Source organism: Cupressus sempervirens, chromosome 3, assembly GCF_028749045.1.
Source record: "Cupressus sempervirens isolate cs-2001-9-10 chromosome 3, ASM2874904v1, whole genome shotgun sequence".
Taxonomy (NCBI): domain Eukaryota; kingdom Viridiplantae; phylum Streptophyta; class Pinopsida; order Cupressales; family Cupressaceae; genus Cupressus; species Cupressus sempervirens.
In genome coordinates, this window is record NC_143120.1 from 31,352,148 (window position 1) to 31,424,236 (window position 72,089).

The 72,089-nt window shown below is 36.0% G+C and overlaps 1 protein-coding gene across 1 annotated transcript; it reads left to right on the top strand.

Moving 5' to 3' along the window:
• Positions 1-15,341: 15,341 nt before the first annotated feature.
• On the top strand, positions 15,342-57,729 carry LOC149564624 (putative amidase At4g34880). The gene is made up of 5 exons (XM_089818170.1): positions 15,342-16,021; positions 16,838-17,052; positions 56,352-56,588; positions 56,791-56,980; positions 57,067-57,729. The coding sequence occupies exons 1-5, from the start codon at positions 15,488-15,490 to the stop codon at positions 57,436-57,438; spliced, it is 1,548 nt and encodes a 515-aa protein (XP_089674296.1). The 5' UTR covers positions 15,342-15,487; the 3' UTR covers positions 57,439-57,729.
• Positions 57,730-72,089: the final 14,360 nt, after the last annotated feature.

A 72,089-nucleotide genomic window follows, 5' to 3' on the forward strand; every position in this document is an offset into this window, starting at 1 on the left:
AATGATGAATGCACACCCATGAAAGAAGCTCCTTGATGACTGAAGAAGTTGCACCATGAAAATTGAATGATGTTCCTCCTTGTAGGAAGAAGTGGTTTCATAGGTGTAGTAGAGAATGCTCCCCACCTAGTAGGAAGAGTTCTCAAAGGATATGATGTCTAAGGAAACTGGAATACTATCTCCGAAGACTGATACATCTCCTTTGAAGTAAAAGAGCCCTCCTCCAACTGTTGAAAAGAAGTGTCCCCAATCATTTTAGTCTCAAAAGAAAGATCAAGTGGTTGAGGGTCAGAGTTTTCCCTTGCAACAAGTGAAAAAGAATTCTCTGCAACAAAGAGAAGATGGATGTCATCAATAATATCTCCCACATCTTCAATGTAAGACTCCACAAACAACATTGAAATGTTTGGAAGGAAGTCATCCCATGAAGCTGAAATAGGAAGACATGTTGTTTCCTACTACACTGAATCAGGAGCATCTGTGGCTGGAACTGGATCAATAGAAGCAACAAGAGCATCAAGAGGTATGATCTCAACTGGAGTTGTAGGTACCACAACTGGAATGAGTGGAGGTAGAATGTCCTCTAGTAATGGAGGGACTCATGGATCTCCATATGCTTCCCAAAGACACATCTAGACATCATGAGGACTACTTGCCTTACTAAGAGGAGAAAAAGATTCCTTACTCATACTATTATACATAAAGTGAAGAAGAAGAGAAAGATCTCCCCAATTAGTATTAGGTGGAAATATCTTTGAATATAGATAAGGAAACACTTCCTTATGTTCCCTTAGATGATTAATCATCAAAGCACTCCATTTCTGATTGTTCCTTTTTGTCAATTTGAATCTTAAACCAAAGTGACACTTTTGACATGACTCCATGAGATCAAATAATGTATGCACCCCCAAATTGCAAAAAAAATCAAGGAAACCCCCCCTAATGCATGATTTGACACTTTATATTTAGTGCGATTACAATGGCCACTTACCAATTTAGGGCGTAAGTGGACTTCTGATTTTGATGGTTAAAACAACAAATATGGAGCTATATCAGACTCAACAAGATAAGACACAAGACCTCTCAAGGATCTAATTAATTACAAGTGCTAATAGGCCAAAATGAGACCAAAATTTGAAAGTACTATGTCTACTCAAAATTACTCCAAACTGATACCAAATCTAGATAGTAGACAAAAAATCACTTTCAAAAAAAGTAATACCTAAATATGTGTCCAGATGAGCCCAAACTAAGCCTTTGAAGTTGCAAAAATTGGGATTCACAATTTTCAAAAAAATAAGGAACAGAGATCTCAAACAACCTCTATAATTATTTTTCCTGAATCACCATTGTTGCACCTCCAAAAAATAAATGACTAGATTTCACCTTAGATGTTTGATTTTGATGAAACAAAAGTCGATTTGTGGGTTTTTTGACCTTCTAAATGTGATACCAATATCTTATTTACACCAACAAGCTCCAATCTTGACCTAGAAAAAAAAACCTCTCCAATGGCTATGCAATGAAAGTCCTATGGCTCTGATACCATGTAATAATTTGGTATAGCTTTGATACCATGTAAGAATTTTCCTAAGGAAATAATTCAACACCAAGATCAAGAAGCTTAGTAGATAGCACAAGAGAGACAAATGATGATCAAATGAGAATGGATATCAGATGATTGGATATTAGATAATTGGATAATTGTTTGAATACATCATAGAGGGTGCCTATATATAAGGGCAACCGATATGTCTAGAAGTCACACAAGAGATAAGGATTACAACTCAGCACATGTCCATCAAAGGTAGATTATCCTCCATTGAGCACAGGAGTTTGTGCAATGATGAGAGGATAAGTTTACATAGGTGTATCTCATAAAGAGATGTTGTAGACACCATGTGCTCTAATAATTTGCTAACTCTTTTGTTGTCACCAAGACAACTCATATGACTATGCATATTCCTAAGTAAACTTAAGTAAAGTATTATAGTAATTAACTATTTACACTAACATTTTTTTCTAGAGAGGCAATGTGGTATTTTTCTATATCTCTCACTCTGGCATTAATTGGTGTGCTACCAAAGTCTTTGATTTGGTAAGAAATGTCTCCTTTACCCTTATAAATGTTTATGGGCCTATAAATGCTACCAACAAATGTAACCTTTGGCTCACTATTTTGGAGTTTATCTGTCCCATCTCAGATTTGGTTGTTCCTAGTGGTAAATTTAATGATATCATAGATTTATTAGAGAAAAGGGTGAGCTTGAGAGATTGCAGCCAACCAATATGTGGTTTTAGAGATTTTTTTGTTTCATCTAGCCTCATATACTTCCCTACAAGTAATGGGACTTACACTTGGATGAATCAATGCAAAGACTTCACAGTGATCATTGAGCATCTTGATAGATTTCTGATTTCCCTTGCCCAGTTTCAGTCAGGTGTTGGCATTAATGCCACCATTCTTCCCTTCACCACTTCATATCACTTCACTATTGAGTTGTGTATTGTTTCCTACTCTCCAAGACCCACTGTGCCTTTCAATGTTTTTCTATGTCATAGAGGGACAAAGATCTCCCTTCTTTGTTGGAAAAATGGTGGAATGAAGCTAGGTTTTGTAGTTCTCCCAGTATTAAAATGGTTGAAAAAATCTAGTACATTAAATAGAAGATGCTAGGTTGGAATAAATCTACCTTTTAGAACATCTTCTAGGAAAACAATTGCATTGAAGACGAGCTTAAACAACTAAATGAGATGGTCATCTTGAGTGGTATGCACAATGAGGAATTTAAATTGGAAATGAAATTAAAAATTGATTTGGTTGAAGTACTCAAGCATAAATAATTGTATTGGTATAACAAAGAAAGAGAGTTCTCTAAACTATAGATATGCTAACACAAAATTCTTCCACTCCTTAGTCCAAGCATGTAAAGCCTCAATAAATATTGAACAAGCTGTATTGAATGCTTCATATTTACTAGTAGAAGGCTTTAAAGAGGTTGGTAAGGCAAATGTCACCTTCTTTCAAAATATTCTAGGTTACACCCCTAGACAAAAATCTCTTCAAGGTATCTTAGACCACACTCCCAAGATAGTTAGCAATGAAGACAACTCTATGTTGTGTGATTGAATCTCGCTTGAAGAAGTAAGAGTTGTAGTATATCAAATCCACCCTAACAAAGCCCTAGGAATTGATGGGTTCACAACTTACTTTTTTCAAACTTATTGGCACTTTATGGGCTTTGACATTTGGATATTGGTTGAGAACTTTTGTAAGTCTAAAAGGTTTTCAAAAGATATCAACAACTCTAATGATTTCTATAATCTCCAAGAAAAGGGAGCACTCATCCTTAGTGATTTATGACCAATCTCCCTCTATAACACCATTTATAAAATCGTTGCTAAAGTGTTTGTGAACAAACTAAAAACAATTCTTGGAAAGATAATATCTATTGAGAAAAGTGGATTTGTGCCTGAAAGGGACATCATTGATTAAATCATTCTAGCCAATGAAGTAGTGCACTATCTTAAAACAAATAAAACTCTAGGCATGATTATGAAGTTGGATGTATTTAAATATTTTGATAGGATCTCTTTGTAGTTCTTGGACAGGGTCATGCTCAGACTGGGTTTCTATAACCATTGGTAGAAACTAATATTTCATTGTATTTTGACTACTAGATTTTAGAGTCTCTGTCAATAGAGGCTTGTATGGTTTCTTTCAAGCTACCAATGAGATCCACCAAGGGGACCCAATTTTCCCTTCATATTTATCGTCATGTTTGAGGCCCTTGGATATGCAATCAAGAGTAGAGTTCCTCACCTAGAATGGAGAGGAATCAACATTGGAAATGCCCTCAAACCAATCACCCATAACCCTTTCGTAGATGGTACCTCACTATATGATGCTCCAACCATGAAAGAGGCAAGAGTTATATAAGATAGCCTATTATAATATAAAGTTCAATTGAAGCAACATATGAATAAGGAAAAATCCCAAATTTTCTTATTCAACATTAGAGGATCAATGCAAATGTGAATTATAGGTATTTTACAATTCTCGATGAATACATTTCCAATCATAATTTTGGGAGTCCCTGTCTTCTACAGCATAAATGTAACCAAACATTGGTCATAGGTTCTAGAATGTCTAAAGAACAAAGCTTTGTCCTGGTGTCATAAATGTCTCTCTCTCTCCCCATGCACATCACAATGGAAAAATCAATATAGTTTTTTGTTCCTGCATACTACATGTCTTGCATGGAACTCACACACAAAGTAGAGAAAATAATGGAAAAAACACTAAAGAAATTATTATGGGAAGGATCAAAAGAAGATAGGAAGGTTCACCTAATCAACTTGGATACAATTTGTAAAAGAAAAAGATGTTGAAGGAGATGGTATCCAAAACTTCAAAAAGAAAAACTTATCTCTTGGTGTAATGCTCATTTGGAAAATGTTTATGGAGCCTCATAAGTTGTTTTTTCATGTTATGCAATCAAAATACTTGGACAATGATGATCCTAAGTGAATTCTAACATGCCAAAAAAAATTAATGACTCTGTGACTTGGCAATTCATGAACTCGTAGAAACACATCATTTACAACCATCTCTCATGGCACATTGGTAATGGTGAAAGTGCCAACTTATGGAGGGACTCCTAGGACAGGAATGTCTACCTCACTGATTCTCTACAATTAGGTGACTTTTCACCTCAGTTGATGGCCTTCCATGGTGCCCAAGTGTGTGACTATGTGATTAGGAAAGACTCTAACTTGGACAACAACTTTAGATGGATAGATGTTGTTAATCTCCCTTTTCCTATAGATAAGATTGTAGAACTCAAAGATGAACTAGATAAAAGACCTTGCAACATTAGGAAAAATCAAGATGTCATCATTTGGAGCAGTGCCAAAAGTGGGTTGTATTCAACCAAGTTTGGCTATGTCATCCAAATAGCTAACGAAGAGAAGGATTAGTTCAGATCTATGTGTTGGCATAGGCTAGTGCTAACCAAAGTGAGAGGCTTCCTTTGGGTGGTCCTTCACCAAAAATTGAGTAACCATTGAAAAATAACACATTGGATTCAAAGGCCCCTTCTCAATCTGCATGTGTGAGCTCTTAGTGGAGAGCATGGACCACCTCTTCTCGACCTATCAGGTTGCTTTTTCCTGTTGGGATTGACTTTTTCCTAATTTCAATTGGCATTGTAATGCAAATTCATAAGGTTTTGAGAAGTTGAGAGAAGAAAAAATGTTGATTAATTTGAAGAAATAGATTTTTGTGAAGAAAGATTTAGTGTATCTAGAATTTGTAATTTTATAAAAATAAGTCTAAAAATAGACCCTAAGAAAGTGAAGGCTATCCTCAAATGGCCTACTTGAAGGAGTGATATAGAGGTAATATTTTTCATGGTTTGGCTAGCTTTTACAAAAAAATTATTAGAATTTTTAGTGGTATTTGTGGAACCTTGACCGAAATAATGAGAGGGGATAAGAAAGAGTTTAAGTGGATTCTAGGCGTATATAATAGTTTTAATTTTTTGAAACAAAATGTTATAGAACAACCTATTTAAGCACGTGCAAATTTTAACATGGTGTTTCAAGTAGATCGTGATGTTAGGGTACTGCAATAGGAGTGGTTTTGAGCCAAGAAGGTAGACTTGTTGCTTATTTCAGTGAGAAGTTTAATGATGCCAAAAGAAAATATTATGTTTATGATCAAGAATTTTATGCTATAGTTTAGGCATTGAAGAAGTGGAGACACTATCTTCTTCGTAAAGAATTTGTTTTGTATATTGATCATCAAGCTTTGCAATATTTGAATAGTCAAAGAAAATTGAACCAGAGGCATTTGAAATGGGTTAATTTTTTGCAGAGTTACACATTTGTTTTGAAACACAGAAGTGTGAAGTCTAATAAAGTCATAGATGCTCTTAGCAGGAGACAACTTTTACTAATAGAGATGCATATTGAGGTGGTTGTGTTCAAGGAACTCTTGAGTTTGTATCTAAAGAATCTTGATTTTGGTGAAACTTGGAAAGATTGTACAGAACTTGTTACACTTGACATGACAAAGTGGTTAGATTGCATAACACAGGATAATATATTGTTCAAAGGAAGTCGATTGTGCATTCCAAGGAGTTCAATGAGGGAGAATCTCACCAAGGAGAAGCATAGTGGAGGATTGGTTGGACATTTTGGTAGAGATAAAATCATTTTTTTGGTCAATGAGAAATACTATTGACCACATTTGCAACAAGATGTCAAGAAGTTTTTATAGAGTTGCATAGTATGTCAGATGAAAAAAGGAGTGAAGCAAAATACTGAGTTGTATCAGCTATTACCTCTACTGGAGAGTTGTGGGAAGATGTCAACATGAATTTTGTTCTTGGCTTACCAAGGACTCGGCAAGGACATAATTCAATTTTTGCAGTGATTGATATGTCATCAAAGATGGTACATTTCATTCCTTGCAAGAAGACTAGTGATGTTATTCATATAGCAGAGTTTTTTTTCAAGATGGTTTGTCAAAGAGTATAGTTTTAGATCTAGATACCAATTTTGTTGGGTATTTCTGGTGCACATTTTGGAAGAAGTTGAAGGCAAAATTTAAAGTTTAGCTTATCACATCATCCGCAAACTTATGGATAGACATAGGTGGTGAATAGGAGTTTGGGGAACTTGCTAAGATGTTTGGATCAAGATAAGCTAAAAGGATAGGATTTGATTTTACCATAGGTAGAATTTATATATAATAATTATGCCAACAGAAGTATTGGTAAATCACCATTGCAAATTGTATATGGCAATAGTCCCAAAAATGCTTCTAAATTGAGGAAGTTGGATAAATGAGAGATAAGTAGTGTTGAAGCTCATGAGGATTTTGCAAAATATTTGAAGAAAATTCACAAGGAGGTGAAAAAGAACATCACAAGGATGAATACAATGTACAAGGCTAAGACAGATGCGAAAAGGAGGTATAAGGAATTTCAGGTTGGGGATGAAGTCATGATTTATTTGAGGAATGTGTATTTTCTAGTAGGAACATATAACAAGCTAAATGAAGAAGCTTGAACCATGCAAGATACTGAAAAGACATGATTCTGGAGATGCCTATGAAGTAGAGTTTCTTGTTGAACTAGATATGTCATATGTATTTAACATTTCAGATTTGACAAAGTGTCATGAAGGAAGTGATGGAGATGAAGTCAGAAGTGTGGTAGAGTATTCTAGCAACTACTTCAACTACAAAGGAGATTGAGGGGATAGTGGATAGTTGTGTTGACAGAAGTACGAGGAACAAAACTTATGAAGGATATTTCTTCAAATGGAAAGGGAGACTACTAGAAGATTCATCATAGCTTACAAGGGAGGAGGTTGACCATCTTGGTTTTCCTTTGAACACCTAAGACATGATGGGGTCACCTCTCAAATTACCTCAGGTGTCTGATGCAGGAGCATCCTGGGTGTAAGAGTAGTCTTGCATCACCCAAAAATATTTCATTTCTATCTCTTGAATAAGGGTTGTCTTAGTGCAAAGTTTCTATTTGTGGAAGCTTTCTACTTAGTAAGTCAATGGTGAAGGCTCATCTTGAATATAGAAGTCTATTGGTTGAGGTTCACTAACATATCATGAGTATTAGTAAAGTTATTATGGATTTTTGGTGTGAAATTTTGGTACAAAGACTTCAGGCTCAATTTTTAAGGTGTTATAGGCTTTGGATGAGGTTCAGAACTTAGTTGTTTGGAGGATACACAAGTTGAGCATTGTACAAAAAAAGATGAGGATTCTAGAATGGGGTCATAAGAGAAAATCTATTCAATACTTTGCAAGTTATGGTCTTACAAAGTTGGGCTACCAAAAATTTTGAAATAAAATTTGTAATTGTTTTGAGCTAACTCTATATGTAATTTTTGGGTTGGTCAGCCACAAGGCTTGGGGTTAAATGTCTAGAACCTTCCCAAAGAGTGGAAAATTTCCCATATAAGGAAGACCCATAGGTTATCTAAGATAGTTCGGGGTGATAGTTCACAGCACTATCTAGAAAATTATTGTAAAGAAGATGCCCATGTTGGTTTGCATATTGTATTTCAGAATTCTATAAAATTCCACTGTTGTGGGTATAATATGCCTATATTTTTTTCTCACAAATTTTTGTTGTTTCTATGTTTTTGTTATGTGTTTGTGGCATTAAGGGGAGTGCCTTTCATCAACAATTCATATGTATCATCAAGAAGGGAAAATTTAAGGTGTCAAAATCTTTGAGAATGTAGACAATATTACACATCAACAATTTGTGGATGACACTATTTTACCAAGTGCCAGTACCAAGAGATAGGCTCAACATTATAATGAAATACTCAAGAAATATATGTCTACATCAGGGCAAATGATCAATGCCAACAAATCAAAAAAATTCTTCATCGATAATAAACCCGAAGTAGAAATAGAAATTTGTCATATAATGGGATTTAGATCAGGTTATTTCCCATGCATGTACCTAGGCATTGAAATTGATAAAGGAACTAAGAGTAATAACCTACGGGAACCAGTAATTACCAAGATTCATATGAAAATGGATAGTTGGAAAGGAAAATGGATCTTGATTAAAGGCATGACTACTATGATAAGGTCAATATTAGCTTCAATACCTATATATGAAATGTCCATTAAACATATGCAAGAAAATTGAATCTGAAATTAGGAACTTCTTTTGGAAAGGAACTTCAGAAAACAAGAAAATACCATTAATAAAATGGGATAACATCTGTAAACCAAAAGAGATAGTGGGTCTCGGCATAAACAAATCCAGTCCTGTAGAGACTAGCCCTAGGAGCAAACAATGTTGGAATAGGTGATGTAGCTTCATAGTGTTGTTATCTGGAGTCTAATCAGACTCATAGGATAATTGCCCACTAAATTTAGCGTGGTTTCCCCCTAGATTTGTTTATGGAGGTTTGGAGGTGGCACCCCCATGCAGGGGTTCAAGGGGCAATGCCCTTTGCAAGGTCCAGGGGTAGCGCCCGTTTGGAATCTTAGGGTCCGTAGAAGCCAAAAATTAATTTACTATTATAAAAGGTGTCAAGAGTTAATTTTTTCTATTGGACGACATATTTCGAGCCCTAATTTTGTAAGAAACAAAAGTCTTGTATAAAATGGATAAGGTGTGGGGATTTTATGATGTATGATGATTTAGTAGCTTCTTGCAATGGTATTGAGTTGGAAGGCATTGCATATTGTAATTAGGTTGAAATCACTCAATAATAAGAATATTGGACTCGTTGTTTGGTGGACATAGCTTGGGGATTGGGTGAGCCATGTTAAATCTTTGTATTTGTGTTCTCTTCTGTGTCCTTTATTCTTTTTTGATATTGCTTATATTTACATATAACTTTTATTTGTGGGCTACTATTCTTCTAGATAAATATGTTTTAGATCTTGATCCCATCAACATTTTTAGATACACTAACCATCTGATGGGCTCTAGGATCTAGACTATCATCTTAGCTTGCAGAGAGATTATAAACAATATTTTTAAAAAAATATTGGAGATGGGAGAGATGCCTTTTTTTGGGAAGACTCCTGGGGAGATTACGCCCCTCTTAACGCCGCTCAGATTGACCATCGGGTTCAGAATACTTTAAAATAATTATGGGGAGATAAACTAAGAAACTACATTCTAGTAGATGACAATTCCCCAACCTTATGATGGAAATGGAGATCTATGGATGACACTTTTTTTTTTGGATGGACAAAAATAAAACTATTATGGATCTCTCAGCAATAGAACCTTTGTGTTAAAAGAAAGAAAGAATAACATCATATGGTGCAGATATAAGAATAGTAAGTATAAGGTGAAAGATGGTTACAATCAAGGTATCAAATTTATTAATCAACAAAATTTTGATTATCCACTCCAATTATGTTGGCACAATGCATGCTTACCCAAATAACTTCTAATGGGTGGCTTTTCAAGAGCATGTTTTAACTGTGGAATGGTTTCAAAAAAGTGGGTATAAAGGTCCATTAAGATGTGCTCTATGTAAACAAGATTTAGAAATAGTTAATGGCATCATCCCTAATTGCCCCTATGCAGCTATGTGATGGGAAATCACTTGTAACAAACTGAATTTGCCGACATATTTTTCAAATCATTTAAAGGAGTTTTTACAACAATGGCCTACTAAAAGGCCAAATAGTTTATATAAGGACATTTGGATAGTTTGCCCCTTTAATTATTTTATGGGAACTTTTGGAAAGAGGAGAATAAAAAGTTATTCCAAGATAAATCATTGCCTATGAAATCACTTTGGAATAGATAGAAGCAAGTATAGTTGAAACCTTGAACAATAGATTGAGGAGCATAAACCAAGTTAAAGGTATCTTTTTAAATGGGATGGTTTGATCTATCAAAATTGGACAATTTAGAATAAGGGGAAACAACAACAAAGATGCTAGGAAAAATTGTAAATGAGAACCTCAGAGAGTAGAATGGTGTAAAATGAATTTTGATGGGGCATCAAGAGGCAATCTAGGAGAAACAAGCATAGGTTGTATTATTCATGATAGTAAATGTCAGGTTATAGGTAAATTGGAAAAACCACTAAGAGACACCACTAATAATTTAGTAGAAATTACAACACTATCTAAAGGACTTCAACTTAGTAAGGAACTAGGCATCAAGTGGTTGATAGTGGAAGGTGATTCACAAATAATTATCAATGTAGCAAGGACAAGACACAACAAGTTAGGAATTGAATTCAATCTACAACGAATCTTACAATTGGCAAACCACTTCTCAATGATTGAATTCAAACACATATACAGGTAAGGCAACAAACAAGCAAACAAATTAGCTAATCAAAGAATTGATGGACTAGAAATTATATAATGTTTTCTTGAAGTTAATGATCAACTTCCATAAGGAATAATTTATAAACAACCCTAATACAAAGCCATATCACAAAATTTTAAGGCAAGAGCTTACAACAACATAGTAATTTATGAGCCTCTTATCGAAGAGCTCTTGGGTTCGAATCTCGCACTTAATAAATAATAATAATTAATCTTGGCTTTGGCTTCTTACCAATCATATATATATATATATTTTTATAAAATCACAATCTACCTTCACTTTAGATAGAATGAATTTGAATCTAGACCAACTTAAACAAAATAAATTCAATCATATCTTAAGAGATAGATATAAGATTCATTGAGATAAATCAAGTATTCCATAGGTAACAAAGTTTGGGCATTGGTATACTATGATGTTTATATGGCTTCCAAAGAATTATTTACACTTTTAGTTTTGAATAGAAAAGAGGGTGGATCACTCATTACAACAAATTAAGTTGGTTAGAACATGCTTAAGTCAACTATTACTATTAAATTATATAGGAAGTATCACCATTAGAGTTGAACGTGTATTATTTGTTAACTCCAATCTCTATAGGAAATTTCCTCTCTTAATATGATGATGCAAATGTCATTAAAGCATTGATAAATGCAAATTGATTAAGGAATTCTATTAAATACTATCGAGGTATTTTGTTAATTAAAATCTAACAATGATCTTGGCCAAGAAGTAATGCATGCAAGCTAAATAAACCAATGAGACCCGTTAATAGGGGAAGATCTAAAGATTGTAATATAATGAAGAAAGAGAAGATCTAAAGATTGTAATATAATGAAGAAAGCGAAGATCTAAAGATTATAATATAATGAAGAAAGCTCATGATGTAAGCAAAGTGTGTAAAATGAGGAATTACCCTCAGAACTTCATATTTTATGTACTTTGAGTGGATGATTGTCTCCGTGCAAGATTTTCTATTTTTTTTTTAATATAAGAAAATAATTGATGTTTATAGAAGGAAAATAAATCTTTTTTGAAAGAGTGTAGCAAAAAAGTTATTTCCTATAACAAAGTTCCTACATAAAGCCTATCTACTTAATTAGAATAACATTTTTTTTCTTTAGTAAGTTCTACCTAGGGGGTAGTTACCATTTTTATTTATCGAAAAAGACTTACATATGGATCTTAGAGATCTCTATTCCACTTACATTATAGAAACCAAGACCAACCAACTAAATCAACCTAACTTCAATGGACCAAGTACCCAATACCAATACCGATATTGATAATCTTTTCTGCTACCTTAGCCAGGAAGATGTTACCATTAGCTTGGTAAAAAGTCTCAAATTTACTCAAATTATTTTCCTTCATCACACATGATTTGAAGAGTGACCAAGCTTTCTTCATAATCTTTTTCTTACCTTCTACCTCCAAGCAAAATAAGTCTAAAAGTGTTAGAAATGCTTTAGAATAACTGAATCAGTTATTTAAGATCCAAATGTCCTGATAAAACTTTTTTACTAAGTGGAGTGAGCCCATTAAACTATTCATGCATCCAAGATATACATTCATCCTACTTAGCAAGTTACTTTAAAATCAACATGCAAGAATAACACATGAAGAACCTATACATAACACAGTGATTTACGTAGAAACCCAATTTGAAAAAAATCACTAGTAACATGCTAATCAATTCTCACTCTTTTGAAGTGATGCCCTTTGAAAGGCCTGCCCTGTTAAAGGCTACAACACACTGTTAAATGTAACTTGGTTAAAGGATTTAACCACCCTGTTAGAAGTGGGCTTGGTTAGAGGACTTTAGAATATTCACTTCAAATGCCACCCTATTAAAGGATTTACAAATGGTTGTTAAACCAACCTAAGTCCATAGAATTTTACCCTAGCTGATACAATTGTTAGAGAGTAACAATTAGGGCTTTTGACCTGATACAACTCACAACTTAACTTGCAGATTTTAGATCTCGATTCAGCTTCGCAATTTTTCCTGGCTTTCAGTTTCTACAGCTCTGATAGCTTGTGCTTCTTTCAAGCTTCCTCTCCTTGAGTCTTTATGATCGATGTACTAGTGCAATCTCCTCTGTGGTCACCTATTGAAGCGCAGTCTCTATACTCTATTCTTCCTCTCTCTCGATGCCTTCACCTTGACATCCTACCAACCACTTCACTTCACAACTCTTGCTTCTTGACTTGTAACTCCTTAAATAGAAGTCTGGAATACTTTTCCCACTCTAATCTTCCCACTTTTAATTTCAGTTCGAATGGATTAGGTAAGATTCAATGAATCACCCATAATCTTGTTTCCTTCTAGAAACATCATGAAGAATCCTTCTAAATTTGTCCAAAAATGGTTTACATAAAATTATGTGCCACCAGCTATTCATCCTTATCCTCCATCTGGTTCACAAAATTCAAGGTAACAAACTTGTCGGCTCAGATCTGGCGAATCTTTGACTTTTCAAATAATGCAGTAGCTTGACACTATTGAAATTTTGATGCTCAACACATACTGTGTAACTCGACACCTACTATGTTTTATTGATGCTCGACACCTAAACTTGCTCAGATCCTTCTGTTTCACTCAACACACACTAGATTATGCATTTGCTCAGCACTTATTGATAATCTGTTCGGCATGAACTAGCTTGCTCGACATCCACTAATGAACTTAGTCAAGCTTTGTAGACAGCTTTGTTACAACTTATTCTTTCAGAGTTTCTAAGTGTAGCCAACCTCCGTGTCTTCAAGTATATTATCAATACATCATTTTATCAATGTCTTAACTGATCCTTGTACTTCATTACAAAACCATAACTCAACCTTTCCATTAGGTGCTTTTATTACATGTTATTGATTAAATCCTCTTCATCAATCAACTAAGTGATAGTACTTGGATCTTATAAGCAATTGTCATTCCAACAAATAGCAGGTTTGACATCAATGACAAAATAATGATTGAAAACATTCTTTATTAACAATCTCCCTCTTTGCAAACTATCTCTCTTCTTCAATAATGATCTTTTCAATTAGATCCTAGCAAAAAGATCACCACCCGATAAACTGAAATCAGTCAACTCCATGACATTCATAACCTCCAAATACATCTCCTCATTAATAATCTTATGTATCGTTTCATAGGTTGTCAATGGATGGCCTGAAATCTGAATGATCGGCTAGAACAAGTTATGGACCAACTTGTCATCATGTATGTATCTGTCTCCCCAATAGTCAACACCCAACAATATGATGACAGTCTCATTTTCCCGATCATTTGCCTTCTTAAATATCCCGTTGATCTATGCGTCTCCTCCTCCCCCCCCCTCCACTGAATTAGAATAATATTATTGTTTCTAATAAATTAAATAATTATAATGACATATATCTCATTTGAAGTATTTTAAGTAACTAGAACAATATTAAAGTAATTTGAAGTTTTTATAAAAGTGAATTTTTTTAATGTTACATTGACAGTAAAAAAAAGGTTATTATTGACATTTTTGCAAATAAAAAAATTCCTACTTTAATATACTTGCATATTAAAATAAAAATGATATATTTATATGATGCTACTTTGAAAACTGCATATTTACATCAAATTAATCAAAATAATAAATGGTTGTTACCTAGATGCATGGAAGCTACGACACTGATTCAGAGTCAAGCTCCAAACGTTCTCAGTGAATCTGCGCCTTCCATCGTTTGGAAATTCGAGCCACTTAAATGAACCCACAATTTCCAAAAATATATTCTTGGACAAACAAAACTTGGAGAATATTTTGGAGAAATTGACAGGAAAATGTTAAATATCGGAATGTTTTCAAGCGAATAGTTTCTATGGCCTCTGTTAAACCATTTATGAAAATTGTTTGGAAAATTGAAGATCCGATGCTGACAGAATTGTTTTCTGGTAAAGAAATGCAACCACAGTACGGACGCACAAATAATGTGCCGCACAAGAAAACAAATAACAATCTGGCTATTCAGAAAAATGTTAAAACAAATCCAAATTTCGGAGGAAACAAGTCTCGTAATATAGATTTCCTGCGCCAAAAAAAAAAAAAAAATTGTTTTAAATTTTCCCTGTAAGGGTTTAAAACTGTTATGATATTTGCCGAACAATTGTTAGCAGAAAATGATCAATAAATATTAATAAAAATAAATCTATTGCAATTTATTTAATACAGTTGATGAGGGTGATGAAAGAATCGTATCGTCCATCAAAATTTAAATTTCAGAAAAGAAGATATAACAAATGAGTTGGGTCATTTAATTAACAAAAATTCAAATAAATTAATTAATATACAGAATCAGCTATCCCTAACTATAATAATAGTTAATACTACAGAATATTACAATTCAAATATATACTCTTACCATCTGTGTTGAGTTGAGAAAAAAACGTTTGTTTTTAGTGGTGGGTTGTATGGTTAACATTTGGTGCCAATTTTGCTTGTTTGTCATTACTTCGAATCCCATAAGTTCGCTTTCCTCACATTCAAACCAATGAATGGCTGCTAAGGCTTTGTATCCATTGAAGCCCCTGGATGATCTGAGCTCAAGTCTTGACCAGGCCTCAGCAAGCGTAGAGCATACCCAATTACAAAGAAAGGATGTGCCACCTCTTCTTTAAGTCCTATTTCCTGATACTGTTTTTCTCTCATAATACTTGCCAGAATGCTAATGCTCTCAATCATCCTCCTTTCCCAATAGAAGAAGCAACCATTCCACAAATTCAATCAGAATTCAAGGCAGGCAGGCTGAACTCCACAAGCCTTGTACAGTTCTATCTCAACCACATTCAGAAATTTAACCCACAACTTCATGCCGTCATTGAAGTGAACCCTGATGCTTTCCTGCTGGCTGAAAAAGCAGATGCGGAGAAACTAGAAGCAGGACTGCCTCTTGGTGATCTCCATGGAATCCCTATACTAATCAAGGACAACATTGCTTCCAAGGATAAACTCAATACCACTGCAGGGTCGTTTGCTCTTTTAGGATCGAAGGTATCAAGGGATGCAGGTGTTGTATGGAAGCTCAAGAAGGCAGGAGCTATAATACTGGGCAAGGCCAGCTTGAGTGAATGGGCAGGTGCCAGGTCTCTCAACATACCCAAAGGATGGAGCGCTAGAGGAGGTCAAGCTAAGGTCCTCTACTTCGTACCTTATTTAGGATAGCTAATAATTTGCTCCTCAAAACTTATGATTGAACTGAACTCGAGCTCCAACGCTAGGAGGGTGACTACTCACGTAGTCCTGTTTAAAGGCATAAATAAGGTTTTCATCGCCCATAAAAATAAGAAAACAATGCTTACGGGAAAAAAATTATCAATATTTTGAATTATATTCTGCTACAGATCATCATGATGAAAAGTGTCGTATGACTTCGTGATTGATAACAGAATTATACTCTTTTTTCAGGTTTGTCTTTTTCATATTTTTGAGAGAGAGAAACAAGTCAGAATACATACATATAGCATCTCTGTCTTCATCTAATGGACTACAACCATTTGAGAAAGCATACTTCTAAACCACATGTCATCTTGACTAAGCAGCCACATGCGAGGAGCTGTTCATCAAATTGATCTAGAGGTCAAAACTGACTTAAACACGCCTCTGGAGTTTGAATCTTAGTGAATAGCTTTTATATCACATACCATCATCCTCACCAACTACAAGTCTATAATCCTTTTATTTAGCATAATTTTGAGTTATGAATTAATGATTGCCAACTCAAGGTTTTGTTGCTCTGCCATATTGTTTCTGTTTCATTTTAGTTTCAAGTGCTTCATGATTTCATTTTATTTCAGTTGTCAATGATATGAGAGGAGATGCAATAGGCAATTCTGTTATATAATTTGTTCATACTACTTTCAATGATATTTACCATTTGGACATTAGTTAATATTAAAGTTTGAAAGAATCAAATTAATTTATTAACCTGAAGATACATTCGTGGTGCAGAATCCTTATGTTCTCACAGCTGATCCATGTGGATCAAGCACTGGATCAGCAGTTGGAGTGTCAACAAATATGGTAGCAATGTCATTAGGCACTGACACAGCTGGTTCGATTCTCTGTCCATCTGGTGCCAACAGTGTTGTGGGAATAAGGCCTACAGTTGGACTTACAAGCAGGGCTGGAGTCATTCCAGTTTCACACACGCAAGATACTGTGGGGTAGCTCTTGAACTTTACTAAGCAAGATTTTCTTATCTCATTGGAAATGCAATGCAAGCTACTGTTCTCTTTTCCATGCTAGCCATATTATTACAGTTCTATGGGCTGCTAATTGTTTCATTGTAAGCTTGCTGAATTTCACAGTTCACTATTTTCATTGTTTGTGAGCATTAACATTTTCTCCAGTTCTTGGGTTGGAATCATAAATTAATTACTAAGTAGCAAGAAGCAGCCATAAACTCAAGAGATGGACTTTATCAAATACAAGATTTCACTGTCCACGCAATTACTTCTCATCTACTAATATAGAAGACCATGTCTTATTTACTTGTTTTTTAAGCTTTCCAAAGGATAGAGATGCTTTTTGTGAATTGCTGGGAATAACTAATACAATAGGAATAAATTTATTGCTTAAATTTGTAGGAACAAACAAAAGTTCTGATTGTATATATTCCTTCCTTTAATAATTAAATGAAAATAACCTTCACATGCTCACCCTGAAGTAGGAAGAAAATTTTGAATCCCATATTCTCCTCCTCTAGTAGGAAGAAACTTCTGCACCCACTAGTTCAATATTATTAGTCATTCTCTTGTTTTACCTATTGAATCAATCCTCAAAATTTTACTATTTTCTCTTCAAATAATTCTTTTAATCAATAAATTATCATCTTCAAGAATATTTATATTCCTGTTAACCATTTTTTCTGTTTGCTTCCTCCTCAACATCAAGTGACTCGATGTTACATCCCCTGTTATGTTGATTTTGAAAATTTCATTTAACCATTGATATTTCAAAATAAACCGAATTGGTTGATTAAATTAGTTACTCATTTTGATTCCTATGAATGATATTATTGGTTAATTGTTATGTTTCATATGAAATGGAAGATGTGCGTTAATTGCTATTTGATTACATGAATTGGAATTGGATAGTTAATATGGTTATTAGTTATAATAACTAAATTTCATTTGAATGATGAGGAAGTATGTTTTCAACTCGTTATTCTTCTTGGAAAAGCGTGGCGAAGAGGGAGGCACGGGCAAAGAGGGAATGGGGCATGAGGGCACCAACCTGTCACCGAACTATCAATCTAAACCACTATAGTCAAGGGAAACTAGGCTAGGGAAAACTAGACATGCCAAGTTTCCACCATGAGCTAACTAGGACATCAAATTCTCACAGATGTTTTATTCGCATAAACATATAATAGAGAAATGAAAACGTTACCTTAAAATATAACTTGGAAATTCTGCAACATGTGATGCTGGATGTGCTACGTTATAAATAATACCCATGGTACCTAGGTATATTTATATGTACTTTATTGTACATATATATGTGTATATGTAAACCTTGAAGTAGCACATATGTGCATATGCATACTTTAGATGCGTATGTACATATAGGTGTACTTATACTTCAACATAACACATATGCATATACATCTGTATAAGAAAACACGTACAAATATTTATAGGTAATATGAGTATTATTCATAATAGTTTCAATTGACCTTTGGCAAGGAAATTAAATTACCTCATTAAGTCCACCAGCTCCTTATAATTCTTTAATATTTTCGGCCTCTTATTCATTCTTAGTAGTCGGCCTTTGTATTTTATTCCAAGATTGTAGCTTATCTCCGCCGCCTCACAATCTCTCATGCACCTAACTTCTATAAGTTGGCTAATAGTACTCTCCCTTGAGGTTGGTCTCATTTTTCTTTTTGAATAGAACTTTCTCTTGAGGTTGCTCTCATTTTTCTCTTTGAAAGTTTCTGCTATTCCATTCGAAGTTTTTATCAGAAGTGAATCACTGCTATAAGTACTAAGTAGCAGTTAGTAAGTCATACAATAAGGCTCACGATTGAAGCCGAGAAAGGCATCTCTTTCATACATCAGCCCAGCCCTGTCAAATCGTAATTGTTAACTCTTCCATGCCTTTACTGTCGTACATTAATAGTCTGAATAATTGCACCGAAGTCATTCTTGTTCAGTTGGTCCAAACAGACGAGTATGATCATAAAGCAGAGCTTGAAACTTGGAATAGTCATGATTGCCATGGGATGAGCCATTGGCTCAAGTGGATTATTTTTCTCTACTTTTTATTTGTTTCCATAAAGCATCAATAAGAGACAAAGTAAGTGCAATCACACTCTACATGCTACAGTTGCACCCTTCTATGTGCAGCTGAGAGTATTGAAAGTTTCCTCCACTAGATGTTGAGGGGCTAAGAAGGTAACTGTTTACATACTTTTATTAGTAAGGTTGCTTGTGAAGGAATTTCACAAACTTTTGCATTGTACAACCAGCTTAGAATACATTGGTAATTGCACCAAGAAATATCAAAGAAGGTCATGCGAGGCTGAGATGAGTGGTGTAAACCACATAAGATGGTTGTGCAATCATCTCCAAATTATAAACAAAATGTATATCAGAATCAGACCAGAAATTTATAAGCTTAAAATAGAGAACTAGTTAGCTCATGGTGGAAATATGGGGTATTGTCTTGTCTGTCAATGTTGAGCCATGGTGATCAGGCACACAATGTCCATGTAAGTCCCTAGAATGGTAGGTTTGATGGCAAATACTGCTGCTATGATCCCTAGAGGTCAGGATAACTGACAGTCACATAGATAGACTGATAGGAAGGTTCCACGCTCTAACTGGCTGAGCAATTGACACTCTAGCACCAGATGCTCAGGTGACAGAACGAGATTGTCTTCCCATGTAGGGTAGGGTCATTCTCAGCTGAGAGAGTGAGTACAGGTTATGCTAGGTCCATGGTTGGGTGGTCAAGCCTCTGGAAATGCTTCTCCTCCCCACCAATGCCAAGGCTTGCATGAGACAGATTGGGTCTGCATTCTTAGCCTGATGTGATTTAGTGGGTACCTGTGTTTCTTCATGTTTCATTTCAAGATTTCTAGCTAGTTATGTATTTAATCATGGTTGCAGTTACATTAGTTCCTCTCAGTTACATGAAGGGATACTTAAAGCATGATAGTTAGTTAATGATCTATTTTTCTCTCTCATGCAATTTAATACCTTACTATTCAATTGAATGAATGAAGTAGACCACCAATTGTTAGTTAAGACCTTTCATGTGAATCAGTTTATTCGTTATAACTGTTAATTCCATGCATGTGAATAAGTAGTTAATTTATTTTGAATATAGAGAACTCGGGGTAGAAAAGATGGATGTTACACTCGAGCAAATTTCATTCATCTCATTTGCATATCTATTGTGCTTGCATATATTGGTGATTCAATTACATTTCTCCAAGAAGTTCATTTGCATCTACATTATTCTTATGCTTCAAACATAGCTTTTCATCTGCTAAAAGATTTATATCATCTGCAGCATACTCCTCTCCTTAACTCTGGTTCTTACCTTTTTCAGGTTGTCTACAACATATTCTGCTTTGTACTTCTCCTAGAATGTGATGATTCTTTCTAAAGAAGACATAACTTTATGTAGACTTTTCTCAATATGTTCTACTATATTGCTATTATCCTCACTACATCTTCTTTACCTATGCGCAAATCAATAGCTTTGACCACATACAAATTAGAATGGGAATCTTACAATGTCATACCTCTTGGTTAGTTGTTGATGTAGGAACATCCAAGGTGTAAAAGGAATCTTGCATCACCCAAAAATAATGTCGAGTTTTCCAATAAAGACTATTTTGGGAAAGCTTACTATCTTCTACAAGTTTACTAATTTTAGTAAATTTTCATTTTAACACAAATTGTTCCAATTACTTCCTTGGAGGTTTATTTTGGATATGTAAACACGTCATCGCAAGATCAAGCCCAATTTGACGATATTGAATTTATTATTTTTTTGGCAGGGTGGTACAAAAACTTTGAACTCAGTTTGAAAGGCCTTAGACACTTCGAGAGGGGGTCAAACTTTGATCAAGCATTTCTTCACAATGGAAAGTTGTAGAGCACTTTGAGAGGTTTTCAAAACGTGGTTATAATGGCCAATCCAATGCATAATTCACAAGATACAACCTCCAGAAGTTGCACTACTTTAGGAGAAAAAGTAAAATCCCTTCAAATACTCCAACGATTGTTGAAACCCATTGGGGAATATTCTCGACATCTTCTAATGTAGGAGAAGTAATATAAAGTCGATCAACCTCAAATAAGGGGGAGTAACACATTTCCAGAAACTTCTACAGTGGTTAGATTTCCCAATATAAAGAAGACAAATAGGGGTTATCATAAGCAGTTCTGATGGTGCACATGACGGCTCTGGCTTGTAGATTATTGTAATGAAAAGGGCCATGTTGTTGTAGCATGTTATTTTCTAAATATTGTTATGCCATTTCATTTAAGCTAATAGAAAGCAAGTGTTCATTCTTGCAATTGTGTTGGTTTTTGCAATTTTCTGTTTAAAACTCTATTGCGTTTGGGTTAGTAAGGCAATACCCTTCATTAGTTGTAATAAGAACTTCAATTTTGATTATCATTGTCTTTTATCTCTATCACTTTCTCCTTGTATAGAATCTATTGAACCTTCCCTTGTTCTAGCAACTTTACTCCTTAAGTATGTCCTTGATTTTCATTTCATTGTTTTCCTTCATTTTTTATCTTATATATAACATAGTTCATCCCTCACTTCTAATCAATATTTTTGCAAGGTCTCTTCAACCCACCAAACTTGTCCTTCATCTAAACCATTTTGTAATGTCCCCCTTTTAGCGGGATCCTAAAGTTGAGCTTAGTCAGTTATCATTGTGACCATTGTGAGCTGACAATGTGTTTTGACGGTCTATGTTGATTGACTTGCTATTTAGTATTTATAGTGAGTCAACTGTGGGCAATTACTATTTTTAGCTTAGTTGCTGATTCGTGACACGAATCTGATTCAGACATGTGAATCAAATCCGTGGATTCCGGATTTTTATTTTTCCCAATTATGATTCGTGGAGGATTCGTGTGTATATATATAAATATAAATATGTATATATACTAAAAATGAGAGAAATATACATAATTCGAAAACTAAATCATTTCATAGTATGAATCTATAATTCTAGTATGCATCTATGAATCTAGTGTACTTGATAATTGATTTATTTTCACGATTATAAAAAAAATCAACACATTCACATTGAATTACTAAATCACAAAATGAAATTATGATCCTTGAGGATCCTCGGGTTGTGGCTTGGATCCTTGAGGATTCGGGCAGGATCCTTGATTCTTCTTGTGGATCCTCAGGTTGTGGCTTAGATACTTGAGGATCCGGGTAGATCCTTGAATCTGCCTCTGGATTCGTCAAGATCCGCGGGCCACGGTTCCTGACAGATCCATAGGAAGAATCAAAGATCCTAACCGGACCCTCAAGGAACCAAGCACAAATTTGGATCTGGATTGGATCCAAATCCAGATCTAGCCTATCTAGGATGAATCTGGCAACTGAGATTTTTAGCAGTGCAACTAAGGCAGTGGGTAGTTGGTTTCTTCAGTGATTGATTGTGTAAATTAATGGAGCTCTATATTATAAATTGCTTATTGAAAGTATCTTAATAAATGACTTTATCATTTAAGTATTATAATTTGATGGTGTGTTGAAGAAGCTTCTTAAGCATCTCCATGAAGCTATGTATTTGAGAGATGTTAATTTAAAATAGTTCGATGGAAGCTTCAAATTGGAAGGTGTGTTGATGAAGCAACTTTAATGAAAGGTGTATTAGAGAAGCCAAGCGCTTTATAAAAGAGGCTTCATGAAGCAATTAGATCCATTCTTGGTTAGTGCTTTTTGATATATTTCTTGGTGAGGGTTTGTGTTTTCTGAATTTCTTGAGGACTGATTTCTCTTGAATTTGTGCATCAATTGCTGTTGTCGTAAAGCAATTGAATCTATGTTCTAAAACTGAATTTAGCAATCTAATTCACTATTGTTGTACAGTGAACTGTACTGGGGTTTTCTGATCACATATTGGGCATCCATATTGAGGGTTTTTTGGTGAATTATCTCAATCTTCCTTTTACTGTATTCATTGTGCCTTGGGAGGCAATTAAGTGCTGAAGTTTGGTGATTAATCGTTACTGCTTTTGGGTGTCAAATACCTCTGCTTATTAGTGTCAATTTCCAACTGTATATTTTGGCGTGGGTTTACCAATTGAAGTTACATAGTTGGGCATTTATTTTTACTATTATTAGGCATTGAATTTCTACAACCAACCACACCTAGCTGGGTGGCCTAATTTGTGGGGGCTAGCTTTGCAATTGTGGGCGTCTGAATTTCCCAAGGCGGACTTCACATCATACCATTGCTGGCATTTTTTCTGCTGCAACATCAACACCCCTGTCTGGGCATTTGGGAGTGTGTTGGAGCATAACACGGGCCTATACCTGGACAGGCCGCATTTGGTCTTTTTCACTTGTGGCTCTGGCTTACAGTGGCAGTGCTATTCCCTGTGCACTGGCCATGGTATCTCCATTTGCTGCAAACGGAACTACAACAAGCTTTTCATAGGTTCTCATCTATTGTAATTTACATGATGTAAAAATTTAAAAAAGTTTGCAGCACTTAATTGATATTTAGTTGTGAGTATGGGCTTTATTGAGTTGAAGTAATTTGTTCGACATTTCTAGTGGAAGTTATTTATTTGTTGCATTCTAGTATTTAAGATATTAAAAAATACAAAAACATATATTCTGAGAAAAAAAACAAGATTGCAAGACATTTCAAAACAAAAACAAAATTATACAACATTACAGTGGTGTGAGCCAATTAGGTATTCAAAGTGATTCCCTGCCAGCCTGCAGGGGATCGGGTTTCAGCATGGCTCAGAGGTTTATTCTGGATAGACATTACACCTGTAGGGGTTGCACTCCTCCACCTGGTCATGGAAAACCCGAGATCAGTTTGGTAGTATCCGTGACAAGGGTGTTGGTGATTCAGGAGGTTCAAATGGTACAGGATATAGAGATGTAAGCACTGGTTCTAACATTGACAAAGAGGCCAGAGAGACTTTCAAAGATTTTGTAGCTGGTTAGCATTATGTTGTCGATGTTTTGCAGTAGTTGTCTGACACATTGCAGTGCATTGCACTTCCTAGAGATCGAAGTAGAGAGAGAGTTTGCAGGGATGATTCTGTCAGTTCACACAGGTCCCAGATTGATGACAAGGTTATATTGGTGCATATGATAGGACGCAACGACCTACTTTTTTGAGACCCAAGACAGACACGATCAGTACTAGGATTGAGGCCATGCCTATTGTAGATGATATTGTGGCACATTTCGCAAAGTGGGATGTTCTTCCACAAACTATCAAGCAGAAACTTAACTTTGATAGATCCCTAACAGAGAAGTAAGAACATACTAGAGGTAGGCCTGCATCTAAGAGACAAAGGCCTAGACAGACAGACTTGTGTGAGGCAGCCAGTAGGATGACCTTAACCCACTTTGATGGCAGTGGAAAGGTGACAACTTAAGCTTGGGTCCATAAGCTTGATACCTATTTGGCATTGTGTCTCATGACTGAGGACACCACTAGATTCGTTGTGCTGCACTTGGATGGAGTAGCTCATGATTGGTGGTACCATGGGCTAGCATCCTTACATCATGATCAAATTGCTTCCTATTAGGAGGTCATGGATAGATTAACAAAGCAATTTGATCGGAAGGATCCCAAGGTATATTTCCAAGAGTTAGCTCAACTGAGGTAGACAAGTAGCCTTAAGGTCTTCATCAGTGAGTTTCAATGACTTTCTATGATGGTCTATGATATCTCTGAGCGGAGGAGAGTTATGCTCTTTATTGAGGGATTGGTTGAGCCACTCAGAGGATGGGTTAAGTCATTGGTCCCACCTACTTTGCAAGAGGCAATTAAAAAGGCTAGAGATCTTGAGTCATCCACATCTCGAGGCAAGTTTCCTTCAAAGGTTTTTATCGCTCCACCTATAGATGAGGAACACCCACAAATTAATGATGAAAATGAAAAATCAGCTATGACGAATGATGAGGCATCACGTGAGGATTTGCGAAGAAGACAACTTTACGTTTGGTGCAAAGGACCTTATGGTAAAGGACACACTTGTTCTTTGAGGTCAAAAGAAGGCACAAACCATACTATGTGGGTGTACTATGACGAGGTTGAGGTTGAATCTTCACAACAACCTATTTGTTTAGATGGTGATGAACAGGATTTTAGTGAGGTATATAGAGTGAGGAGTGCATACAGCTTCATATTTGACCCACATGTACAGGATATTTTCCAAGTACAGAGTTTGTCTATGCCTAAGTCTAATGTTTGGAATTGAAGCTCAGTTGGTGCAGAGAAAGGGGGCAAATTGAGACTTTCTATTGAGTTGCTTCCATGTGATGTTTCAGTCTCTACATCATCAACACTCGTGTTGAGTGCAGTTCTGCCAACTAGGTTGTTTACTCTGATGGTGTTGTATTTACAGGGATTATTCAGTTATGATAGGGACATTACGTGCATTTTTCTATGGGATCCTGGTGGAGGTTGGGGCTCAATGTGTTACTGGATTACGATTTCTTGAGGACAAACAATCTTGGGGAGGGAGGATTGTAATTCTCCATTTAGCAGGCTCCTGTAGCTGGGCTTAGTCAGTTCATCATTGCGACCCTTGTGAGTTGACAATGTGTTTGAGGGTCTCTATTGATTGGCTTGCTATTTATAGTAACTCAATTGTGGGCAATTACTATTTTTAGGAGTGCAGCTAAGGCATTGGGTGTTTGGCTTCTTTAGTGATTGATTGAGTAAATTAATGGAGCTTTGTATTTTAAGTTGTTTATTAAGATTATCTTAACAAATGACTTTATCATTTAAGTATTATAATTCGATGGTGTGTTGAAGAAGCCTCTTAAGTTTATAGTGTCTTCATGAAGCTATGTGTTTGAGAGATATTTGTTTAAAATAATTAGATGGAAGCTTCTAATTAGTTGTGTTAATGAAGCAACTTTAATGAGGGGTGTATTGGAGAAGCCAAGTGCTATATAAAAGAGGCTTCATGAAGCAATTAGATTCATTCTTGGTTATTGCTTTTTGATATATTTCTTAGTGACGTTTTATATTTTCTGAATTTCTTGAGGACTCATTCCTCTTGAGTTTGTGCATCAATTGTTGTTGTAAAGCAGCTGAATCTGTGTTCTGAAGCTGAATTGAGCATTCCAATTCACTGCTGTTGTATCGTGAATTGAACTGGAGTTTTCTTATCAAATATTGGGCATCCGTATTGACGGATTTTCGGTGAATTATCTGTGTCTTCCTTTAATGTATTCACAGTGCCTTGGGAGGCGATTAAGTGCTGAAGTTTGGTGATTAATTGTTACCGCTTTTGGGCGTCAAATACCTTTTCTTATTAGCGTCAATTTCCAACTGTATATTGGCATGGGTTTACTAGTTGAAGTTACACAGAGGAGCGTTTATTTTTACTGTTATTAGGCACTGAATTTGTACAGCCAACCGCACCTAGCTGGGCAGCCTAATTTGTGGGGGCTGGCTTTGCAACTGTGGGTGTCTGCCGACTCTGAATTGCCCAAGGCAAACTGCACATCACACCATTGCTGGCATTTTTTTTGTTGCAACATTAATGCCCCTATTTGGGTGTTTGGGAGTGTGTTGGAGCACAATGTGGACCTAAAACTGGACAGGTCACGTTTGGTCTTTTTTACCTGTGGCGCTGGCTTATAGTGGCAGCGCTATTCCCTAAGCATTGGATGTGGGATCTCCATCTTCTGTGAACGGAACCAAAGCAAGCTTTTCACAGGTCCCAATCTATTGTAATTTACATGATGTAAAAAAACAATGAAGTTTGCAGCTCTTAATTGATATTTAGTTGTGAGTATAGGCATTGTTGTGTTGAAGTAATTTGCTTGACATTTCTAGTGGAAGTTGTTTATTTGTTGCATTCTATATTTAAAAATACAAAAATTATATATTCTGAAAAAGACTGCAAGACATTTCAAAGCAAAAACAATATTATCCAGCATTGCAGTAGTGTTAGCCAGTTGGGCTCATTACACATTTTATCACATCTATGCCTTATCCTTCCCTTGTTAATACTCATTTAATTCATGGACCTGTTTGTGATCTCTAAATGGATCTTGAAGTATCCATAACTTGGTTGAGATAATTAGTATTAGGTATCATTCTCCTTGCAATCCTATGCATTATTCATCTTCCTTCAATATTTATATAAAGTGTCATTGCACTCTCAAGGTGTATTGGAAAAAATAATTTGTAAATTATACTAGGAATCTTGATAGTAGTTATGGCATTCATCAAGAAGGTGGAGTTGGGATTGCTGGTTACAAACCATTTTTTAAGCAAATCTATTCACATGGGCATGAGAATTTAGTGTAGCATCTTGAATGCTCTTGGAGCATCCCATATGAGCCGGGTGATGATTTTAGATGCCTACCTTAGGGTATGGGCCATTATGGGAGAGCATAAAGTCAAGAATCTCATCTATGACTAGTGAGAAAGTTATGTTTTCTATTCATGGCTCACTATGAAGTATATTTACTATTCTTAAAAGAGCCTCTTCATTTGAACTTGAGAGGTTATACATTTTACTATGGTTTAATAGTACATTGATTTGCAAAACTGTGTTTTTCCTCTCATATTTCTCTATAAATTGGAGGCATAAGACATTGGTTTTATGAGATTGTTTTACACGTATACAGGGGCTACTGTGGTGATGTCAAAGTTTAGTGTATGAATGTATCTCTTCTTTGAACATTAATACATGTCCTTTATCTTGTGGGAGTTTAAAACTCTCCATGTTAAATCTTGTGTTATCTGGTTTGTTGATTTCTCTCATTGCTGACTTTGAAATCAAAAAAGTATTAATCATATAATAATCTTTCTAATTAAATAAATTTCAGATTTGCATCCACTTTTTTAATATATTTTATACAGACATCTCATCCTTTTTATTTGATTTTTGTTCTATATATATCTTATTGATTTTTGCTCTCTAGACATCTCATCTTGATGATAGACCATGAAGTATGATCCAAGATGTTGATGATGTAAAAGGATTACACACGGTTTAATCCAAAAGCTTAACAGATATTATGGACTAAGAAAACATGTCGCTAATATTTTCTATAATTGTTTCACCTCATAAATCAGCATTTGGTATCAAAGCTAATGCTTCTACATAGAGAAGGATGCCTTTCCATTAAGTTTTGAAGGTCTTTTGGTACAAAGGGAGCTAATGTATTGTGTGAATTTGTAATTTGAAGGAAGGAATGCAAACAGTGACTTCTACCTCCCATTTGGACATAGAAAATCTCAATAGTACCAGATACAAATTGTAAAAGTTGAAGATGGAAGAGTTGGAGTCATGCTTAAGTTTACTTAGGCATTTTTAGTGCATTTAATAGACTCTCTCCTTGCCTTTATAAGCAAGTCGTGTATATTATTTGTTACATCTCAATTGTCATTATTCTTAATGGCAAGATAGCCTCATGCTTCTCTCATATTGTGAATGTGATTGTTTGTTGATTGTGCTCTGTGGAGGTGGTTAACACCAACATGTTATCAAGGCCTTCAAGCTACATCTCCTTTCGTTGAGAGCTTTCACCAAATTTGTTGAGGTCCCATGTGGTTAGGAGATAATGCTCAGACCCATATTTTGGTGGTTTGTTGTTGGCACTAATGCCCAACAAACCACATTCTTGTGTTTGATTGATTTCAAGATAGATAGATTCATTGCTTTGGCATATTTGATTTTGATGTGTGCATCATCATATTAGCGCATGTCTGAAAAAGTGTTTTGCAAAAGCTTGTATCATATTTTGTGCAGAATTGAATATTTTTAATCTTCTAGCAACAAAACGCACTAAGTCGCAAAACTCACTGCCACTATGTTTTCAATGACACCAACACAAGGAGCAACTGTGTCTATGAAAATTTACCATTTCCTTTGTGCTAAACATTTGCGGTTCTTTTTTCGTCGAATACAATTTGAATTATGTGGCGTTTTGTATTTCTATCTGCAAAGTTATATGATTTGGGAGTATTTTTGCATATCTTCAGTGGTTTCTATTTGGCCTGATTTCTATTGGGAATTGCACTAATCAATGGTTTCCCATCCCTCTTCTCTCTCATAGATTTAGATTTGGATAATTCATGTCTCACTGGTGCCAACTGAAGAAAAAGGATTAGTACCAAGTCAAACTCGCAACCTTCACTTCTTTTCGTGCATAAGAGTTGATATAAAACTGATTTCAAAAGAATGGTCGGAAGAGGTCAAAAAATTTCTGGAGTCCACTCTAGATGACGTTCCAGCCAAATTAGATGATGTTCCAGCCAAATACAAGTGGTGTGCGTGTGTCAAGGGCTCTAAGGAATGCTAAGAAAGAGGCCTACACTTCTCAAATGATGTCACTAGGTTCTTATCTCCGTCCCTCTCTCCAAGACCAATCCATGAGCCCATTCCACCATGATGTCACACCATCTTTCCTAGATGGAAGTTTAAAAGCTTAGATCGACAAGGGAGGCAGCAAGGAATAATATTCTAAGGCTTGAATCTTATATTTTTTTGCAAATTATGAATATGATATATAAGGTATTTTATTTAAATTTTAATTGGCAATCATAAATTTATGAGTATCACTATATGTATATTTACAAACATACCCATACCCAAGGAAAAACATAGGCATATTGTACCCATATATAAACCCTAGTTAGCAACTTAGCACAAAAAGAAAATGAGTGAAAGGGAGTCCTTGAATTTGAATAAGTGGAGACCACCAAAGTTTGTGTAGGCTAAAGATAACTGGTCTTGAAAGCCAGAACCAACCCACCAAAGTCAAGGCTGGACAACTTCCCATGTACACAAATGCTTTTGACCACAAAAGTTCCCTTGATATGAACCATGTCTTACATGACCAAAAGAGTTTGAAAACCAACCCCCTTTCAAAAAGGCCAATTTGTAGGAAAACTAGTAGAAATGCAATGCCTAAGGAATATTTTCTAGGCTTCATTCCCACAAACAACAACACAATCCATTTAACACAAAGAGTCATTCTTTGTCACTAAGTGGAAATAAACTCAAGGCTAACAAAGTCCCACAAGAAACAACAATATTTTTAGGAAGCAGGGTGAAAACCCTTGTTGTCTTCTAAAGAGGCCCACAAAAAATCACTAAGAAGCTACTTTATCTTCATGGAGGAATCTTTAGAAAGGGCCCACAGGAGGAATAGTACATATAAGTGACCCCAAGAATTTTGAAGTGCACCTGAAATTTACTAGCCAACGTAAGTGGTTTACTAATCTAATAAAAGAGCTTCTTCTAGAGACACCTAAAAAGAAAATGAAAATGTCCAAGAATTGAAATATTTTCACATGACCAATCCATTTCAAGCCATAGTTGAGAAGCCAAGCAAGCACTGGAAAAATGAATTGACAATAACATCGAGTTTCATGCCAATGGATGGCTAACCCTAAAGCTAGGGAAAAGGTGTGGAGGCACCGAACAACCTCTTTAATATTTTGCTCCCCTTCAATAAGCGTGAGAAATGAATCATCTGCAAAGTTACCATTAGCCAATTGCTTATGGTTTAAGCATGGCAATTCATTTGACCCTCCCATAGAAGATAGTGTTTGCCAACAAATAAGAAACCATTCAGCAAGAAGAATATTCAAAGATGGGGCAAGGGAACACCCTTGTCACATAGAATGGTAAAGCCCAAAGGCTTGAGACTGGTAGTCATTAATGGTAATGCAAGCAAAAGAATTTTGATATATTGGATGAAGCTAGAGTGAAGAGTTACTCAATGTCCTCATAAGCCTTGGTGAAGTCAATTTTTAAAAAGTGGGCTCATCGTTTAGAGAGTTAAGCCAATTCTGTACCTTTCCAAAAAGTGATGATACTATTCATGAACCTCAATTTAATAGTTATAATTTTCTCAAGGAAAACAATTTGGGAAAGCATGTCGTGATCTTCAAAGACAATGCCTTGGCAATAATCTTGTATGAAATATTTAGTAGCATGATCAATTGCTAGTTAGAAACGTCTTCAATGTCTCTTGATTTTCACTATGAATGTGATGTCTCCTTTGTTGATCAATTTACCTAAAGACTAGTCTAGATAGACCTAATGAAGGTTGAAGCCTACACAAGGCCAAAGAACTTTGTAGAACTCATAAAGAAAACCATCACATCCTAGAGCTTAATCATCAACCAAAGAGTTGATATACTCTTTTTGATCCGTGATGGGCATTTCGTGCTAGCAAAATGAATGTTGGACCTCCAAAAACTTACACAAGACAACCTAGGGGCACAATTGAAGAGCTTCATCTTTCCTCGACGAAACAATTCGAGCAATGAAAACTTTTTCCTAATGGCAAAAAAAGGTTGAAGAATGTCTAGTAGCTTGATCACTTTCTGACCTTAATTTAGGCTTATGAAGAGTGATGAGCACGAAGAATTGAGAAGATTAGCTTAGAGGCTAAGTCACACACCTTTAACCAATGCCTTTGATTTAAGACCCTCTAGTTGCATGATAGTCAACAATCTACTTCTATTGGCAAACTTGAGCCACATGAACTTGCAAGCTGGAGGAGAATAGGCTCGTGGAGAGCCTCCTTGACAAAGATGAGATTCAAGGTGGTAGTCTCATAGTACCTTTGACAAAAATTGCTAATCAACCACCATAGATATGAAGAAAGGGGATATCCATTGAACAAAATGGTTTCACTAAGCTATCCACCCAAGTTGTTGACTGGGAAGGAACTTCAAGTTCTAAACCCTACAAATGTGGGCCAACATGGGCTAATGGCTCAATAGAAATGAAAAAAAATTGGTTTTGGAGGGTTCTTCCAAACTCACTTGCCAAATAATGTGTAACTTAATGGAAAAGTGGTTTGAAAAGATGACCTCCAAAAGAGGCATCACTAGAAGATCTTGATAGTAGGTTGATGGGAAAATATATTTTGTCGTTATCAGGGAGTAATCCAGTTGTTTAAGGAATTTGTCATTTCCCACTTGGAAATTACTCCACGTATGCAAACAACCTAAGAGTGACACAAGGAAGGATAGGGAAAACTAGGGCCAAGGGCACACCCAGCTCTCTGAACCACCCTACAAGAGTTAACACAACGGAAGCAAACACAATGAACAACAACCAAAGGAGGAAGAAGAGTAAAATAATTTCATTGATTCTTCAAATATTCAACATACATGCCCAGCTGTAAGGCCTTCTAGGTTATGGCCAGATACAAAATATATTCATACACAAAGATCAGCAGAAAATTCGCACTTTCCAGTGCTGCTCAACAATCCTCTTCCAAAACTGCCTTAAACTCATCACTTAACTCTTAACTACCTAGCTCCTAGCCTAAACACTCTATTTATACTAGCGAAAATGGCTTACAAATCATTCTAGAACATAGAGAAGCCACAAGTCGGCTCACAACAACTATTAAATGAAAACAAACCTAAATTAAATACATAAGTCGGCTTACATAAGCAATTAACTGTCCTGAAATCGATGTCTGAGAAAAATTGCAATATCTCCTAGCTCCAATTGAGTTAGAGCTCGCACTTTGAACTGTGGGTAGATATCTAGGTCCTCAACAAACACTTTTGTGCACAAAGGCTGATTCATCAAAAAAAAGTGCACATCCACTTTGAAAGTCAGGCATAGAAAACTGTCACGCAGAACTACCAGAAATCGATGTTCCAGGAGAATTGCCATATCTCCCAACTCATAAGGAGTTAGGACTATCTCTCTGGAATGAAGATAGTACTCTAGGCCCTCTTGAATCCTTGAAGTGTGCAGCCTTTCATTGATTATGGAAAATTAGTTACATGGTCTACAACAGGCATCCAGAAACCAAAAAATGCAGTTTCAGCAGAACCCAATTTCAGCAACAAAATAAAACTGAAAACATGCAGGATAGCAGTGCAACCCAGGATGCTCCTGCATCAGACAACCAAGGTTGGAAGAAATGATTCTCCTAAATCATTGAGATATTGCAACCTGAGTTGAATCCAACTCAGATTGAGAAATCCATGAAGCATCTTCCATAGGTCTGTTCTTCCACTTCACTAGATATTCATAATAATTTTTTCCCCTTGTGCTCTTACCAACTCTTTGATCCAATATCTGTTCAACTTCTTCAATCTGCTTCTTAGGATAATCCTCTGATGTAGCAACTTCATCATCTAACTCATGATAGTTGTATAAATCAGCAACATTGAATATAGGAGATATGTCCATGTCATCGGGTAACTCAACTTCATAAGCATTACCACTGTCAAATTTCTTCAAGATTTTACAAAGTCCAAACTTCTTCATCTTCAACTTACTGTATGTTCCAACTGAAAATCTTCCTTTCTTCAGATGAACCATCACCTCATCACCAACTTGAAAGTCATGATGTCTCTTAAACTGATCAGCATTCTCCTTATACTTTTGATTACTTTGTTCTAACCTCAACTTCACTTCCTTATGCAAAGATTTCATAAAATCAGAAAATTCTTCTCCTGTAGCACTTCTCTTTTCTTCACCAACAATATCTCTCAAATCTGATACTCCTCTAGGCTTCATTCTAGTAACAATATTAAAAGGTGTCTTCCCTGTACTCTTATTCACAAAATTATTATATGCAAATTCAACTTGTGCCAATACCATCTCTCAATTACTTGGCTTATTCCCAACTAAACATCTTAGCGAATTACCCAAGCTTTTATTCACAACCTCTGTCTGTCCATCTATATGTGGATTGAATGTATAACTAAACTTCAACTAAATACCCATCTTCTTCCAAAAATAACCAACAAATTTACTATCTCTGTCAGAAATAATACTTCTTGGTAATCTATGCAATCTAAAAATCTCTTTAAAGAAAAGTTCAGCAAGATGCTCAGCATCTAATGTCTTCTTACATGGTATGAAATGAGCCATCTTGGAAAATCTGTCCACTACAACAAATATGGAATCATGCCCCTTTATTGTTTTAGGTAATCCAAGAACAAAATCCATACTGATGTCACTCCAAAGTTTCTCAGGAACAGTAATAGGTGTATACAAACCAATATTTTGACTCACCCCTTTTGCAACTTGACAAACTCCACAACTCTTTACAAATTTTTGAACATCCTTATACATTTGTGGCCAATAATACTTTTCTTTTAGCAAACTCAATGTTTTATCAATTCCAAAATATCTAGCCAATCCACCACTGTGTTTTTCCTTAATCAGATTAAACCTTATAGAACTTCTAGGAATACACAAATGAATACCTTTGAACAACATACCTTCTTGAATGAAATACTTATCATACTTACCTATGTGATCTGTCAGATTTGGTGCTCTGCACTCTCTCCATGCCTTGGAAAAATCAGGATCAGCATCATACAACTCCTTCATTTCATCAAAACCAAGAACTTCAACCTTCATTTCAGTCAACAAGGAACGTCTTCTCAATGCATCAACAACGTTGTTAGTGACTCCACTCTTATGCTTAATAACAAATGTAAAACTCTTCAAGTACTCAACCCACTTCATATGTCTTTGATTCAGTTTACGTTGACTTCCCAAGTATTGTAAATCTTTATGATCAGTATACAACACAAACTCTTTAGGAATCAAATAATGTCTCCACTTCTTCAAAGCTTGAACAATAGCATAAAATTCTTGATCATACACAAAATACTTCATTTTAGCATCATTCAACTTTCCACTAAAGAAAGCAAGAGGTTTATCTTCTTGACTTAATACAAATCCTATTGCATTACCGCTTGCATCACATTCAACTTGAAATACTTTGTTGAAATCAGGTAAAGCCAATATAGGGAATTCAGCAACCTTTTGTTTTAAAGTCTCAAAACTCTTATCAGCTCCACATGTCCACTTGAATTCTTTTTTATCTCCTCTCATTGTCTCAATCATAACATTACAAATAGAACTGAAATTCTTTATAAACTTTTTATAAAAACTAGCCAAACCATGAAATTATCTTACCCCACGCACATTCTCAGGTGTAGGCAATTCCAAAATTGCTTTAACCTTCTCAGGATCCATCTTCAAACCATCAGCTGAAATCAAAAATCCCAAATACACAATCTCCTCTTGGATAAAAGAACACTTTTTTAGATTAAATAGCAACTTTTCCTCTTTCAATCTCTGCAATACTTGTCTAATATGCTCAAGATGTTCTTCCTTAGTCTTACTGAATATCAGAATGTCATCTAAATAAACAATCACAAACTTACCTAAGAATCTTTTCAGAACTTCATTCATCAACCTCACGAAAGTATTAGGTGCATTAGTCAAACCAAAAAGGATAACCAACCATTTATACAAACCATTTTTTGTCTTGAAAGCAGTCTTCCATTCATCACCTTCTTTGATTCTAATCTGATGATAGCCACTTCAAATCAATCTTGGCAAAGTACTTTGCTCCACTCAAACAATCTATTATGTCATCCATCCTCGGTATAGGAAACCTATATTTCATTGTGATCTTGTTAATAGCTCTCAAATCAATACACATTCTCCATTCTCTATTATTTTTAGGTGCTAATACAACAGATACAACACATGGACTCAAACTTTCTCTGATTAATCCCTTTTGTAACAATTCATGCACTTGCCTATTAAGTTCTTCATTCTCTGTAGGTGTCAATCTATATGGTGCTTTATTTGGAAAACTAGCTCTACAAATCAGATCGATACAATGGCTTATACTTCTTACTGGAGATAAACCATCAAGAATATCATCAGCAACAATATCCTTATATTCATTCAGCAATTCTGTAATTTCTTCTGGTACTCTGTCATTACCAACTTCTGATATCAATTGGTCATTACTACCAACACTCGGTCATCTAGAAACATTAGAAAAACAGACTTGATTCTTCTTTACTTCCTTTTCAAATTGCTTTCCATTAACCATACAAACTTTTATTGCAGTACAATTGACTTCATCTGGACTTTCAATCAAAGGCAACAATGTTTGCTTCTTCCCATTTACCCAAAGAGTATATTGATTCAATCTTCCATCATGCACAACATATCTATCAGATTGCCAAGGTCTACATAACAAAATATGAAAACAATCCATAGGCATAATATCACACAAAACTTCATCAAAGTAATGTCCAGTTTTGAACTTCACAAGGCATTGCTCACTTTCCAATATCTTATGCTCATCTTTGATCTATGAAACATGATAAGGTTTGGGATTTTTCAGCCTCTGCAACTACAACTTAGTAACCATCTCTTCTGATGCCAAATTTGTAGAACTTCCACTATCAATGATCACCTTGCAGCATTTTCTAGCCATCTTACATCTGGTCTTGAAGAGACTTCTTCCAAGGACGGATTCCTCATCACTTCCTTTATTACCTAGGGTTCTTCTCACCATCAGATTTTCTCCAACCTCGGGTCCACTTGGTGAACTCTCAATGTCTTCTTGAATCACAAAATTTCTATTAGTCTGCCCACTTTCAGAAGATCTACATTCAAAAGATCTATGCCCTTCTTTTCCACATCTAAAAAAATTACCATGAAAACCACCTCTATGATAAGAATTACTTCTTGGTAAGATCTAGTACCTCCTTGGTACAAACTACCACCTTTCCACTCAGTCTTGTCTTCATCATCATTCTTCCATTTAGATTTGCCTTTATCCTGCATAAAATTGTCAGATTTGCTACCTTCTCCATAAAATCTACCTCTGCCTCTCTAGAATCTACCACCTTTACCTCTTTGTCTCTGTTCATGCTTCTTTGTCAAGTTCTCAACTTTCAAGGCATATTGATATGCTTCTTCCATATTTTCCAACTTCACATAACTTAGTTCATCTTGAATTCTAGATCTCAATCCATTTATGTACCTTGCAATTTTTTCAACATCATCATCCATATGTCCAGATCCGATGTCCAATCTATAGAATTCCTCAGTATACTCTTTCACAGACATGTTTTTTTGTCTCAAATTTTGCATCTTTCTCAACAAGATAACTTGGTAATTAACAGGAAGGAATTTGTTCTTTACCTTGTTCACCATCTTTGGCCAAGTTTTGATCTTCTCCTTTCCTCTCCTTTGTCTATCAGTTTGCAAATGCTCCCACCATAATGAAGCATGACCTTTTAGCCTAGTGACTCCAATTTTCACCTTTTTATTATCAGGAGTGTTTTCATACTCAAAGAACTTCTCCATATCTGAGATCCAATCTAACACAACATTGGTATCCAACTTTCCATCATAAGGAACAACTTCTACAACAGGCTTTGAATTTTCCCTAGACAACACTCTCAACAATCTTTTCTCATCTTGATCTTCTTCAGGTTTTGGATTATGGTTTGGTGTTGCTGCTTCATCATCACTTACATCATTAAGATGTGCTCCTCTCCTCTAGGCTGTCTCCACAGCATCTAATCTGGTTGCAATTTGTCTCAATTGATCCAATATAGCATTATCAACATTTCCTTTGCCACGAACCATCTTTACAAATCAAGTTCTTGCAAGATCATAACCCTTTGCAAGTTATAGGTCAAATCCGCAAATCTGCCACCCTATAACCAAATCCAAATCAGGGTTCTAAGGATGAACCAAAAGCTCTGATACCACCTGATGCAAGAAAAGATAGGGAAAACTAGGGCCAAGGGCACACCCAGCTCTTTGAACCACCCTGCAAGAGTTACCACAATGGAAGCAGCCACAAAGAATAGCAACCAAAAGAGAAAGAAGAGTAAAATAATTTCATTGATTTTTCAAATATTCAACATACATGCCCAGCTGTAAGGCCTTCTAGGTTATGGCCAGATACAAAATATATTCATACACAAAGATCAACAACAAATTCGCACTTTCCAGTTCTGCTTTGCAATCCTTTTCCAAAACTACCTTAAACCCCTCACTTAACTCTTAACTACCTAGCTCCTAGCCTAAACACTCTATTTATACTAGCAAAAATGGCTTACAGAGGCTCACAACAAATATTAAATGAAAACAAACCTAAATTAAATACATAAGTCAGTCTGCATCAGCAAGTAACTGTCCTAAAATTGATGTCCTAGAAAAATCGCGATATCTCCTAGCTCCAATTGATTTAGAGCTCGTGCTTTGAACTGTGGGTAGATATATAGGTCCTCCACAAACCCTTTTGTGTGCAAAGGCTGATTCATCAAGAAAAAGTGTGCATGCACTTTGAAAGTCAGGCACAAAAAACTATCGCGCAAAATTGTCAGAAATCGATGTTCCAAGAGAATTGTCATATCTCCCAACTCATAAGGAGTTAGGACTTGCGCTCTAGAATATAGATAGTAGTCTAGGCCCTCTTGAATCCCTGAAGTGTGCAGCCCTTCACTGATTATGGAAAATTAGTTACACGGTCTACAACAAGCATCCAAAAATCAGAAAATGCATTTTCAGTAGAACCCAGTTTCAGCAGCAAAATAAAACTGGAAATATGTAGGATAGCAGTGCAACCTAAGATGCTCCTACATCACACAACCAGGGTTAGAAGAAATGATTCTCCTGAATCATTGAGATGTCATAACCTGAGCTGAATCCAACTCAGATTGAGAAATCCATGAAGCATCTTCCATAGGTCTATTCTTTCACTTCACTAGATATTCATAATAATTTTTTTCCCTTGTGCTCTTACCAACTCTCTGATCTAATATATGTTCAACTTCTTTAGTCTACTTCTTAGAATAATCCTCTGATGTAGCAACTTCATCATCTGACTTATGATACTTGTATAAATCAGTAACATTGAATATAGGAGATATGTCCATGTTATCAGGTAACTCAACTTCATAAGCATTACCACTGTCAAATTTCTTCAAGATTTTATAAGGTCCAAACTTCTTCATCTTCAACTTACTGTATGTTCCAACTGGAAATCATCCTTTCTTCAGATGAACCATCATCTCATCACCAACTTGAAAATTATAATGTCTCCTAGATTGATCAGCATTCTCCTTATATTTCTTATTACTTTGTTCTAACCTCAACTTTACTTCCTTATGCAAAGATTTCATAAAATCAGCAAATTCTTCTCCTGCAACACTTTTTTTTTCTTCACCAACAATATCTCTCAAATCTGATACTCCTCTAGGCTTCATTCCAGTAATAGTTTCAAAAGGTGTCTTCCCTATACTCCTATTCACAGAATTATTATATGCAAATTCAGCTTGTGCCAATACCATCTCCCAATTATTTGGCTTATTCCCAACTAAACATCTAAGAAAATTACCCAAGCTTCTATTCACAACCTCTGTTTGTCCATCTGTCTGCGGATGGAATGTAGAACTAAACTTTAACTCAGTACCCATCTTCTTCCACAAAGTCTTCCAAAAATAATCAACAAATTTACTCTCTGTCAAAAATAATACTTCTTGGTAATCCATGCAATCTAACAATCTCTTTAAAGAAAAGTTTAACAAAATTCTCAGCATCTGATGTCTTCTTACATGGTATAAAATGAGCCATCTTAGAAAATCTATCCACTACAACAAATATGGAATCATACCCCTTCACTGTCTTAGGTAATCCAAGAACAAAATCCATACTGATGTCACTCCAAGGTTTCTCAGGAACAGTAATAGGTGTATACAAACCAGTATTTTGACTCACCCCTTTTGCAACTTGACAAACTCCACAACTCTTTACAAATTTCTGAACATCCCTATATATTTGTGGCCAATAATACTTCTCTTTCAACAAACTCAATGTCTTATCAATTCCAAAAAGTCCAGCCAATCCACCACTATGTTTTTCCTTAATCAGATTCAACCTCATACAACTTCTAGGAATACACAAATGAATACCTTTGAACAACATACCTTCTTGAATGAAATACTCATCATACTTACTTATGTGATTTGTCAGATTTGGTGCTCTGCACTCTCCACACCTCAGAAAAATCAGGATCAGCATCATACAACTCTTTCATTTCATCAAAACCAAGAATTTCAACCTTCATTTCAGTCAACAAGGAACGTCTTCTACTTAATGCATCAGCAACTCTATTAGTGACTCCAGTCTTATGCTTAATAACAAATGTAAAACTCTTTAAGTACTCAACCCACTTCATATGTCTTTAATTCAATCTATGTTGACTTTCCAAGTATTGTAAAGCTTTATGATCAGTATACAACACAAACTCCTTAGAAATCAAATAATGTCTCCACTTTTTCAAAGCTTGAACAATAGCATAAAATTCTTGATCATAAACAGAATACTTTCTTTTAGCATCATTCAACTTTCCACTAAAGAAAGCAACAAGTTTATCTTCTTGACTTAATACAACTCCTATTGCATTACCACTTGCATCACATTCAACTTGAAATACTTTGTTGAAATCAGGTAAAGCCAATACAGGTAATTCAACAATCTTTTGTTTAAAGTCTCAAAACTATTATCAGCTCCATGTGTCCACTTGAATTCTTTTTTATCTCCTCTCATTGTCTCAGTCATTCCATTACAAATAGAACTAAAATTCTTTATAAATTTTCTATAAAAACTAGCCAAACCATGAAATGATCTTACCTCACCCACATTCTCAAGTGCAAGCCATTCCAAAATTGCTTTAACCTTCTTAGGATCCATCTTCAAACCATCAGCTAGAATCAAAAATTCTAAATACACAATCTCCTCTTGCATAAAAGAACACTTTTTCAAATTAATCGGCAACTTTTCCTCTTTCAACCTCTACAATACTTGTCTAATATGCTCAAATGTTCTTCCTTAGCCTTACTAAATATCAGAATGTTATATAAACAAACAATCACAAACTTACCCAAGAATCTTTTTAGAACTTCATTCATCAACCTCATGAGAGTACTAGGTGCATTAGTCAAACCAAAAGACATAACCAACCATTCATACAAACCATCTTTTCTCTTGAAAGCAGTCTTCCATTCATCACTTTCTTTGATTGTAATCTAATGATAGCCACTTTTCAAATCAATCTTGGTAAAATACTTTGCTCCACTCAAACAGTTCATTATGTCATCCATCCTCAGTATAGAAAACTTATATTTCACTGTGATCTTGTTAATAGCTCTGGAATTAGTACACATTCTCCATTCTCTATTCTTTTTAGGTGCTAATACAGAAGGTATAGCACATGTACTCAAACTTTCTCCGATTAATCCCTTTTGTAGCAATTCATGCACTTGCTTGTTAAGTTCTTCATTCTCTATAGGTGTCAATCTATATAGTGCTTTGTTTGGCAAACTAGTTCAACGAATCAGATCGATACAATGGCTTATACTTCTTACTGGAGGTAAACCATCAGGAATATCATCAACAACAATATCTTTATATTCATTCAACAATTCTATAATTTCTTCTGGTACTCTATCATTACTAGCTTATGATATCAATTGGTCATTACTACCAACACTTGGTCCTCTAGGAACTATAGCAAAATAGACTTGATTCTTCTTTACTTCCTTTTCAAATTGCTTTCCATTAACTATGCATACTTTTATTGCAGTACAACTGACCTCATCTGGACTTTCAATCAAAGGCAGCAATGTTTGCTTCTTCCCATTTACCCAAAGAGTATATTGATTCAATCTTCTATCATGCACAACATATCTATCCTATTGCCAAGGTCTACCCAACAAAATATGACAACAATCCATAGGCATAATATCACACAAAGCTTCATCAAAGTAATGTCCAATTTTGAACTTCACAAGGCATTGCTCACTTAGCAATATCTTATGCTCATCTCCGATCTATGAAAAATGATAAGGTTTGGGATGTTTCAGCCTCTGCAACTGCAACTTAGTAACCAGCTCTTCTGATGCCAAATTTGTAGAACTTTCACTATCAATGACCACCTTACAACATTTTCCAGCCATCTTACATCTGGTCTTGAAAAGACTTCTTCTATGGACGGGTTCCTCATCGCTTCCTTTATTACCTAAGGTTCTCACCATCAGATTTTCTCCAGCCTCGGGTCCACTTGGTGAATTTTCAATGTCTTCTTGAATCACAATATTTCTATTATTTTGCCCACTTTCAAAAGATCTACATTCAAAAGATCTATGCCCTTCTTTTCCACATCTAAAACAATTACCACAAAAACCACCTCTATGATAAGAATTACCTCTTCCTCGGTAAGATCCAATACCTCCTCAGTATGAACTACCACCTTTCCACTCAATCTTGTCTTTGCCATCATTCCTTCATTCAGATTTACCTTTATCCTACATAAAATTGTCAGATCTGCTACCTTCTTTATAAGATCTACCTCTGCCTCTCTATAATCTATCACCTCTACCTCTTTGTCTCTGTTCATGCTTCTTTGTCAAGATATCCTCAGCTTTCAAGGCATATTGATATGCTTCTTCCACACTTTCCAACTTCACAAAACTATTTCATCTTGAATTTCAGATCTCAATCTATTTATGTACCTTGCAATTTTCTCAACATCATCATCCACATGTCCAGATCTGATGTCCAATCTATAGAATTCCTCAATATACTCTTTCACAGTCATGTCTTTTTGTCTCAAATTTTGCATCTTTCTCAACAAGATAACTTGGTAATCGGCAAGAAGGAATTTGTTCTTTACCTTGTTCACCATCTTTGGCCAAGATTTGATCTTCTCCTTTCCTCTCCTTTGTATATCAGTTTGCAAATGCTCCCACCATAATGAAGCGTGGCCTTTCAGCCTAGTGACTCCAATCTGAGGAAACAATAGCTAAAAGGCTTGTCATTAGAGATGGAGCTTCTTGTCATTAGAGATGGAAATTTTTTGAGACCAAAGCTAGAAGACTAACAAAAATGAACAGACATAATAGGGGTCATGCTGAAAAATGCTCTGAATATGACTAACTTCAATGAAAAGAAAAAGAAAAAAACCTTTGCTGAGGTTTAGGATTTCATCAAAACAAACCCTATGAGTAGCCCTTGACTTGGCATCCCAATTTCATAGCATGCTTTCCAAGGGAACAATCCCAACAAAAAATCTTATAAGAGTGAACTTCTCTAATCATTAACATGCAGAATCAAATTCTAGAATGGGTAAAACTACACCAAAAGGGTATGCAATGCCATACCTTGCGAAACAATTTTGATGTGAATTTCTATAGGTACTTGTTTGAAGGAGCAACTATCACCAACACCAATATAGCGACTATTAGGTCGAAGTTGGTCGAGGCCATTTTAAAAGTAAAGCTTCCACAATTAATTTGATATGATGCAAGGGAGGATGAAAGTGACAAACCAAAGTACGCAGAATAAGAAAAACCCTAGCAAAGCTAGTTTCCACTCATCTAACTCAAGTAATTACTGTAAGAATTTTCCTTAGGGAAAAATGACACCAAGATCAAGAAGCTCAAGCACTAGCACAATATGGATCAATAATGGATGATCATAATAACAATAATGAGAATAAATATCAGATAAATACACACTAGAAGTGCCTGTATATAAAGGCATCTAGAATGACTAGGAGTCAACAAAGAGATAAACATCACAACTAAGCAGATGTCCACCAAGAGTGGATTATCCTCCATTGAGCATAGGAGTTTGTGTGATGATGAGAGAATAAGTTTACATAGGTGTATCTCGTAAAGAGATGTTGTAGACAACATGTGCTTAAATAAGTTGCTAACTCCTATGTTGTCAACAAGACAACTTATATGACTACACATACTCCTAGGTGTCTACATGAAAACTAGCATGCTAATGCATTAACCTAAGTAAACTTAGGTAAAGTGTAAATAGTAACTAATTATTTACACTAACACCCCCCTTAAGTGCAACTTAGGGGAATGCATTTAAGTTCACAAAAACTAGAAAAATGCATGATGGGTCTCGACTACTAGGCCATATTAGGTACCCATGTACAAATGCAATGCTCTACATATAATACAATTCAATCTCTTTGAAAACGGAGAAAGAGGGAAAACCACATGGGAAAAATCCTCCCCCAAAAAGAGAGATAAGTACAATAAGGAAGAGAAGAGTCATGTGACCCCCTGGTGAAAAATCTCGCACCCCACAGAGATCGCGCAAATGAAGATACTTGACCTCAATGAAGGGCTTGGTGAAGATATCTGCAATCTACTTTTCTGTAGGACAATATTGCAATGCAATGACCTGCTCATGAATCAACTCTTTGATGTAGTGCATATGAACCTCGATGTGTTTGGTGCATTGATGTTGCAATGGATGTTTTGAGATTTCAATGGCACTCTAATTATCACAATGTATGATTGTGGGTCTAGGTATGTCAAAACCAAACTCCTTCAGATTATGTTGTAACCAAATAGCTTCTGTAGCCGCAATGGCATCTCCTCGATACTCAGACTCAGTAGATGAAAGAGCAATAGTGTTCTGCTTTTTACTCTGCCAACAAATGGGGCCGAAACCAAGATGAAACATGTATCCTCAAGTGCTTTTGCGAAAATCAAGATCCCCTACATAGTCTAAGTCTGTATAACCCACTAGTTGTAGCCCAGTACCAGCTGGACAACATATCCCATATGTATGTGTACCTTGGATATAATGTAAGATGTGTTCGGTTGCCTTCCAGTGGAGTTCATGTGGCTCTTGCATGAAGCGAAAAATCATACCAACTACAAAGGATATGTCAAAGTGTGTATGTGTCAAGTAGATAAGACTTCCAACCAACTGTCTATACAAAGTAGCATCAACAAGTGGAGTGGAACACTTTGCTTCTAACCTAACACTTGAAAGAAATGGAGTAGATGCAGCCTTGCAGTCACTCATGTGAAATTGAGCAAGTAGATCAAGAGCATACTTGGGTTGTGATAATGTGATCCTTGATAAAGATTGTTGTATCCCAATACCAAGGAAATAATGAAGTAGACCCAAGTCTATCATGGAAAAATTGTCTTGCAAAGTAGACTTGACGCTATCAATGATAGATGTTGTACTCCCTGTACTGATCAAGTCATCAACATAAAGCACAAGTAGCAAGTGAGAATCATCCCACTAAAGAATGTAGACATTCGAATCTGAATGACATCTGGTGAACCCTGCTGAGAGAAGGAAAGAATCCATCTTGGCATACCAAGCTCTTGGAGCTTGTTTTAGTGCATAGACTTTTTCAACTTGCAAACCAAAGTAGAATCATGAATGAAACCCTGTGGCTGCTCCATATAAATCTCCTCATAAAGATCACCATTCAAGAATGCACTCTTCACATCCATCTGATGAACAACCCATCTCTGAGCTGCAACTATAGCTAGTGTCAAACGAATGGAGTTCATTTTTGCAATTGGGGCAAAGATCTTAGTGTAATCAATACCAGGTACCTGAGAGAAACTTTTTGCAACAAGTCTTTCCTTATACTTATCAACACTTCCATCCGCTGCAAACTTGGTTCAATAGATCCACTTACACCGAACCAATTTTCTTCCCTTAAGAAGAGAGACTAAGTCCCATGTATTGTTTCTCATAAGAGAATTGTATTCTTCCTCCATTGCTTTATCCCATTCTAGAATTCTTGAAGCTTCTTTGAATGATTGAGGATCGGAAACAACTGCAATATAAGCATGAGGGAGTGAGTTATGTTGTGATCTTGTCCTCCTAGTATCTAAAGGATTCCTTGCCAATGGTCCTGCCGCATCTAATGTCTGTTGAGCCCATTTAGGTCTAGTGGAAGAAGATGTAGAAGTAGAAGGGATTTCCTCAACCTCATCTGTCTATTGCCTCTGTTTGGGTTGTGGACGAACATCTTCCAAGTCACTGTCATCATTGTCACTTTCTTCAATGAAGGAGGAAGACGGAGGAGTTGAAGAAGTAAAGCTTGGACAACATTCTTCAAAGTGTACACTCCTCTCATAGAAAACGTCATGTGTCTCTGGATCCATCGATTTTGTAGGCTTTATGAGAGTCCGCATAACCAACAAAGATGCAAGGTTTACTTTGAGGTTCCAATGCCTTGCGTTTTTTGTGGAGGTATTCGTGCCCATGTTGGACAATCAGAGACTCTAAAGTGCTTTATAGTAGGTTTCCTTCCATTCCAAGCTTCAAAGGAGTTACACCATCCAAAGCTTTATGAGGACTCCTATTCTGGACGTAGTTTGCACAATGCATTGCTTTAGCCCAAAAACTTGATCAAGAGCCTTATGAAGTAGCATGCAACTGGTCATCTCCTTGAGGGTTCTGTTCTTCCTTTCGGCAACACCATTCTACTGTGGAGTGTATGGTACTGAATGTTAAAGGTCAATTCCCTCCTGAGTTCAAAAATCTATAAGTCTTGAGTTCACATACTACCTTCCATTATTTGTTCGAAGAACTTTGATGGCTTTCTCTAATTGCTTTTCTACTTGAGCCTTGAAGCTGAGAAATTGTTCAAACACTTCACTCTTATGAGCCATGAAGAATACCCAAGTATAGCAAGAATCGTCATCAATGAAGGTGAGTGCATAGCAAGACTTTCCAAATGATGGCACTAGAAATGGGCCCACCACATCACTATGAACTAGTTCAAGAACACTTTGTGCTCTCCAAGACTTCCCCTTGTCAAACGTTTTTTTTGGATGCTTCCCAAGTGTGCAACCTGAACAAACACCATCTAAAAACTGGACTTGAGGTTGACCATGAACCATGTTCTTGCTACTAAGCTGTTGAAGATACCTGCAGTTGAGATGTCCAAACCTCTCATGCCACAGTTTGCTTTCTGTATTTGAATGCATTAACAAGGCTTGTGCATTAGATTTAGGCACAAAGGAAGAGAAAGTGTAAAGCCTTGAATCATGATCAGCTTCGCCTATTGTAACCATAGAATCATTTGTGATTCTTTTCACAACAACTGAATTTGGAAGAAATTCAACCTTGTTTCCACCTCCGTAGTGAGTGATTTGGTAAACTGAAAGAAGGTTGGAGGTGAGATTAGGAACATAAAGAACATCCTTGAACGGTCCACTTTCCATCTCAACTTCACCTTTTCCTTCAACTTCCACTTTAGTATCATCACCTACAAAGATGTGAGGTACCTTTGAAGGTGTTATTGAAAAAAATCTCTCTTTGAAGCACCCATGTGGTGTGTGGCACCTGAGTCAATAATCCATTCCCCCTGACTGACATTGTTTGTGAGTAAAGCTTGCCCTTTACTCTTAGAATCTGAAGATGAAGACCCTTTTTCCTTATAAGCATTAGGCGATGGAACATTGTACTTCTTCATGATGGTTTTCAATTCATCAATCTACTTGTGATAACACTAATGTTCATTATGACAAATTCTTTTACAATAGGCACACTTCTTCTTTTCCTGATTATTGTCCCCCGTTTTGTTTGTATTAGGAGAAGACTTGCCTTGTTGATTTGATTTAGGTGTATCTCCTTGTTTGTTATCTTTCCACTTCTTCTCTTTGCCCTTGCCTTTGTTTGAACTTTCACCAGTTGAATTTTTAGAACTCTCATTGTTAGCCACCAATGCCTTAGACTTTGAAGACTTGAGAATCCCCATTGTTATCAACTTAGCTTGTTCATCCTCTAACAACTGGGTATATTCATCAAAAGTGATTTTCTGATAAGAAGCCCCTAAGGTAGCCTTTGTGGTGTTGAAAGAAGAGACAAATGTGGAGTATTATGGTGGCAGCTTATTCTGAATTAGATAAATCAACCCGTCATCCTTAATGGGACTACCACAATCATTAAGTTTTGTTCTCAACTCATTCACCTTAATGATAAAATCCTGGATGGAATCAAAGTTCTTAGGATCTAGGGAGATAAGTTCATCTTTAATCTTGTAGACATCCTCCTCAGTCACTTTCCCATATAGCTTTTTAAGGGTGTCCCAAGTTTCCTTGGATGTATCATATTTTATGAGCTGATAAAGGATCTTGTCATCAACCCCTAACCTAATGATTCCTAGGGCTTTTCTATCTGCCAATTCCCAAGGATGGATATCACTTTGAGTTACTTGATCACCTATGGGTTTAGGAAAAGATCCATCTGCATATTGAGAAACTTCGTCATTCATTAAATCGCACCATTTTTTAACTGACAATGTGGCATAATTATGTGATGTTAATTTTGGAGCCTTAATGTTTCCCATAATGCAAGGAAAGAAACATAAGCAAGAAGAAAGGAACACAACACCAAGAGACATCCCCCCCTTTTTACTCAACCAAACCCCCCTCCCCCCCCCCAAATGAATGCTTTGGGTACTTTATACTTAGTGCGTTTACAATAGCCACTTGCCAATTTAGGGCATAAGTGGATTTTCGATTTTGTTGTTTACAACCTCCTCTTGGAGTTCAAATCTGGTACTTAGCAATGTTGCTCAGATATACAACAATTTTGAGGTTTGATCAAAGTAAGACAATGCAAAAGAGGACCTATTTCTAAAAGTGGTATTTCCGTCCACACAAGCTTATAATCTGATTGCAGATCTGAAAAGTAGACGAAAAATTATCACTTTCAAAAAAATAGAACTCGAATATGTGTCTAGATGAGATCGTATGGAGCATTTGAAGTTGCAAAATGCAGGATTGGACAGGTACAGTCACCAAAAAATGATTTTTCTGACAAATCCATGCACCAAAACTAGAAAATAATAGCACCACTAAAAAGTTCAAGAAATTCTAGCCCAAATAAAAAAATAATTGCACCTGATTTGGAGTTCGGATGACTGAGATATGGCCTCCTAAAGTTGGACTGTCAAATCAAAACTGCATATAGTGAGGGGTTTGCTTTGATAACGTCAAGAAAATGTTGTGTTAAATTTGACGCCCAAACAGTTGTCTTGGCAATACAATTTGGTTTGCTTGTGACAGTCAAATGACCGTCAAATTTAGGCTCGCCAATTGATGACGTCAGCAAAATGAAAAGACCAATCGGCAGGCTGACTGTGTAGCCTGTACAGTATGGATGTCAATGTGGCAGATGACGTGTCTGATATCGTGGTAGTTGACGTGGCAGTCTATGTTAGGGGGCGCTGACATAGCACTACCACGTTGGATGCTGATGTGGTCGAGTGGTACTACCGCGTCGGCGACTGTGAACATCGAAGGAGGATGTCGCGTGGTAGACTACATGGCAGCCGAAAGTTCACGTTGGCAACGACAGTGGGGCACTTGGTGGTGTCAGGAGAGACTGGCCATCGATGTAGAGGAGTCGGCGAGAGTGGCGGAGTGGCCGACGGTGCGGAGGAGGGGCCAGCGCCGCTAAGCGTTGGTGGAGATCACCGATGGTGCAGAGGTGTGGCTGGTGTGGGATATTAATCCCACATTCATTGTAGGTGTGGGGGCAAGGGTAAATAAAAATGGGAGTCGACAGGACTTGAATCGGCTAAGAAGCCGCTAGTTGTTGTAGATGTCCATTGCGGTGTGGAAGCCGGTTGCGGTTTGGAATATGCCGGCCACAAGTTGCTGGGGTTTGACCGCCCGGTTTACTTGCAAAAAAAATGCTCTCCTACTAGCCTAAAAGGCCAAATTTTTCGTAGAATTTCGGAAATAAAATGCAAATCCGAAAAGAACAAATGTGGAGACACGAAAAAAATATTCAGATCTGAAAAATTAATTGCACAAAGCTAAAGAGATCATACCAATTTCACAAATCGGGCCTTTAGGTTCCAGTTTGCACAAAAAAATTTTGCCTCGGATTTGACTATAGCATTGGGTAGGCAAATTTATTGTCAAAATTCTCTAAATCAATGCTCCGGACACAATGGTGAGGTCCGCATTGGCTCTAGATGGTCACAATAAGTGCAGATACTCTGAATTTGAATCGTGACCCTCCAAGAGGTGAAGCAAAAATGGTCTCCAATGGCTATGTGAAGAGATCTCCTATCGCTCTGATACCATGTAAGAATTTTTCTTAGGGCAAAATGACACCAAGATCAAGAAGCTCAAGCACTAGCACAATATGGATCAATAATGGATGATCATAATAACAATAATGAGAATGAACATCAAATAAATACACACTAGAAGTGCCTATATATAAAAGCATCTAGAATGACTAGGAGTCAACAAAGAGAAAAATCACAACTAAGCACATGTCCACCAAGAGTGGATTCCTAAAGAGATGTTGTAGACACCATGTGCTTAAATAAGTTGCTAACTCCTATGTTGTCAACAAGACAACTCATATGACTACGCATACTCCTAGGTGTCTACATGACAACTAACATGCTAATGCATTAACCTAAGTAAACTTAAGTAAAGTGTAAATAGTAATTAATTATTTACACTAACAATTACATTTGAATCTAAATACACTTCTTGGCAATTTTTTCACGTAGTGCTCTTAAGAGACTTAGTAACTTAATTTAAGTTACCAAAAAAGTATGTAATCTTATAAAGACAACTTATAATTCATTATTATCAAAATATGAAGTAGTCAAAAGTAATATAAGGTGTTTTTAAACAGGGCTTAAAATGATATCAAGAGTGACACTAGAACAAGGGATCAAATTGAAACATTAAAGTAAAAAAACAAGAAATTCAAGAGACTCCTTCAGGGGGCTAAAAATAGAAAACAAGTGATAATAAAAGGAGTTGAGCATGAGGAAGATCATATACTCTTTATTAGCCAAAAACGTTTTTTGAAAATTGAGCATCAATATTCAATTTTTGGCTTAACTTCATTTTTTGGCTTAACTTTCTTGGTTTTGAAATCAAAGGATGAAAACCCTCTTAGTTACTCAATTGGATCTGGGCCAAAAAACTGATATCCATCAAAGGTGATACCTTTAAGGGATTGCATCGTGCAAAAAGATTATTTTAGATTCATGTTAAAGATTTCAGAAATTATGATCAAGAATGAAGAACTTTCAAAATACAATTGATTCAGATTCAGTTATTTTCAGTTGACAATGAGTTCATTTTACATGCAGAATCATTGTTTGATCTTAGAATATTTTATTTGTGAAAGTGATATTTATTTGGCTGGAGTTCAGAAATCAACTATTTATTATACAAGGCTATAGTGAACAAGTCAAATTTATTATTGGCTGACTCCCAAATAGATGCTAATTTGGCAGACCAAAGGGAGTCACCATACATAATTCTCAAAAGTACCATACGAAAAGGAGACAATTTCTTTGGCCACACTTTTTTCTTGTAGCAAAGAAAGGCAACCATCAGCTCATGCAACCTGCGATCTTTCAGGAAGCTGTGAATAAAAGACTTTAATTTGTCAAATCTTCTGTGACCTTTGTCGTGGGATTAGTGTTCCCATTTAAAGAACAATTTTTGAGATCCACTAGTTGTAGCCCATAGTGTGGTCACAGTATTTTTGAGTGTTGTAGGGGATTGTTGGAGCATGGCATTCTAGTGGAGTACAGAAGTATAGTGCTAGGTGTTGGATGCTGCCATCCAAGACGGGAACAGAATTCTAACATAAGAATTCTTGTCTCTTCTACTAAGTTAAAATTATTAAATATTATGCACTGGTCTGCCGTGCTACCATACTCCCTTCTGTAAGGAAATTAGTAATCAATCTTTAATATTGTTGTTTAGGACTGTTGGAAGTATGCAGGGAGAACTGAATGTTACTGCAATGAAGTTTATTCAATCCAAATATTATTGCATAGATATCACATTGGGAATAGTAGGGAATTTTAATGTATTTGGTTTTACAGCCATAGCTAATTTGAAGAAACATATTATTTGTGTTGTGCCTATTGTCAAAAACAATCACAGGTTTTTTTACCAGGTATAGCTTGCACTCACTTTGCAGCACTAGTTCATGCTTCATATGTACCATGATATATATATCAGCTCCTATGCTAATATTTTGGGCAGCTGTTTGAGGGTTTGTCAATGGGCTTTATTCAGAGATTTGGCATCATATATCAGCTCCTATTCTAGATGTTTTATATTTTATGTGGTTTACTACAACTATCTGTCAAAAAATATTATTGTTGGGCAACTGCTTGTTATAATTCTCAAAATTAAAATAGAAAAGTACATAATGCTTTATCATTCATATTGTAAATATCTGTGTGACTTACCAGCAAAGTATACTATAATGTAAGTCTAGATAGCAATGCCACTTAATTATTTGAATGTCCATTCTGCTTACATTGTAGAACTGTGTGGTTTACCACCAATTAGTTAGTGTTTGAATTACTATATACTCTCACCTTGTCCATATCAGGATTTAGGTGATCAAAAACCATAAAAATTTAAGCATTTCATCCAATATTTGCTACAAAGCCAGGTTCGCACCCTGCAGCCCAGATTTGGGCCCAGGTTCGCGCAGGTCTGGATTTGCGTCTGGGTTTGCTGCGGGTCCGGGTAGGGTCTGGATTTCAAACTGTGGGCCCGTCCGGGTCCTTGCTAGCATGAATCAGGGCGAACCCAGGTGGACCCATAGCAATAGGGTCCAAAAAATGAAATAAAACAACTGAAAATAATGTTTTTTTTAAAAAAATTCTTTTTTATGTAACCTTGAAAGGAGCCTAATAAAAAACATTTCACTCATCTAATCTCTCATTTGCTCTCTCATTTTGGTGTGCCCATTTTGCAAGTTTTGAGAGAAGGTTGTAGAGATTGTTTGTTCCAGTGATGAGGATCTAGATATAGTTGTAGCTGAGGATGAAACCATTGATCCCTCATTGTTTGATGACCCATTTGAACCTTGAAGGGTATTTGATACTATGATCATTGATAAACTATTAAACACTTGCCATTTATCATTATGTTTCAAACTTTATTATTTGATGAACTACGCTATGTTTTGAAATTTCATTTTGCAATTTAGTAATTCAATGTATGATTTTCTTTACAATCATGAACATAGATTAATGAGTAGGTATTTAATGTATATTTTTGACATTTGGCATTGATCAATGATCAAGCAACATATATTCATACTATGAAATGACTAAATTTTGCAATTAAACACGTTTCTCTTATTTTTTGCACATATATATATATAGACTCATGAACCCATCCATGAACCCAAATGAGAAAAAAAAAAATTGCCCAATCCCACAAACCCCGAATCTATCCCCGAACCCGAATCAGTAACTTAGAATATTTGTAAAATTTAGAAAGTATTGGTTTTACCACCAATTAGTTAGTATTCAAATTACTGTATACTCTCACCTTGTCCATATCAGGATTTAGGTGATAAAACACCATGAAAATTTATGCATTTCATTCAATATTTGTAAAATAATCAAAAGTATTGGTTAAATACTTTACATGGTGCCCAATATTTAAAAAGACTAAAGATTTTCTATCTATAGTCACCTCATTCCCTTTTGAAACCATGACAACTATATGGTCTAGAGTCTTTTGGCACCTCAAATTATGTTTTTCTTTCCTTCAAATATTGTATTCTCAGTACTACCATTGTCAATTATAGTTTATAACACTTAACTTTCAACTTGCATAGTGTATCGAAAAAAATTCTTCCTCCACATGAAATTTTTATTGCAAAGGAGATGTTTATTGGAATGTGTATAATTCATTTGAGTAGAAATTCCACAAAGATGAGTGATATGCTTCATGTTCTTGTAAATTTGTTTTTGATTAAGAAAAGCAGCAAGAGGGTGCTGGCCCGTGGTACAAACAACTCACACTAGATACTGCTAAACAGAATTAACAGCGCCTAATGCCAAATCCAAGATCACCAAGGATCTACAATATAGACTTACCTCTATCAAAGACAAAGGTCTGAGAATGACACACCTTGGGACAAGCCCCCATACAAGCTGTGAAACATAACCAAAAACAAGAACGAAGGACTTGGATGAGCCCTTTAAAACTTCCAGCGTACATCCAATCACAAGAAGACAAGAACCAAGAAGAATGGGGTCCTTTCATCACCATAAAAATTGAACAACTAAACAAGGCAGCAACCTGCCTATCCTTTCTTTCTCTGTTAGAATTAGAGATCCATAACCATCTTGACCCCTTTCTCAGGCCAGCACTTTCAAAGATCTTCCACCACACAGCAGTCTCCTTTCCCACCTCAATAGTGAAAGGGTCCCCCACAGCAGAAACAAGGGGAGAGAAGATCAAAACATCGAGGTTGGGAAGGTGGAGCCACCAACCCCCCAACCAATCACAAGCAGCAGCCCTGAAAATGTCCCCCTCCATAGGAGTCTCCAACAACTCACACCAAATCTCCACCTCAATAGGAGAGAGATTCACCTCCATAGAAGCCATGCAAGAAGGAGCAGCGACAAAAATCCAAGTCCACCACCTCTGTAACAGCATTTTACTCATAATGAGAGGACAATGAAGAGCCCTCCCAACAAGGAACCAAACATCAAGGTTAGGAAGATGGAACCACCAACCCCCCAACCTATCAAAAGCAGCAGCCTTGAGAATGTCCCCCTCAATAGGAGTCTCCTCCACAACCAGCAACTCACACCAGATCTCCACCTCAATAGGAGATAGCTTCACCTCCATAAAAGCCATGCGAGAAGGAGCGGAGACAAACATCCAAGCCCACCACCTTTGTAACAGCATTTTACTCATAATGAGAAGACAATTTAGAGCCTTCCCAACAAAGGACCAACCACCCACTAGTGGGGGAACCCAAGCTTGATCAACCAGCATAAAGGCACAAGAACCTAATGCTTGAAACCAGTAGTGCCCAAGAGCCTCGACAACCCAAGATTGCCCCAAAGGTAGCAACCCATCATACCATCCAGTATAGGGAGGGGGTGAGGAACCATCCCAACCCAGTCTTTACCAGCATAAAAGCGAGGAGTACCATGCAGATAGCTAAACTCCCCACTAGAGCTTGGGAAAACATAGGATCCAAAAGACTTGATCCAAAAAATGTCGTTCCAAGGTAAGATGAACCAGGGAGAATGAGAGCCTTGGAACAAGCTTTGAAATCCAATACCCCCACCCTTGCCCATGCTACCATCACAACCAGCTACGGATCTGGGGGAAAACCTCTCTCCCCATAGCCATAGAAGGGCGGAACCAACCTTCACAAAAATCAGACAACAGCCCTCAAAAGAAAGCTGCCCCCAACAAAGAGCGACACCCTGGAGGAACCCGTCAACACTATCACCAGCAAGAATGGTACCGAAGACCAGACCCCAATCTCTGCACATCCTTCTCAAACAAGGAAGGCCACAGCCAACATGAGTTCCAGCCCAATGGAAAAAAACTCCCAGCTGAACTGCACCACACAAGATCAAGATGATGTGTCTGAAAAACCCTTGCCTTCAGACCAACAAATAGAGAGCACTGGGACAACAAGACAGCCGGATCCAACAAGGAAATGTCCACCAAACGCTCACAAAAACAAACTCCCTCACCGCCAAGCGCATCATCATCCTCATCGTCATCGTTATCTTCCCCCTCACCAGTCTTAGACACCCCTGCAACACTCCCGCATCTACAAGAAACCCTCAGTTTGAAATCTCCAGACCTGCTCCCTTTCCCGCTCATTGCTAGCTTCTTGTTGTAAATTTGTTGATGCTATGGCATTGTTGGTTTATTTCAGATTTTGTACAAATTGTCGGTGATAGATTTAAACATGGCTTGGTCCTAAAAATTGCAGATTTTTAGAATGAAATATTGAAATTGCAGAATCTAGTGGTCGTGATTGGTGTGAGCACTAACAAAATGACTAATGATGATCATTTATAATTTTATCATCTTTGAATGGAATGACCACTAGAAGAGTGACAATGTGATTGCATCAGTGATTGAAGAATGCACATTCACAATTCTTGAGAAGGGGCTAAAGAGAGGTCCCAAGTCAAGATAGTGCTGCAGCATATGTTTTGAAGATATTCTTCAAATTTTTCATTATGGTGGAGAAATAATAAAATAATGAAGAATTTTTGAAGAATAAAGAATAATGAACATTAATTGATATAAGTGGTTGTTTGCTTATAGATAGTTATAGATTGCAATTATATCATTAAATATATGTATACTAATACAATAATGTAATACGATAATGTAAAAATATTAATGCAATAAAATAATTTGAAGTTTAGTATAAAAAATTTACTAAACTTAAAATTATTTTTATATATTCATTTTTTCTATGCATTCTCATAATGCATCATTGTATATATTAATCCACAACTGCCAACAAATAACTAATAATATCAATTAATGTTCATTATCCTTCAAAGCCATCATCTACATTTTAACATGTCGTCCACCAAACCAGTACTCCAAGGCATTATTCTTATTAGCTGAAAGTATTTATAGCAAGCTAACATATATTTGTGTGCTTAAACGAATCAATAATAAAGAATGTGGTCACCACTCTGAAAATCTACAGCAAGTCTTTTGGTTAAGGACGCAAATGTGATAAATGAATACTGCTTTTTACAAGTTCACATTTTCCTAGAGATAGAACAAGATTCTGAGATAACTTGAATCTGTTGATAACAGACCAATTTGCAGAACAGTAACAGATGCAGTTTACCTGTTAGATGTGATTGTTGGGTATGACATTTATGATCACAAAGCTACAAAAAGTGCAGCTCAGTTCATTCCAAAAGGTGGATATAAGAAATTCCTCAAGACAGATGGGCTGCAGGGAAAGAGGCTGGGTATTGTTCGAAACCCAGATTTACCACCTGGATCTGCTGAAGCAGTATCCTTTGAGAAGCATCTGGCAATTATGAGGTAATCCTAATGTTTATAGGGGCAAGCAAATGTGTCATTGTTTGAGAGAAGCTCTCCCTTCACCAATAATCCTCTTATAAAGCTACATTAACAACAGGATGTGGTCCCACAGATTAGAACAAGTTATGAAGCAATATAAGGAAAAAATTGATATTCTACTTTAGAGAAAACTATATGACACCTCTTTATGTCTGCTTTTCAGGGAAAAAGGAGCAATTTTAGTGGAAAATCACATGTTCAGTAATTTTCTGAATTTAAGCATCGATAATGAGCAAATTGTGCTAAAGTACGAATTCAAACATGATGTTAACATCTACCTTTCACAGCTTCTGCAATCTCCCGTTCGCACATTAGCTGACATCATCTCCTTCAATACACAACATGCTATGGAGGTAGAATAGCTCTCTCACTACGTTTTCCGCGTGGTTTGTTTTGTATCCTAAACTGTTTATAACATTAAATCTACTTTTTCTATCAGGAAAAACTCTTTGAGTATGGACAAGGGAAATTTCTTCAGTCCCAGAACACATCTGGTTTAAAAGCACAAGAATATAAAAAATCCCTAAAAACAGATCGCATGCTAACAAAAACTGGAATTCATAGGGTTTTAAAAAGCTACAATCTTCATGCCCTGGTGACCATAGATATTCAGATTAAAAGCGTTCTAGCCATTGCAGGATATCCTGGTATCAGTGTGCCTGCGGGCTACAATACAAGCGGGGTTCCCTATGGCATATTTTTTGGAGGAGGACGAGGCTCAGAGCCCACTCTCATTGAGATTGCCTATTCTTTCGAACAAGCAACGAAAGTAAGGAAGGTGCCCTCGTTGAGCAGATTAAGAAAATTATAAGTACTTTTCTTCAGAAGATATGGCAAAATCCTTCTATCCACAGCGCACAGGTGTCCTAACTTCTCTGCCTTGTTAAAATTACAATTCCTAATGGCTGCTTAAAATAGAACATATATGTTGTCAGTCTTCACTGAGTAGGCTAGTAAAGGTTGGCAGAAACTCAATTGTAACGCCTAGATTTAGTTTGTATTTTATAATATTACTAACTCATATTTCAGGCTCTACGTATAATTGTAATCCATCTTAGAACCAGTTAAGGATCGATATGTCATATCTGGGAATTTTCTTTAAGTGCAGACTAATAAAATTTGAAGTAGGTAAAAGCGTTATCTGTTCGTCTGATGCATTATGCTTGCTTTCCAAACTGATCAGCAAAGTTGAACTTACCCAACTTAATGATGTGCTGTACAGATGATCAATCGATGAGATGTAGGACTGTATAATGCGTTAACATGGTATGCGGGTCGCATTCACTCGCCAAATTCAAATAAACAAAACCTTTTACTGACAAAATTAAAAACCGTTAGAGAGTGCAGGTTTAACAATGAAAAATACAAAAAAGGAGAAAGATGGGCAGAGTAAGTTATTTCCATTATACAACGTTTTGCTGTGGTTAAATTTTAGAAGAGAAATTTGGGAAAAAAATCATCAATTTCACATGCGATCAATTTATTCTAGAGTTAAAATTCTTATTGTCTAATTAGAATCAACTTCATGGATTCTATAGTGAGATGAGCGCTCCAAGAGGTCAATTCTATAGTGAGATGAGCACTCCAAGAGGTCAAAAGAGGCTTGAGAAGATAGAATTGGCACGAATATGCAGATTGAATGATATTTTATTGCAATTTTGAGAATATGGAGATTTGACAATATTTTATTAACATTATCAGATTTCCACAAATCATTTTTAGAGTGTTCTTTTATGGATTTGATTGTATGCATTTTTAAGTATTATGATGAGAAAGAGCAGCACGATTAGAAATAGTAAAAAGGACAAGCAAAATTATGAGGGAGGGGCAACAATCATCAAGAGGAATTAGGGAACCACCAAAAAGGTCAGAGAAATAAAAGATGCAAATTAACGAAGCACCACAAACCAAAAAAAATGATTAAAAAGGTTCCTGAAAATAAAAATAAATAAACAAGACCAAAAGAATATGGAAAACAAATTAATGAAAATAATAATAAGAAGAAGAAGAAGAAGAAGAAAGAAAGCCAACACCAAGAAAAGCACAGAAAAAATAACAAATAAATAAAATTAAGCTATTATTGAAAGAAGATTAACCACAAAATGAAATGAAATAATCCGAGAGAGCATGTTATGAAAATAGTTACCATAAACTCAAAGCCAAAAAGAGCATGGAATAAGCAAAATCCAAGGAACAATCACCAATGAGTCAACAAGAGGAGACAAGATTTTGAAAGGGGAAAGCAAAGAAAACCCCTTGTGCATATGTAGGCCTATATGCATGTAGATCCAGATAGAAGACTAAAAACAAAGATCAACAAACCAATAAAAATAATAAAAGCAAAGAGAATTAAAAGAGGTCAAAAAATAATAAGGTAAGCTACAAATAAACAAAATAGGACCTATGTTAGCTCCAATTGATAATGTAACAGAGAATGTTATTATTGTATGAAAAAGAGTCATATTAGTTATTATGTTGTCATTGATGTCAAGCCTTAGTTTGTTTGACATTATGCTAATTCAATAGAGTGTCATATCATTTGATTGATGAAGAGGATTTGAAGAAAGTATGATGATGATAGAGTTGATAACTACGAGTATTCAATGGACACTTGAATTCATTAGACCCTGACAATGTAATATTGGTTAGATTGTTTTGCAATCATGTAAAGTTGTAATGAAGCTCATGTATTCACCAAGCTACACTAGATACACCAAGTGAAAGAAGGAACAAAGTATTGCCTGAGCTATTAAAGTATTAACTAAGCACCTAGGAAAGTACAAATGGAGTTCAATGTTAACCGAGCGTACTGTTACCTGAGTGAAGTGGTAATGTTCACTAAGTATGAGCAAAAGAATAAGAAAGATTGAAATATAAGGTTGACTTATGATGAAAATAAAGAATGTTCGAAAAGTTCAAAGGCTAAAGTCAAAGTTTGTTTGGTGTTAGATCTCAAAGTTAAAGAGAACACAAGACACAAAGATCTAACATGGTTCACCCAATCCCTAGGCTATGTCAACCAAACACTAAGTCCAATATTCTTAGTATCTAGTGATTACAACCTGATTACAATATGTAATCTCTTACATCTCAATAATGCTGCAAGAAGCTTCAATCTTATCATATCTAATGAAATCCCTAACCCTAAGCTATTTTATATAAGTTTTTTGCCACTTACAAGATTAGGGCTAGTATAAACCAACCAAATAAAATAAATAAAATTTGTGATGCCTTTTACAATAGTAAATTCATTTTTGGCTTCGGGTGTGCTGCCCATCAAGCCCACCCTATATCACAACAAGGAGAGCACCTCTAATTGCTTACCCTAGGACCCCATAAAGGGTGTTGCCCCTTCACCTCGCCTAGGGTGCTGCCCCAGGACCCCACAAGGGTTGTTTCCCCTTGACCCCTAGAACTCAGGGGCACTACCCCCAGAGTATGGGGGCACTACCCCCAAACCCACATAGTAAAATCTGGGAGGAAATTATATTGAATAAACTTGGAAAAAAATTTAACCTTCAAGTCTAATTAGGCTATGTTTAACAATACTTATGGACATCAAAATTATATATCTTAAGTTGTGAAATAGTTTCAATTAAGAATGTTAGTGATGAGCACCTAATAGTTTCAAAACTACCTACTAGTTGTTTGGTTGGTCACTTATAACCAGCTTTACCTCTTGCACATTAGTACGTTTGTATTTTAAGAAGGTGAACACACTTCTATAGAGCATTATTCTTGAGAATGCCGATGACAAAGAGAATCTCAAGAGGCAACCTATAACTTCCTATTTGTAATGTGCAAGAGTGCAATGATAGTATGGTGACTCTCAAATGAACTTAGTTAAGCAACCTTTGCAATGTGCACCATAGAATGGAAGATTCAAAGGAGTAGAGGCAAGAGTGGCAATATCCAAGCATTAAATATGCAATGCAAATGCAAACTAACCTAAATGAGATGCAAGATCTAATCTAGAAAAGAGTTACAAAACCCCTAATTAGACTACGTGATCATCTAATCTATTGCATAAGAGAAATATAATTTAACAATGCAAGTAAAGAAAGTGAGTGCAAATGTCCTCGAGAGTGAGAAAGAAAAATGACAACATAACGATAGAGTACAAGCATAAGGTATGAGTGAGTGAGGAGAGAGACTCCTTTTAAAGTGAAATGGATGGTAGAGATTAAGAGGCAAAATCAAGGATGGAGAATGGAAATCAAGTTGACTTTGGTGCAAAAAAATCTCAACTAAGAAAGGTCAACGGTGATGTTTATGAGGAAAAAAATGTGTGGAGGAGAATTAAAGTTATTTTGAAAATAAAGATTCCTCTCATATAGAAAAGTGTGCCCCTCATGTGTAGACAAAAATGTCTTTCTTATTATTGCTAAAATAGCAATAATCCTTTTCATGTGCACACATAGGACAAGAGGCTCTTTGGGAGTTTTATTTAAGTAAAAGGGGACATGATTCTTTCAATTAAATAAAAGACTTAGGATAAGGTGGCTAAACCATAGGTTATAATTGAATAAATAATAAAGTGATGATTTGATAAAAAATAAGTGATAGGTAAATTATGCAAAATTGCTAGAAAGGTGGGCTCATAGCCTAGAGGGCCATTTTTAGATGGTTAGATTTGCCTCTATTTGATTAGTGTGTGATCGATCTAGGCACACATTAAGTCAAAAATTAAAGATTTCAAGCTAATAGATATATTTGACTCTAAACCTAATCGAACTAAGCACATAGAGGTAGATGATCCTGAATGCACAATCGATAAGTAGTGGGAGAGAAATAGACAAGACAATATCAATACCCAAAGAAGTAAGATAGGTGCTAATAGATCTAAGATAAGTAGTCAAAAGAAAGTAGATAGATCAAGTTAAGACATATCAGAACCTAAGATGATTGAAAATTCCAAAGAAAAGAGATAAGATAGATATTTTAGAGGATTCCTTCCCCTTCAAGATCGAAATCAAAATGGAGTAGAGGAGATGCAAAAATACTATAAAATTTGATCAAATTGAGATAAGGTAAAGTTCAAGATGACAAATAAAATATTAAGATCAAAGGTTGTGTTCATTTCTGATTTAACAGATTTGCATATAAAACCAACAAAAGCAACAAATAGTGTATTACCTAGGATTTAGCTACTTCTCATTATTGACAGACCCTATTAAGTCCTAGACCAACTTAACAAAGCAATAATGCTTTCTACACTTTAGGTTCTGCTAAACCACGGTGGGTTAACCTAAGGATTTGACAACCTTTTAAGAATGACACTCAGTAATTCAAACTCTACAAAAAAAATTTGGTCTTGAAGACTTATTGAGATTGAAAGACAATTGACAAGCTAATTAGAGCTAATAATGAACTTGAAAAAATTATGCAATAAGTATTGACCAAATTTACATTCCATTATGATAGTGACCTTGATGATTTTGATCTATAAAATGTGTTAATGCTAAGACAAGATTAATATTGCTTGATTTCTTCAACTTAAATACCAGTGCTTTAATCCAATGCCAAACAGGGTCATACAAACTATCTTCTAGATCTGTTTAATTAATGTGCAATTAAATGTATTAGTTGTAAACCTTTAAATGCTATAGTTATCAAATTCCTTTCATATCCCACATGATCCTATCACTCGATAGAAGCATTTACTTAATTCTTTGAATTAAAAACAACTTTTGAAATGACCTACAATTCATCAAATTGCATTTGAATAAAATGAAACTTGCTCATTCATTCTCAAAATCACAAAGACATGAAATAGGAGACAGAACTATAAGACATAGATATTCTACAAAGCTTTCTTGTATTAATTTCCTTGAAAGTAATACATAATTCTAATATGAAATTTGACAGGGATGTATGACTACAACTAGACTTTCATTAATTTCCATACTTCTAAAAAACAAGCTAAATACATTAAAGACTTAGCACAAAACTGAGGACCGACTCAAATTGATGTGAATTACAAGATTAGAATTTAGACCCTTCTCCCCAATCTTTAAAATCCTTTTATAGAATAAGGATTGCAACAAGCTACGGATTGGGGAGACACGTCAAAAATGACAGCAAAAAGATATAGAGAATACAAAAATAGTTACAACATTCTCTGCATCTAAGAGATATGGGAAACAATTCAAAATTAATAACAATCATTTTGGTATTCAGATACAGTCTTTGTTTGAAGTGCAGGTGTGTCCACCACAAGTACATGCAAAGATAAGACACCATGTTGTGATCTTTTCCTTCCTCTATTTTTTCTTCATTTCCTTCATTAGTTGTCTTCTAACTACTTCCCATGGGCAAGGCCTTGATTTCTCCAAATGCCTCCCACACATATATCTCTCTCTTGGTAGGCCAATTAGTGCCTCTGGCAGTCTCCAAGTCACCAAAAAACTTATTCCACCTAGCACCTATAATGGCTCTTAACACAACAACAAACCAGTTCACGTATCAACCTCAACTTTGAACAAAGCATCAACCAATTTGTAGAAGGCCACCTCATCAACATTTCCATCAAGAATTGCTTTAACACTTTCCAATCTAAAAATATGATCAAAAGGTCCTGACCATTCCTGCCAATCTTTTAATTTACTATCACTATCAACAATTAAGAAAATAAATCTATCCATACCTTTACTCATTATTTTCATCTTTCCCTATATTACTTGTAATTTTCTTGTAAAAAATCTAATCAATTCTTTAACTAACTCTAGAGCCACTTTCACAATAAAAAATGTATCTAGTAGCTCTGGCTTCTTAGCCATCAAAATAATCAATTTGTCAAAGAATTGAATAAATGGGCCCCACTGATTAAAAATAGGGGTTAGCCATGTGAGTGCTTCATTGCATGTATTCTCTACACCTTGTAAGGATATGAAAATGCTATGAACATTTTAGGACATCCTTTTTATCACTTTTACCCTTTGACTCAACATTCCATTCAGTGCATTGACCTTGAGTTGGTTATCTTGAGTAGGAGTCTCAGTCTCCATGGAAAAAATTTCTTGGTCAATGTCAACTACTTTATCCTTTGTCAATTGTGGCATTTGTTTAGTGGAATCTTCTCTAGAATCAACCCTTACTTCTGATTTGTTCTGCTCCATCTCCTTGATTTGTTCTTTTAAGGAGCTAGCTTCATTCTCAAACCCATGTACCTTCTCTTCTAGCTCATTGACCCTTTTCTCAAATACATAGCTCTTTTTACGGTCTTCCTCATACAACTTTCTAGTGTCTATGTATTTCCTGAAAGTTTGAGCTAGTTGATCCTTAATTTGTCCTACTTTGGCCTCATTCATAAATGACGAGTGCTTCAAAGCACTTGAAATATCGCTGCCAGTGGTAGAATCCAAAGTCCATATTATAGTGTTTCCTTGAGCTATGTCCTAAACATCCATGAACATGGGCATATTTTTTTTAGGAGCAAAACTCCATACAACCAATGTTTTACTAACTCTATTATATCCTAAGCCTCTTTGTAGGCCTTGAGAACCAAAGGCTTCATAAGACATTGCCTTGTCTTCTAATTTGGTCTAACACAAAGGTTGTCCCCAAATCGTAACCTGGTACTAGAAGCATTCCACTTCTTTGTACAAGTTCTCTAGCTTCACTAACAATCATAGTTTCACTATCAGGGTCATAAGCCAAGATCTTTTCAATGATCTCCTTTGTTTTCTTCTCACTTTCTCCAGGTTTGAGCATTAGAGTTAATTCACTCTATTTTACCTTAAATAAGAATATTTAAAATTTTGGAGTCTTCACAAAGTCATCATCTTCCAAGAATTTCTCAGCTTGTCTTGTCATCCAATCTTGTTGCAGTTAACTGTAAGTCAATTAAGGAGATCTATGTTATCTTAACCCTTCCCTAAATGAAATTCTACCTCATATTAGCAAAGTATTGACTTATGTCAGGCATTAGTTACAGTGTCCTTTCCTTCACCTTTTTAGGCATATGGACAACTTTTTGTCTCTTATTTCCTTTTGATACCCATGTAGAGGCCTTAGGGTGATCTCTTTTTTTTTCTTAGAATTCCACATCAGGTTTAGGGGAATCTGGATTCACCTTGTCCTCTTCTCCCATATCAGGTGGTAATTGAGACATTATGTGGTAATAGTTTTGCAACATCTTTTCAAGCCTAAGGGGATAGGCAACCTTTGTGCAAAAAACTTCAAAACTAGGATTACTTTTCTTCATCTCTCTCTCTCTCTCTCTCTCTCTCTCTCTCTCTCTCTCTCTCTCTCTCTCTCTCTCTCTCTCTCTCTCTCTCTCTCTCTCTCGCTACCCTTTGGATATCCTCAAATTTCTTTAGTCTATCCTCTACCCCACTTTCAATAAAATTGTTTCTAATGATGTCTTCTTGAGGTAATTCCTTGTTGTTAGGGAGATTGTAATTTCTAATTTCTTTTAATGCATTTCTAACAACACTCTCAGTATTATATATCTTGTATGGTGCAGAGGATAGGTTGTAATGTCTGAGATATTCATGGATTTGGTCAATTGACTCCTTTCCAATTGTGAAATCTCCTATCTTAAAACATCTACAAAAGAATGTCCCTTTGTGCAATTTAGGGTCTAGATACTCCTTGTCCGTCATGATTAGTTGCCATAAAAACTCGATAATCCCTAACCTAAGTGGTATATACTTTGGTAGAATATGTGGGGTTTGTGGGCATGAATATACTCTCATAATTGAAACATTTTGAAACAAAAAGGCATCCCCCCCAGTTGTGGTCCGATTTGGCATCATCTTTAAGCCATGTTGGCCCTAATATCCTCCTTAAAATCTTAGAGAGCCTATCTGGTAGGGCACCTAACATTGTCATGAAGAAAAGAAATAAAATTATTATAGAATGAAACATAAGAAGAATAAGGGTAGTGCATGTCCCATACCTGAGTCTATAGTTGCACTAGCAAGTCTCCATCTAAATTTGAAGTCTGATCAATGCAATCAATATTGAAGTAGCCAATATTTTTGTACAGAATGAGATGCATTAACAATGAGTAGTGATGAGAATTAAAGTTTCCAAACTCTCCCTTCTAAGAAAAAACAACTTGTTCTTGCATCTTCTCAATAATGTATTTTACATAATCATATTCCATATTGGTGAATTGGTCTTGGATATTGAAAGTCATGAGGTAAGACCCTCCATACACCATATCTAATCCATCAATTCCCAAAGCCTTATGCAAACCATAGAATCTGTTTTGCATGCAGTTCTTAAAATTATCAACTAGTAGCATCTTATCTACCTTCTTTAGAATCTCTCCTATCAATATTAACTCATAAGGGATGTGGTGAATCATCACCTTACCAGTGTAGAATCTAACATTCCTTTCAAACTTTTCCAAGAAGTCTTGAATATCAACCTCCACACTTATTTTCCCCTCAAGTCCAAAGATGTGTGATCCAATATGCATAGAATTATACTTGCATCCTTCTTATGGAATGACTTGGTAGTAGAGTTATAAGCTATTATTAGGGCTTTCAGAAAATCTACATCCACGTACACTTCTGGGAAAATAAGCTTCACTAGATCTCTTCTCCATGGATTTGAATCTGGTGGCTTCTTAAATCTATTTCTATAAAAGAACATGAAAAAGATGATACCTATTTGTATTCACGAAAATGTAATATCTACAGTATATATAAGGATCACTAAAGCTATGGTCGTTTGCAGAGATAGCATTTGACAATCCTGGCAAAATTTTACACCACTCATCGTCATATTTATTTAGCTTTCTTTGCCTTATTATTATAGTCATTAAAGATGTTGTCTAGTCTACCTCCACCTCTTCTAATTGAGCTTCATCACCTCCTGGTTCTGACATTTTTCCTCCTATAAAAAAAACTCTGGAAATACCAAGAAAATCTCTGTAAATCAAGAAATTCAAGCGCTTTGTAACTCAATGACTCTTTTGGCTTTTGGTTGTACACTCAAAATTGTCCCTCTCCAAACCCTTCTATCCAAGGGATTCCATTGAATTCAGAATGCTTGGATGCTAGCTTGGAGCTCCCTATCCACAAAGTGCCAGAGAATGTGTTTCAAGTAAAATAGCTCTCAGCTGAGTCTCAGGAATACACTTCTTGCTAGTAAACCATGAAATGGGAGGTTCCAAAGACAAGATGCAAGAATGCAAATGTCCACAAGGCATTCCTTAATGATGCAATGAAAGGTGAAGTTAAGCTCAAATGAGAATGTAAGATGCAACTATTCTAAACAATATGCAAGTGTTACAAATCCAACTATTTACTATATGAGCTAAGATATTGTAAAGAAACTACATTAGCATGCAAATATGCTAGAATGCTATATGCTAAAAATTCCATGGATGAGAGAACGTAGACAAGAAATAGAAGTTCTCTATAGAAAGCTCTCAAGAATTTGAATAGTAAACCTGTAGCATAAAAATACTCAAGAGTGTGGATCCTTTGAGGGGGAAGATCTCTCCCTTTTAAAGTTGAATGGACGGTAGAGATCAAGATGAAGATGGTGGATGATCAACAATGGAATTTGAAAAAGAGGAGTGATCCATTTGCACACACAAGTCAACCAATAGAATATAAGTCAACTTGTCATATAAGACAAGTCACAAAGCCTTTTTCTTTTAATTTGAAAATTAGAAAAGGACTTTATGTGTGCACTTTAAGTGGGTTAGAAGAATGGGGTGTTTTATTTAATTAAAAGGGGACATGTTATTTTAATCAAATAATGAACTTAGGATAGCATAGTCAAACTATAGGTTATAATCAAATTAATTGATTATTAGCAATTTGGTCTACACAAATGATTAATTAAATTTAGCCAAAATGCTGAGAAGGGGGCTAATAGTCTAAATGACCATTTTTAGGTGATTTCATTTTCCCCTCTTTGACTAATGTGTGATCGATCTAGGAACACATTACATCAAAGAAAACAGAAGCCAAGTAAGCCATGATAGATATAGATATCTGATTTTAAAGAACGAAATGCAGAAAGAGATAGCACATCCTGAATGTACAGCCTAATAGTGGTAGTACTGAACACTAGGAGAGAAGATGATGTTAGAGTTCAAGAAGAATGCTAACATGTAGTAAAGTAAATATGTCAAAGAGCAAGTGCAAAATATCAAACAAATGCTCCTAAGAAATAGATAGTTGTAGCGAGTGATGATAGAGTATTTTTGTCCCCTTGGGATCGAAATTAAAATGAAGTAAGGAGATGCAGAAACAAGCATGATATGAGAAAATTGAGATATAATAGCATCCAAGATGATAGATAGATGATTAGAACTGAAGAGTGACTATTAAGGAATGATAGAATGCCCTAGTTTGACTAGATTTGACCACAAATAATACAACATAAAAATGAGGTCAAATCGATTAGAAAAATGATTGTAGACGTCCTTGTAGAATTCTAAGTTGGCTGATATTTCTTGGAGGAGGCATCTCCATGATAGCCTAGACCTTTTCAGTATCAACCTCAATACCTTTTGCTGAGATAATGTAGCCTAGCAATTTTCCAGAAGTTACACCAAAGGCACACTTTTTTGGGTTTAGCCTAAGTTGAAATTGTTCCATATGGTCCAATATCAGACTAAGGTCTTCAAGATGTGTATCTCATTTTCTAGATTTTGCCAGGGTGTCATCAACATAGTCTTCCATATTTTTATGCATCATATCATGGAATATGGTGGCCATTGCTCTTTGATAGGTAGCACTAGCATTCTTGAGCCCAAAAGACATGACATTCCAGCAAAAAGTACCCCATGCACGTATAAAGGTTGTCTTCTCTTGATCAGTTGGAGCTATCTTAATGTGATTATACCCAGAAAACCCATCCATAAGGGAGTACATTTCATAACCCACAGTCATGTCCACTATCATATCGATATTTGGTAGCAGAAAGTCATCCTTGGGGCATGCTTTGTTAAGGTCTTTGAAATCAATACAAACTTAGATAGTTTTATCATGTTTGGATACAAGTACGATGTTGGAAATCCATTTTGCATAGTCAATAGCTCTGATAAAATTTGCACTCAAGACTTTTTCCAATTCTGCTTTCACCAACAAGGCTATCTGTGGATGCATCTTTCTCAACTTTATTTTAACAGGCTTGATATCAAGAGAAATAGACAAATGATGCATGATAAGATCTGTGTCAAGTCTAGGCATATCTGAGTATGTCCATGTAAAATTGATCTTTTTGTCTTGAAAGAACTGGGTAAATTGTTCCTTTTCTTCAACTGACAATGATTGACCTACATGAATGATTTTAGGAGATTCCTCTATCCCCAAGTTGATAGGCTATGTAGGCTCAATGAGAATTGATGATCTATCCTGAAAATAGCTAGCAGACTACCAAGTACCTCATCCGCAGTTGCCTCAAAGAGGTTTTCACCATTAGATATGTCTTTACTCTTACTATTTTTAGGCTCAGATACCACCACAATGTGGTTTTCGCCATCTGACCATTTATTTTTTCTTTTGATTTTATGACTAAGGTACTTGATATCTAATTCTGTCATATGAATCACGGGTTCATTGGTGGAAGAAGTGACAAGTTCAATGACATTTAGGTAAAAGGTGATCTCATAGTTATTTTGGAAAGACTGTATTTTTGATCTTTGATATTGAATGGACCAATCTATGAGATAGGGATGAATCAATGAGAGTGAGGTAGAAGCTTCAAGGTTATTGATGCAAAAAGAGTCATCTCTGGCAACATGCAAAGTTGAGCCTATAGTGAATGTCACAAAGGAGTCCAGATCAAGAATAGACCTAGAGGGACCAATGTGGTCCACTAAAGCATTTTGCAAGCCAAACACATTTGACCCTATACTAGACTTTTCTACCACATTTGGTTGAGTTGCATAAGCATGAATGACATCTACCACAAGTTCATGAGAGGCGTCTGATAAATTTTCCCATTCATACTCTTGAGAGTCTATACTCTGATCTCTAGCAATTAGACAAGCAATATTTTGTCTAATTTGTCCTCTATTCAAGTCTTTATGGTTGGATTCATCTTTTTCTGGCTATCTGGAGGTGGAAGCCTCAGCATCATCATTGGTGGTAAATGTTTCTTCTCCCCAAAGGAGGGAAGTTATGGGCATAAAGTCCTCATCTTGTGAAGTGGCAACAACAAAGGGAGGATCATCATCCTCTGATTCACCAGATATGGGCGCACTTTGAGAAAATGTTGGTATATTATCCTCTAACCCAAATCCTAGGCTAGCAGTATCTCGAGCATCATGACCTTGAGCATGAATTAAAGGTTCAACTAGATATTTTTTTATTACCAGTTAAGGACCCGTAGCCCTGATAGCCCACGTTTTCAAGCATCTTATATCCTTTTCAATATTGTTTAAGAGAAATGGGAGTGGTGACTGTGACATCCTCCTCATCTTCCTCTTGCCTATATATCCAATCTTTAATTGCTTTTTCTTCTTTTTCTATGTCTGGGAGAACTGAGGACTACACCAAAGTACCAAAAAGGGTCATGGCAGAAGTAGTGGGATTCTTTTTACTAGATGGTTCCCCATAAGACCGAGGGGAAATAGGTAAGCAACAATGGAGTCTAGAGTGTATTTTCCCATACCAAGGCTCATCATTTTCAATTTCTATTCAGACTTTGTAAAGGACGATGTCAGCTCATGAGAGGGCCAATTATGTGGAACCAATGTTTCAACAATAGATAACATGTTGATAAACATGGAGTTATTGCCAAGGACAACTATCTCAGTGTCATTAAAAGGGAACTTGATCCACTGATGATATATAGAAGGTACTGTTTGTTATAAATGCTTTACAATAATTGAGAGGGGGGGGGGGGGTGAATTAGTTATTCAAGGTCTGAAATTGCCTAATCAAACTTTTTCACTAAGTATAGTGAGCCCATTCAAACTACCATGCATCCAAGCTAAACTTTCTTCTAAACAAGTTACTGATAAATCAACATGCAGAAATCAAACACATGAAATCAACACATAACATAGTGATTTATGTGGAAACCCAATCTGGGAAAAAACACCAGTAACATGCTACCTTGTTTCTCACCCTTCTGAAGTGATGCCCTATTGAAGGCCTGCCCTGTTAAAGGCTACACCACACTATTAGATGTGACCTTGTTAAAATATTTCAAACACCCTATTAGGAGTGTGCTTGGTTAAAGGACTTTAGAACATTCAACTTGGAATGTTACCCTATTAAAGGATTTCTTAATGGTTGTTAGGCCAACCTAAGTCCATAGGATTTTTCCTCAATTGATACAATTGAACGAGAGTAACAATTAAGGGTTATTGACCTGTTAGAATTCACAACTTAACTTGCATAATTCAGATCATAATTCAGCTCACACACTTGCCTGGCCTTCAATCTCTGTAGCTCTGAAAACTTGTCCTCCTTTCAAGCTTTGTCTCCTTGAGTCTTCTTGCTCGTTCTGCCAATGCAATCTCCTCTCTATGGTCACTTATTGAAGCAGATTCTTTTTGCTTTGTTCTTCCTTCTCTATGCCTTCTTCTTGACACTTCGCACTACAACCAACCTTTCTCTAACCACTTTCTGCCACACACTTCGATTCTTGACTTGTAACTTCTTAAGTAGAAGTTTAGAATGCATTTCCTGCTCTATTCTTCTTGCTCATAATTGGGTTTGAATTGATTTAGAAAGATACAATGTAACTTTCCTCCATTTTGTTTCTTCTAGAAACATCATGTGGAATCCATTTGTATTCGCCTAAAAATAGTTAACATAAAATTCTGTAACACCACCTGATCCTTCTTATCTTCCACCTCATTCACAAAATTCAAGGAAATAACCTTATTGGCTCAGATCTGGTAAATCTTTGACTTTTCAAATAATGTAGCAGCCTGACATTATTGAAATACTAGTGCTTGGTATATACTATGTTACTCGACACCTTCTGTGGATTCACTCGACATCCACTAGATTTTACTGATGCTCGACACCTATTACATTTTCACTGCTTGGCACCTAAACTTTTCTCAGCACCAATTGATTGCTCAACACCTGAACACTTTCACTCAGCACACATTAAATATTGCATTTTCTCGGCACTAACTAAAAAAAATGCTCGACATGAACTAACTTGCTCGACACCCTTATTCTTCTAATGTTTCTAAGTGTGACCAACCTCTGTATCTTCAAGTATATTAACAATACATCACTTTACCAATGTCTTAACTAATCCTTGTACTTCATTACAACATAATAGCTCAACCTTTCCCTTAGGTTCTTTGTTTACATCTTATTGATTAACTCTTCCTCATTAATCAACTAAGTGATAGTGCTTAGATCATATAAGTGGTTGTCATTCCAGCAAATAGCAGGTTTGACATTAGTTGCAAAACAATGATTGAAGACATTCTTTATCAACAATCTCCCTTCTTCAATATCTTCATCAATGATCTTTTCAATCATATTTCAACAATCTCCCTTGTTGGCATTGATG

Excerpts from the sequence above, each read along its gene's own strand:
- LOC149564624 (XM_089818170.1), top strand. The coding sequence starts at position 15,488 with ATGTGCCACCTCTTCTTTAAGTCCTATTTCCTGATACTGTTTTTCTCT. Across the intron at positions 16,022-16,837 it reads CTAGAGGAGGTCAAGCTAAG|AATCCTTATGTTCTCACAGC; the intron begins GTCCTCTACTTC and ends TTCGTGGTGCAG. Across the intron at positions 56,589-56,790 it reads AAGCATCTGGCAATTATGAG|GGAAAAAGGAGCAATTTTAG; the intron begins GTAATCCTAATG and ends TCTGCTTTTCAG.